The sequence below is a fragment of the Papaver somniferum genome, chromosome 6, assembly GCF_003573695.1.
Source record: "Papaver somniferum cultivar HN1 chromosome 6, ASM357369v1, whole genome shotgun sequence".
In the NCBI taxonomy this organism is placed as follows: domain Eukaryota; kingdom Viridiplantae; phylum Streptophyta; class Magnoliopsida; order Ranunculales; family Papaveraceae; genus Papaver; species Papaver somniferum.
Genome location: NC_039363.1, coordinates 179,389,948 through 179,462,036, shown reverse-complemented (window position 1 = coordinate 179,462,036; position 72,089 = coordinate 179,389,948). Strand labels below are relative to the sequence as shown.

Below are 72,089 nucleotides of genomic sequence, written 5' to 3'. Positions count from 1 at the left end.
TTGTATTCCATATGTATTAATAGTTTTGCCACTAAAATTGACAAAGGGGGAGATTTTTAGAGCATTGCTCGGTCGAACTCGCATGCGTTGCTATCTCAAGCATGTGTTGTCAATATTAGTGATCAAAACTATAAGTCTTGATTACTAGCCTATTAGAGCTAAGGTCTTGGATTAGGATAGAAAGTGTAGTTGAGCTCAAGACTCCATGGAAATCATCATACAAGGCGAAGGACTACTCAAGGAACTGGTGGATCTTCATCGACTAAAAGGTATGTGGAGACTTGAACTTATCTGTCACTCAAAAGTCTATTTACTCTATCTCCTACTATTGAGACAAAAGTCGTTTTGATATATAGACTTTCATTATATACATTTGCTATTTCGAGCCGAGTTTATCTCGCCTATCTATTTATCGAAATGTGTGTTGGCAATCTTTTGCTTTAGCCGAATTCATCTTTACCAAGTGACGAAAGTCATGTTATGTTTCACTCAATTTGAAAATTGCTCTGACGAAAAATGGTTTGTGAATAACGGCTATATAACGTTCTCTGAGAATGTTTCAATGATTGAAATGACAGTTTAGATTACATAACCATTGGTACGATATAAGCATTATTGTGGAAACACATATATGTATAAGTCCTTATTCCTTGAACCAAAGTTTTCGAACTTTGTTGTTCAAGAGAAATGGAAGTGGCGTGAGCCAAGTCCGCGAACTTGCGGAACTTCTCGGCCCGAGATTTTTTGCTGGAGTCTGTGTACTCCTTCCATGAGCTTAAGTATGCGAACTTGAGCAAGTTATATCTGAAGTCGGTTGTTCTTGAACTAATGTTTAAATAAACTAAGGAATGCTTTTGCAAACCGTGGCTATAAAGTTCATGAACCGAATCGAGTGAATCAAATCGATTTTGCTTCAATTGTGTCTTGTGTAGTTACATAAGATTTCCTTGCAATTGAACAACTCTCTAACTAGTTCATTTGAGTCATTTGAACTAGTTATGGTGAAGAAGAATAAGGTTGATATGAGAGTAATCATATGGATAACCATTTGGTTGACTTGTTGAACCAACAAATATTAATGTTTGGGTAAGGTTCATAAACCCAAAATTGGACATTTCATTTATGTGTTTCAAGCTAAGTTTTTGATCTAAAGGTTGAGAAATATTAGCTTGAATCTAATCAGGTTTTCATCTAACGTGAATATTGAATGCTTTGTTACTAAAATAACATTGATTGCAATTCCTGATTTGAAAGTGTATATAAGGGAGATCTCTAGCAACTGGAAAACCTAATCCCCACACATTATGTGTGATACTAGTTGTGCTAAGCTACAGTCGGTTCTCCTTTAACCTTTGGTTTCTTCTTCTAAACCAGGTTAACGACTTAAAGACTTCATTGGGATTGTGAAGCCAGACCGATACTACTTTTATCGTAGTTGTGTGATCTGATCTTGCTGTTTCTATCGCTACGAGTACAATTGAAATAATTGGCTCGATCTTTTATATCTCCGATAGGCAAGATAAAAAAGTAATCACAAACAAACTTCATCTCATCGTTTGTGATTCCGCAATATCTTTTTTCGCTGTGTCGATTAAGATTATTGTGAGGTGATTGATAATACTAAGTTGTTCTTTGGGAATATAAGTCTGGTATTATTGATTGGTTACTGTTCACCTTGATTTATCAAAAGACAGAACAAAATTCGTAGGTATATTTGTGGGAGACGGATTTATCTATTATCGTAGACTTTTTTGTGTGTGATACAGATTTGTTTATTAAAGTCTTCGACTTTGGTTTGTAGCAACTCTTAGTTGTGGGTGAGATCATCTAAGGGAATCAAGTGCGTAGTATCCTGCTGGGATCAGACGCGTAGGAGCATAACTGCACCTTGGATCAGTGTGAGATTGATTGGGGTTCAAATACAGTCCAAACCGAAGTTAATTTGGAGTAGGCTAGTGTCTGTAGCGGATTAATACAGTGTGTGTTCAATATGGACTAGGTCCCGGGGTTTTTCTGCATTTGCGGTTTCCTCGTTAACAAAATTCTGGTGTCTGTGTTATTTGTATTCCGCATTATATTTGTTTATATAATTGAAATAATACAGGTTGTGCATTGTTCAATCAATTAGAATATCCGACCTTTTGGTTGTTGATTTAAATTTATTGACACTTGGATATTGGTCTTTAGTACCATCCAAGTTATCTCTCTTTGATAAAGACTCGTAGATTTTTATTTGCTTGAGTATATATCAAATCGAGAGATTGAGATATAAACTCTTTGATATACTTTTATCTAAATTGAGTCTGACTGTCTAGTTGATTCTCTAGAAAGTATATTGGAGTTTGTCCATACAGATTTCTAAGCGAAATTTTGGGTGTGGTTGTTAGACCCCCGCTTTTTCAAACTCGCCTATCTATTTCTCGAAATATGTGTTGGTAATCTTTCGTTTTATCCAAATTCATCTTTACCTAATGACGAATGTCATGTTATGTTTCAATCACTATGAAAATTGCTCTGACGAAAAATGGTCTGTGAATAACGGCTACAAAACGTCATCTGAGAATGTTTCAATGACTGAAATGAGAGTTTAGATTACATAACCATTGGTAGTATATAAGCATTGTTGTGGAAAGACATATATGTATAAGTCCTTATTCCTTGAACCAAAGTTTGCGAACTTTGTTGATCAAGAGAAACGAAATGTGGCGTGAGCCAAGTCCGCGAACTGGCGGAAGTTCTCGGCCCGAGAATTTCTGCTGGAGTTTGTGAACTCTTTCCGTGAGCTTATGTCCGCGAACCTAGTCCGCGAACTTGAGCAGGTTATATCTAAAACCGGTTGTTCTTGAACTCATATTTCTTTAAACTAAGGAATGCTTTTGCGAACCGTGGCTATAAAGTTCATGAACCGATTCGAGTGAATCAAACCGTTTTGCTTCGATTGTGTCTTGTGTAGTTACATAATATCTAAGCAATTGAACAACTCTCTAACTAGTTCATTTGATTCATTTGAACTAGTTTTGGTGAAGAAGAATATGGTGGATATGAAAGTGATCATCTGGCTAACCATTTGGTTAACTATTGTTGAACCAACAAATGTTAATGTTTGGGAACGGTTCGTAAACCCAAAATTGGACATTTCATTTGTGTGTAACAAGCTAAGTTTTCGATCCAACGGTTGAGAAATATTAGCTTGAATCTAATCAGGTTTTCATCTAACAGTGAATATTGAATGCTTTGTTACCAAGCTAACATTAATTGCAAACCCTGATTTGAAAGACTATATAAAGGAGAACTCTAGCAACTGGGAAACCTAATCCCCACACCTTACGTGTGATACTAGTTGCATAGCTAGAGTCGATTCTCATTTAACCTTTGGTTTCTTCTTCTAAAACCAGGTTAACGACTTAAAGACTTCATTGGGATTGTGAAGCCAGACCGATACTACTTTTCTTGTAGTTGTGTGATCTGATATTACATCTTCTATCATTAAGAATACGATTGTAATAATTGGCGCGAGATTTAAATCTCCGATAGGCAAGATAGAAAAGTAATCACAAACACTTCGTCTCATCGTTTGTGATTCCACAATATTTTTTTCGCTGCGTCGATTAGCATTATTGTGAGGTGATTGATAATACTAGGTTGTTCTTTGGGAATATAAGTCTGGTTTATCAATTGGTTCCTGTTCACCTTGATTTATCAAAAGACGGAACAAAACTCATAGGTATATTCGTGGAGACGGATTTATCTATCACCGTAGACTTTTCTGTGTGATTGTTTATTAAAGTCTTCGACTTTGGGTCATAGCAACTCTTAGTTGTGGGTAAGATCAGCTAAGGGAATCAAGTACGTAGCATCCTGCTGGGATCAGAGACGTAGGAGCATAACCATACCTTGGATCAGTGTGAGATTGATTGGGGTTCAACTACAGTCCAGACCGAAGTTAGTTTGGAGTAGGCTAGTGTCTGTAGCGGCTTAATACAGTGTATGTTCAATATGGACTAGGTCCCGGGGTTTTTCTGCATTTGCGGCTTCCTCGTTAACAAAATTCTGATGTCTGTGTTATTTCTTTTCCGCATTATATTTTGTTATATAATTGAAATATCACAGGTTGTGCGTTGTTCAATCAATTAGAATATCCGACCTTTCGGTTGTTGATTTAAATTGATTGACACTTGGATATTGGTCTTTGGTACCATCCAAGTTATCTCTCTAGTATTTGATAAAGACTCGCAGATTTCTATTTGCTTGAGTATATATCAAATCGAGAGATTGAGATATAAAATCTTTGATATACTTGTTATCTAGATTGAGTCTGACTGTCTAGTTGATTCTCTAGAAAGTATATTGGAGTTTGTCCATACAGATTGCTAAGCGAAATATTGGGTGTGGTTGTTGTACGCCCACTTTTTCACCTGAGACTCGATTTAGAAGCCTGACAATGAATGGCAGATGCTGAGAAGAACAAGGCTACAGGTGTCGAGTTTGGGGCTTGTTTGGATTGTATTTTTGGTCGAGAATTCAGTAAAAGAAGATTATTTTGCAGACTGATTTGTTGTGAGCTTATGGGCTGTGTACAAGGGCTTTCTGGCAGCAGTTTGCACCTGATTTAGAATCCAACAGGGTAAGCTAACTTGGGTACCAATTTATCTCAATTTTGGAAGGAGTTTCCTGCCGAGAAGTCAGCTAAGAAAATGGTTTACAGCCGTGGATTAACTGTGAATGAATGGATGTTTGTGAATTTTCTGGTGTTTGTATTAAATATGGAAACTTGGGTACTTACCCAATACGTTTTTCCAGGAGAAGAAAGCTATAAGAGGAGGCGCATAATACAACATAAACCTACCTTTTTATCGCCAGTTTTGTGCATAGAAGCTGCTCGAGAAAATTCCTAAAAGACAAGAAGTTACACGGCAACAGTCCCTGAACCTGTTTTCTGCAGCTGCTTAGTATCTCACAGTGGTTTGCTTTCGCAATTGTTTAAGCTTTGAAACCTTATTTATTTTCAATATATTTTTGTTCTTAAATCGAAACAATGAGTAGCTAATAATCTTATTGATTTGGGAGGATTTCAAAACTCCTAGCATGTTTTATTAATCAATTCAAGCAAGTTATTCTTTCATAAATATTCTTTGGTTGATTATCTTTTACCGTTTATATGACCATGAGATGTATGCTTGCTATCTAAGTGCGCAATTAGGTATTTTGTATGGAACTCTAATGCTAGTATAGAGAACTTTAATCCGTAATTGTTAGAGTAACAACCACACCCAATATTTCTCTTAACAATATGTATGGACTAACTCCAATATACTTTCAAGAGAACCAACTAGACAGTCAGACTTAATCTTAAGAAAAGTATATCCAAGAGTTATATCTCATTTCTCAATTCAATCTGCAATCAAACAAATAGGACTTTGCGAGCCCGATTGAATATAAGAAATAACTTGGAAGGTATCAAAAACCAATATCCAAGTGTCAATCAATTTAATCAACAATCAAGGTTGGATTCACAATTGATTGAACTTATGTACAACCTGTGATATTTCAATTATACAGAAAATATAATGCGGAATAGAAATAACACAGACACCAGAAATTTTGTTAACGAGGAAACCGCAAATGCAGAAAAACTTCGGGACCTAGTCCAGATTTCAACACCACATTGTATTAAGCCGCTACAGACACTAGCCTACTTCAAGCCCTAACCAATCTCACACCGATCAAGGTACAATCGCGTTCCTTACGACTCAAGAACCATACCGTATTTTGCGCATTTGTTTACCTTAGCTGATCTCACCCACAACTAAGAGTTGCTACGACCCAAAGTCGAAGACTTGATAAACCAATCTGTCTCACACAGAAAAGTCTATTGAATAGATAAATCTTTCTCCCACAGAAATACCTATGAGTTTTGTTCCGCCTTTTGATAAATCAAGGTGAATAGGAAATAATTGATAAACCAAACTTATATTTCCGAAGAACATGATGAGTCCTAAAAAGTGCATATTTCTATATCTTTTTGTTGGCATTTAACTCATCTTTTGTGCATTAATTCTACATTTTATCCCATATTCTGTATTTTCTTTGTTTTCAAGAATAAATATTTTTATTAACTAATTTTGCATTTTTAGGTAATAAATAAAGTTTGGATGAATTGCGGAGCGAAAAGAGCAGAAAAGTAGTGAAAAGCCGGAAGAAATTACGCAAGGAAGCCGCAAAGAATGGAGCACAAGACCAAAAAGTTAGGAATGGGATCAAGAAGGAAGAATTGTTCTTAAAGAAGATATGGGCTTGGCATACCCAAGGCCCAAAACCCTTACCCAAACCCATTTTCTATATCCATACCCGCCTCCATTCTCAACCGTTAGATTGGATCCAACTCATCATCCTACGGTCGCTCATTCATAGAGCATCAAAATCTGAAGTCTCTGCCAAACACCACAGCGCTTAAATTCCAAGCCTTCAGATTAGATCACATTTAGATCCTACGGTCGCTCCTTTGCCTGCGCATCAAATCTCGATACTTTCGCTTAACACTACAGTACCTAACATCATCTAACACCGTTGACTTCGTTGTGTTTCAAAATCCAACGGTTGCATCGATTCATCTCTTATCTCACCGTTAGATCTACCAACCATCTTCGCATCCCGCAGCTCAGAGTCACAAAACATCAAAATTTGATGAAGCCGCCACACACTGGAGCACCAAACCCTATACCAGCTACCCAAACGCACCCTTCTCCCAAAACATCGATTTCACCTTCTCCTTCACAGACCATGTGCAGAGAGCTCTGCAACCACCATGTACGCCACCACCTTCTTCAACTCCACTGCCACCACCACACCTCCACCATCATCACCCCTATCTTTCTCCATCATTACCCCCTTGTTCTAGCCTTCTATTATATAGTTTTCTCCCCTAATTTCTCTCTAAAAACCTAGGGAAGAAATCAATAAAATAGGACGAGTTGGAAAGATGCAATTGAAGCATGGGATGGAGCAGGTGAACAAGGAAAATAATGGGTCGACGATTGAAGTGTCGAATCACATGTTTGGTGAGTGAAATTCGAAACCCTAATTTCAACTGTCCAAATTAGGTTTTTGGGGATTTTTATAGAAAACCCTAATTTCTGTTAGGGAAAGCCTGGAGACGAATAGAGAGAAACATGGGTTCAAATTGTACTATCAAATTAGGTAGAATCAAATACCTAATTTCTGTGTTGTTTGATTTTGGGATTTGGGTGAAGAACCCTAATTTTGTATTTTGGGGAAATGGGGTCTGTGGGTATAAATTGGGACTGTGGGTGTGATGTAAAGACTTATGCCTGGGCTAGCCAGAGCTTCACCCAAGGGGCCTGGAATAGCCAGTGCTTCCAAGTTGTTTTCAGTTCATGTTTTGAAGTCAATATTATTTCAATTTCAGCTATTAATCATTTCCAGCATGTTTTAAGTATCATGTGCTAGGGTTTATATGAAACTCTTGATTGTATGTTAAGATAGTTAGTAATCATGTCATTGTTCTTGTAGTGCTAAAAATGAGTTAGGACTGCTAGTAGCCATTTGAACAAGTAAGCCTGTGATCAGTTGTGCTGTAGAAAGACAGCTGATGCTAGGGGTAAGTGAGTGATAATGGTTAAAAATTCAGTACATTAGAAGGATTGAGACCAATTGCCTTAGAGTTGATAGATTAAGTGGTTGTGCAAGTAAACCTGTGATCAGCTGTGCTGTAGAAAGACAGCTGATGCTAGGGGTATGCTAGTAAAATTAGTTGATAAATCATCCATTACAATCTTCCCTGAGATGAAACAAGAACATGATTGATTAGGATCTGCCTTAGTTTAGGATCAAGAAGTAGATTCAAAGACCCTAGTACCTTCATTCTTTACTTCACTGCCCTTGGCTCAGTGCCATTGTAACTGTCACTGCCACTGTCACTTACTGTCACTGCTTAGCAAAAGAAACCTCAACTACGCACTCCAAGTCCCTGTGGACAAAACCCTTATTTACTTTTTCTTGCTTCAACTTCCCTGTGCACTTGCAGGCTAGTTTAGGTCTCATTCTTTGACACACCAAGTTTTTGGCGCCGCTGCCGGGGACTTGGCTGCCGTGTTTTTGAAGTTTTTCTTGCTGTTCTTTGCATACTCATGCCTGCTGTGTAGTTCTGATAAGCATCTTAGTGTACTCATCTTGCATATTGCATCTGTAGCTGTAACTTAGTACCACCTCTAGTGCATCTGCATCATTTGCATAATCTCTTCTCCTTTGCTTCAACTGCATCATTCTGGGAACTGAACCTCTTCTCTGAGTTGTCAGGTGCTTGTGGTGCTGCTGTTGCAGCCTGTTGCTGCTGAATTGCTCCTGTTGCTGAAGTTGTTGCCCCTGCTGTTGTTGCTGTGACCTTGCTGTGAGGCTGAGAACAAACCTCTGGTGCTGATGTGCTGCTGTGAAGCCCAAATAGAGCTGAGTTGTTTCTCCTGCTGCTGCTCCTGATCCTGCTGATGCTCCTGGTCCTGCTGCTGTGCCTCAGCTGTTGCTGCTGTGCAAAGGCAAGCTGCTGCTACCCCCTGCTGGTCCTGATCCAAAGCCCAACTGGGCTGATTCCAAGCAGCTGAAAAAGAACAAAGCCCAACTGGGCTTTGCAACTGAAATACCCAACTGGGCCACAGAAAGGCCAAAGCTTAGGATGATCCAAAGCCCAACTGGGCTTTTGCAACCTAACTGAGCAGCTGGGCTGTGCTTTATAGGTAAGCCTAAACCCATTAAGAGAACCCAACCTGTGGGCTTCCATTTTTAATTTGTGGGCTTGTAATAATTTTTGTTTTTCTTTATTTTTTATTTTGGGCTTGTAATAATTTTTCTTTTTCTTCTTTTTCTTTCTTTTATGGGTTTGTAATTATTATTGTTGTTTTTATTTTCTTTTATGGGTTGTGCTAATTTATGCTAGGCTAAGTGTAAAAAAAAAAAAAAAAAAAAAAAAAATTGCTCCTATTTCAAAACCAAAATTTTCCCAAAAATCCAAACCCATAAAACCAAATATTTTCCCAAAAATCCAAACCCATTAAAACCAAATAGTGGGCTTTGTGTCTTTTCAATATGGGCCAACCTAGTGCTCTCCATGAATACATGTATCCCACAATAAAAATTCCATTATCATGTATTGTCTTACCTCAAACCAATAACCCTTTTAAAATAAATGCAAGCATGATACAAATACTTCCTTTATTTCGAGGGTTCGATTCTGAGAACCCCTATACTCATGTAAGAGAGTTTGAACAAATTTGTCGGAATATGCAACCTGATCATATGTCCGAAGACTCTCTGAAATTGCGTTTGTTTACATTTTCTCTAAAGGAAAGGGCCAAAACATGGTTTTACGGTTTGAGACCACAATCAATCAACACTTGGGACCAACTCACAGATCTATTTTTTAAAAAATTCTTTCCACATCATAGGACCATCGCTATTCGTCAAAGTATCAATTGTTTTGTCCAATTGGATGAGGAAACTGTTTTTGACTATTTTGAACGTTTTAATGATTTGTTGAGCGAATGTCCACACCATGGATTTGAGAAGTGGAGACTTGTCGCTATCCTCTATGAGGGACTAGACTTTAAATCTCGAGCCATGGTTGAGTGTATGTGTAATGGTGAATTTCTTGATAAAACTGTGGATGATGCATGGAAATTTTTAGCTGAGATTGCAGAGAAAACCCGTCACTGGGAATCCATTAGGGAAACTGAGACACTGTCACATGATATAGGTGGTAATGAATTGAACTTTGGAAATAGCATGTCTAGTCCTTCTCATGTGTATGATATTGAATATGAACCTAATCTAGAGGAACATGAGTTGACTAATGACACCACAACTGCTAATAGGGACAAGTATGCATATTACTATGATGATGATGATGATGATGTTATGTTAGAAGAACATGTCTATGCTGAAAATGTTGTGGAACCTTTGGTTTCAAATACATTAGGCTTTTCTGCCCCGACCTTCATGAATGATATTTCTTCTAGTATTTCATATGCATGTGATGTTGATACTGATTTAGATATTGTGCAATTATCCTGTGAAGAGCATGACTTAGGTAAATCTTCTGTTGACACTAATGATCCTATGCATGAAAACATAGTTGATGTGTCTGATTCCATACTTAAGCCACAATATATTGCTTCTGTTGATGATAATTTGAATATATTGGATAACCATGATTCTGAATTAGGACTTGTGCAAATTTTTTGTGATGATGAGCATGCTACACATCTTGAGTGTGACTTAGATAATGCTGATGTGACTGATAATATTGATACTCTTGATCTCATGCATGTGAGACGCTTAGATGTCACTTCCTTGCCTAAGTCACAATCTGATAGCCTTGTATCCTACCTAGATTTAGTTTGTCACAATATTGTCAAACCAATTTTCATGAGAATACCTAATCTAGGCCTGGAACTGTGTGCTTCCCAAGTCCTCTTGGACTATTTTGCTTCTAAGTATAATACATTTGAGGAACCACAGTTGGAATTAGCATGTGTACCCGTCCCTAGCAAAGTTCATTTCGAGCTAGACCTTGTGCATGATGAACCCCCGAAACTGCGCGATTTTGTTTTCAAAATTTTATCTTTGAAAAATCCAGGTTTGGGGGTAGCTCATTTTGTTTCACAGCTTCACATGCTTTTCTTTATGTGTGAAGCTGTTGAAACCTCTACACTTTGTCTTTTGGGTTGATCCTCAACTCTTTAGATTGTTAGTGTATGGTGAATTTTTGTATATAATCCAGTAGATAAAATTTCTTAAAAACCCTTTTGTTCCTTTTGTATATATTTTGCTAATCCAATATGATCTCGGCTGAATATGTTGGATTTTGCCTTGAATAACGGAGTTTAATTTGCTTTCGCCGAAATCGGGTATTCTCTTCCTTTTTTCTACTCAACATGTCCTCTTCATATGTTGTTTTAATTTTTCATATTTTGAAACATTGAGGACAATGTTTAGTTTAGGTTTGGGGGTAAGAGTAGATACATATATGCCATAATTGAAAACACTCTTCTTTTTGAAAAAATTGAAAATTCCAAAAAAATTAAAAAAAATAAAAAAAAAAAAAAAAAAACATAAAAATGGAGCTCATTTACCTTGAAATGTTGACTCTTGTGCAAATATGTATTTTTATTAGGAGTCTTAGTCTAGATATTTAGGCACCCTGATTCTAGCACAATTCACATAGTGATAAGAAATTGCACGCGCACGATCTACCAATACATGTATGCCTCGATCTTCAAGGTGTTTGATAGGAAGTTACGATTGCCAATCACTTTAGAATACTGAACGAAACTTGACTAGCTTGTTCTTTGGTTGGTTGGGATAGAAGGTGGAGGTTACATTAAGAAAGACAACCATCGAATTTAACTGGGTGCATCAAAAAGGGCTACCTCTTGCAAAGTGTCATGTAATTTTTGTTTTGTATTTGTATCAAAAGTGTTCCATTCTAAAAAAAAAAAAAAAAAGAGAGAGAAAAAAATATCAGAAAAATACAAAAAAATCAAGTATTTATCAATTCCATCATCTCTTGTTCCAAAAATAAAAAGAGAATAGTCAATGTAAATAAGAGTCATGTAAATTGTCATTTTGTTGTTTCATTGTAATAAGCAAGGAGGGTGTATGCCATTGATGTACAACGCGAGTAATTGTGGAATACCTCCAACTCATTCACAATTCTCGTAAAGTCCGGACAGCTAGCTAGATTTCGACCTTGGTTCTTAGCCTGAGAAACTATCTCTTGGTGATTAGTAGTCATAACTTCAGATCTTTCTTTACACATGTGTAGATACACTTTACACTCTTATCACATGTCTTTTTTTTTTTGTTATCAGTGCTAGGATTGTGCCTTGATAGCTAGATTGACATCTCCATTTTGCTGTGAGCTTAAATGACTTGCACATGTCACATTTGATGGAATCTGAGCTTATATTTTGACCTAGAACTTTGTAGGTACGTTCTAAGCAAACCTTCACGAGACTTCAACTCGTCCACTAGGGACACTTAGTGGTTTAAAAGGCTTAGTGCATACGCTAAATGCATTCGAGAGACCAGCGACAGTGGTATAGGTAGGATTTCCTTAGTTTTGTTTTACTTGAGGACAAGTAAAATTCAGGTTTGGGGGTATTTGATGAGTCCTAAAAAGTGCATATTTCTATATCTTTTTGTTGGCATTTAACTCATCTTTTGTGCATTAATTCTACATTTTATCCCATATTCTGTATTTTCTTTGTTTTCAAGAATAAATATTTTTATTAACTAATTTTGCATTTTTAGGTAATAAATAAAGTTTGGATGAATTGCGGAGCGAAAAGAGCAGAAAAGTAGTGAAAAGCCGGAAGAAATTACGCAAGGAAGCCGCAAAGAATGGAGCACAAGACCAAAAAGTTAGGAATGGGATCAAGAAGGAAGAATTGTTCTTAAAGAAGATATGGGCTTGGCATACCCAAGGCCCAAAACCCTTACCCAAACCCATTTTCTATATCCATACCCGCCTCCATTCTCAACCGTTAGATTGGATCCAACTCATCATCCTACGGTCGCTCATTCATAGAGCATCAAAATCTGAAGTCTCTGCCAAACACCACAGCGCTTAAATTCCAAGCCTTCAGATTAGATCACATTTAGATCCTACGGTCGCTCCTTTGCCTGCGCATCAAATCTCGATACTTCCGCTTAACACTACAGTACCTAACATCATCTAACACCGTTGACTTCGTTGTGTTTCAAAATCCAACGGTTGCATCGATTCATCTCTTATCTCACCGTTAGATCTACCAACCATCTTCGCATCCCGCAGCTCAGAGTCACAAAACATCAAAATTTGATGAAGCCGCCACACACTGGAGCACCAAACCCTATACCAGCTACCCAAACGCACCCTTCTCCCAAAACATCGATTTCACCTTCTCCTTCACAGACCATGTGCAGAGAGCTCTGCAACCACCATGTACGCCACCACCTTCTTCAACTCCACTGCCACCACCACACCTCCACCATCATCACCCCTATCTTTCTCCATCATTACCCCCTTGTTCTAGCCTTCTATTATATAGTTTTCTCCCCTAATTTCTCTCTAAAAACCTAGGGAAGAAATCAATAAAATAGGACGAGTTGGAAAGATGCAATTGAAGCATGGGATGGAGCAGGTGAACAAGGAAAATAATGGGTCGACGATTGAAGTGTCAAATCACATGTTTGGTGAGTGAAATTCGAAACCCTAATTTCAACTGTCCAAATTAGGTTTTTGGGGATTTTTATAGAAAACCCTAATTTCTGTTAGGGAAAGCCTGGAGACGAATAGAGAGAAACATGGGTTCAAATTGTACTATCAAATTAGGTAGAATCAAATACCTAATTTCTGTGTTGTTTGATTTTGGGATTTGGGTGAAGAACCCTAATTTTGTATTTTGGGGAAATGGGGTCTGTGGGTATAAATTGGGACTGTGGGTGTGATGTAAAGACTTATGCCTGGGCTAGCCAGAGCTTCACCCAAGGGGCCTGGAATAGCCAGTGCTTCCAAGTTGTTTTCAGTTCATGTTTTGAAGTCAATATTATTTCAATTTCAGCTATTAATCATTTCCAGCATGTTTTAAGTATCATGTGCTAGGGTTTAGATGAAACTCTTGATTGTATGTTAAGATAGTTAGTAATCATGTCATTGTTCTTGTAGTGCTAAAAATGAGTTAGGACTGCTAGTAGCCATTTGAACAAGTAAGCCTGTGATCAGTTGTGCTGTAGAAAGACAGCTGATGCTAGGGGTAAGTGATTGATAATGGTTAAAAATTCAGTACATTAGAAGGATTGAGACCAATTGCCTTAGAGTTGATAGATTAAGTGGTTGTGCAAGTAAACCTGTGATCAGCTGTGCTGTAGAAAGACAGCTGATGCTAGGGGTATGCTAGTAAAATTAGTTGATAAATCATCCATTACAATCTTCCCTGAGATGAAACAAGAACATGATTGATTAGGATCTGCCTTAGTTTAGGATCAAGAAGTAGATTCAAAGACCCTAGTACCTTCATTCTTTACGTCACTGCCCTTGGCTCAGTGCCATTGTAACTGTCACTGCCACTGTCACTTACTGTCACTGCTTAGCAAAAGAAACCTCAACTACGCACTCCAAGTCCCTGTGGACAAAACCCTTATTTACTTTTTCTTGCTTCAACTTCCCTGTGCACTTGCAGGCTAGTTTAGGTCTCATTCTTTGACACACCAGAACATCCTAGTAATATCAATAACCTCACAATAATCGTAATCGTATGGTAGCAAAACAAGATATTGTGGAATCACAAACGATGAGACGAAGATGTTTCTGACTACTTTTTATCTTGCATATCGGAGATTAAATCTCGAGCAAATATTAGAGAAGATAGTAATCAATCACGATAGAAAACAGCAAGATCAACACAGACAACTATAGAGAAAATAGTTGGGTCTGGCTTCACAATCCTAATGAAGTATTGAAGTCGTTAACCTACTGGGTTTTGGAAAAACCTAAGGTTAAAGGAGAATCGACTCTAGTTGCAACTAGTATCGCACATGAGGTGTGGGGATTAGGTTTCCCAATTGCTAGAGTTTTCCCTTATATATACTTCAAATCAGGGATTGTAATCAATGTTACCTTGGTAACAAAGCATTCAATATTCACCGTTAGATGAAAACCTGATTAGAAAGATAATATCTTTCAACCGTTAGATTGAACTTATCTTGTTACACACAAATAAAAAGTGACATCATTTAGATATGAGTAACCGTACCTAAACGTGTACACCTTTGTTGGCTCAACAATAGTTAACCAAAGTTAGCCATATGAACACTTTCATATCAACCTCATTCATCTTAACCATAACTAGTTCAAATGAATGAAATGAAACTAGTTCTAGAGTTGTTTAATAGTTTATATTCTCATAGAAGTATACAAGACACAATTGAAGCAAAATCGATTTTGATTCGCTCGAATCAAGTCATGAACATTATAGCCGTGGTTTGCAAAAGATTGTATTCCTTTTATATAAATGTATTAGTTCATGAACAAACCCATTTTAGAACATTATCCACTCAAGTATGCAAACGGGTGTGCATACCTTAATGGTCGGACTAAGTTTGGGTTCGCATGTATGCGAACGGATACGCATACCACCAAGCTCAGTAAAGTCCCGGAACTTGAAACTCACGCCAGTATGCGTACCGGTATTCGTGCTTTGTTCCCATACCTCTACTAAACCAATCAGTACGCATACGGATATGCATACGTGTCATGGTTCCCGGACTTGGATCACACATATGCAAGTACGCATACTATGCTTATATCCAATTGTTCTAAATTCTCATTTCAACCATTGAAACATTCTCGGAAGACGACAATAACTATCTCACACAAACTATTAGCTTCAAATAAATTTTCAAGTGATCGAATGATCAATACGAGACATTTTGAGTCTACATCAAATGATTGTCTCACACAAATCATGTAACATGTTACCAGGATATTTTCACATGATCATCTTTTGACTTTCGTCAAGAACATAATATGAACTTGGTTAAAGAGAAAGCTTATCAACACATATTTCGAGAAATATATAAGCGAGTTAAACTCAGCTCGAAATATCAAATGTGCATAATTGAAGACTATATAGTTATACGACTTTTGTCTCAAATAGGAGATATAGTAGATAGACTTTTGAGTGATAGATGAGTTCAAGTCTCCACATACCTTTTTCTGATGAAGTTTCAGAAGCTCCCCTTAGTAGTTCTTCGTCTTCAATCGATGAACACCGTGAAGTCTAATGCTCAACTACACTTTCTATTCTAATCCGAGACTTAGCTATAAGTAGACTAGAAATCAAGACTTATAGTTTTGGCAACTAAACTTGACAAACAAGCTTGAGATAGCAACGCTTGCGAGTTCGACCGAGCAGTGCTCTAACACAAAAGAAACCCAAAGAAGTATAGTTGCTGCTAAAATATGGAGGAGGTTCAAATGGGTTTCGAACTGGAAGACTATGGCCTGGATTGAGCTGGAGAAAGAGGAGATAATAGAGCTTGATTGGTTGATATGATGATGTTTTCCCAGTTGCTAGAGTTCTCCCCTATATAGTCTTCAAATCAGGGTTTGTAATCAATCCTACCGTGGTAACGAAGTATTCAATATTCACCGTTAGATGAAAACCTGATTAGACTCAAGCTAATATCTTTCAACAGTTAGATTGAATTTATCTTGTTACACACAAATGAAAAGTGACTTCATTTAGATATGAGTAACCGTACCTAAACGTGTACACCTAGTTAGCTCAACAATAGTTAACCGAAGTTATCCATATGAAAAATTTCATATCAACCATATTCATCTTAACCATAACTAGTTCAAATGACTCAAATGGAACTAGTTCTAGAGTAGTTCAATTGTTTATATTCTCATAAGTACACAAGACACAATTGAAGCAAAATCGATTTGATTCTCTCGAATCAATTCATGAACATTATAGCCACAGTTTGCAAAAGATTGCATTCCTTATTATATAAATTTATTAGTTCATAAACAAACCAATTTTAGAACATAACCTACTCAAGTATGCAAACGGGTACGCATACCTAAGTGGCCGGACTAAGTTTGGGTTTGCCAGTATGCCAACAGGTACGCATACCTTCCAAACTCAAATGAATTTCCGGAACTTGAAACTCATGCCAGTACGCATACCGGTATGCATACTAAGTTCCCGGACTTTCATTAACCAGCCAGTACGCATACGGGTATGCATACTATGGTTCCCGGACTTGGAATAACTTGCAACAGTTAGCATACAAGTACCCATACTGTGTTATATCCAATCATGGTTGTATGTTCTAAACTCCTTTTTCAATCATTGAAAAATTCTTAGAAGAAGACAATAGTTGTCTCACACAAACTATTAGCTTCAAAGCAATTTTCAAGTGATCGAATGATCAATACAAAATATTTTGAGTCTACATCAAATGACTATCTCACACAAATCATGTAAGATGTTACAAGGCGATTTTCACATGATCATCTTTTGACTTTCGTCAAGAATATAAGATGAACTTGGTTAAAGCGAAAGCTTACCAACACATATTTCGAGAAATATGTAAGCGAGTTAAACTCAGCTCAAAATATCAAATGTGTATAATCGAAGTCTATATAGCTATACGACTTTTGTCTCAAATAGTAGATAGAGTAGATATACTTTTGAGTGATAGATGAGTTCAATTCTCCACATACTTTTTGTTGATGCAGTTCCACAAGCTCCCCTTAGTAGTTCTTCGTCTTCAATCGATGAACGCCGTGAAGTCTAATGCTCAACTACACTTACTATCTTAATCCGAGACTTAGCTATAAGTAGACTAGAAATAAATACTTACAGTATTGGAAACTAAACTTGACAAACAAGCTTGAGATAGCAACGCTTGCGAGTTCGACCTAGCAGTTCTCTAACACTATTTGTCGCAAAGGGATTTTGTATGCAATAGTGTGTAAAAGATAACCTTAAGTTAACGTGTCGAACTTACGAGCATGTGGCTAGGAGCAAATTGATTCACAAATATTAATGAAATTGATTGAATTACACCTAGAGAGCGTATTTTAGGTGGTTCACTTGATTAGAAACCACTACAGAACTTATTCTATGTGGTGATTTTTGGTGTCTAAAAGATTAGTTGAACTTATAACTTGTCTAAAGTTGTTAACAATCGAAATTTATTGAAAGTAAGACTTGTATGATTAATAATATCTTGTTTGGTAGTGGAAAATGAATCTCTAGTCAATTCCATCTCATAATTCGAAGTATAATCTTATAATTTTCAGAATTTGTGTTTTTCAACAACAACAATTTGCTACATATAATAACTTAAAACTCACACCTCCCTGTGGACTTGAACTCGACTTGCCTCAATACTTCTTTATAGATTTGTTTAGCATAAGAGAATTATTATTGATAGGTTGATACCCTCATCATGTAACAGTGATTTTATTGTGTAAATACCTTTTTCTGCCTTGTTATTACAGTTCTATAAACTGTTAACTGAACCTGTTTGTTAGCAACTACTTTGTTTTTGCTTTACTCTCTGTAGCCCATGTTAGGCTTTTTTTCTCTCTGTAATTCCTTTATCAAAATATTAATAAAGATTATCATTATCTCTCAACATTTCTAGCAAATAATCTTGATATCCCCGTCATTTTGTAAGTTGTAACCCTGTCAATGATGAAACTCATAACGTAATCGTAGTTTTGCTAGATATTTTAAAATGAGTGATAAAATGAGTTCCATTTGTTTTTCGGGAAATTTTGACTTCGAGTCCCATTAAATGTTATATATCAACGTGTGGGTCCTAACATTTTCCACTTGCGATTTTAGGTCATGATGGATCCCGGTCAAATGGTATTCCTAAAGGTGGACTCATTGGCCGTTTATAATTATTCTTTTACTTTAATTAATTATTGTATAATTAACATTGTTAACGGCCGTTTAATGCATAACGGAAGCGTGAATAAATAATTTGATAGTAAAAGTAGAAGAGTTCTAGAGAAATCTCCGTTTTTAATTGATAATTAATAAATGATAATAAACTACATTAGACGGGTATCCTATTTTTAGAGAATACTTGAACTCTAGTTTTAGGAATCCTAACTTGCAATTTAAGTGTAATAGGGTAAAAGATGATTTTAGAGAAAAGAGTAAAAGCGGGTAGGTTGATGAGAAATGAGTCTAGACCCTAAAAAATGTACTGCACAAGAGTACTTTAAATTCAAAAGATCAATCTATACAATTCTGGCCTAAACCAATAAATGACCGCTCCAGTCTTGCTTCAGTCATAAAATAAAGGAGAAGGGTTGATCTTAAGGAGAGAAGCAGAGAAGGCGTTAAGTTCAGAGATAGACTATGTAAGGTGTGGTTGTTTTATGACTATGTATCAGAGGATGGAACTTGCTTGTAAAGTGTAAGTTGTAAGTTCTCTCAGTTTTTTGGATACTTGTGTAGACTGTTGATTGAATAGATTAAAAATCTCTTTATATCAAGCCATAGTCGAACACCCTGATCTCATAGGAAGTGGGAGTTGTGGAGTAGTGAAGTAGTGGAGGTCATGTGAAGGTGGTATAAACCGTGTCCCTATTTCTAGGGAGGACTGGACGGTTTGTTCACCCACTACTCCTATATTCATCAACTATCTGCTTTTCGCGTCACTTTCTCATAATTGATGTGTTGCACATCGCACGTTGTAGGCCGCCAAACCAATACTCTGATGAGCATCTTCCATTTGTGACATGTTTGATATCTCGAGCGAAAAGTTGTAGGATAAGTCGACTTGTTTGATTAGACTGACCTCTATGACTAGGTTAAAAAATTATTGTGTGGAACTTGATTATTCTAACACCTCTCCTTGACTGAAAAAGTGACGGAGAGGTGGTGATGCACAAGTGACGTGATTGTTTAATCACAAAATATGTGGTGATGAACGTGCATGTAAGACATGTCTAATCAAATGTGAATTATGTTACATGCAGATAGTAGAAGAGTCTCTCATGGATTTCCAGGAGAAGCACAAACTCTTTGATTGGTTGTTATTAGGTTTTCGAATAAAACCGATACATGTAATTAATCTTCTACAGTTCATATTGGGTTCAAAATCTTTCCAAACAACTTGGAATTCGATTCATCTGCCATCAGTTGGTCCCACGACCACCAAGGGCTGGTTTCATACCCCTTGGTCGGTCCCTCCTCAATCCATAATTAGGTTTTACCACCTAATGCTCAGACGAGCACTATTTTAATAATGATTAAACGAACATTTAATCATCCTTTCACCAACTGGTCTACAAATGACTTTGGTACATGCTCATTCGAGCATCTGGGCACTACATGGTCATCCCACCATCTCATGTAGACGGTCCCTATCTCACTCATGGTTGATTTTCACCAAATCATCCATTGATCAACAATCAATCAAATTAGGGTTTCAAACCAAATTCTCTGCAAATCATAATTCTGAACAGGTTCAAATACTAATAATTTTATGTTGATCCAACAATCAACATTCTAATTAATTATGTAATATTCGATCCAGTTACCAGTATTTTTAAATTAATATTTTATTTGGTCCCACTACCAATAATTCATTAATCGAGTAACATTAAACTATCAATATTTGTTTCACTCGTCTATCAACACTAAATTGCTGAAGTTAAAAAATTACGATCAACTGGGTTCAAAACTTACTTCTAGCAATATTGATTCAACTATCAATATTTAATTGCTCGACCGAGCAATATTCCTTATGTTGATTCAACTATCAACATTCGAGAATTCCACTGATCAAGCTATTAATATTTCATTGGTTCATCAATCAATATCGGGTTCGTCAGTCGACCAGTATTATTACCTCAACTGGTAAAATGATGTATCAGAATCCATCAAGACTCAACGTCTGTGCATTATTCTACTTCAACTGGTAAAATAATATGTCACAATTCATCAAGACTCAACGTATTTCCATTATTATGTCTCAGCGAACACCTTATGCTCAATCTATGAGTCTCAGAGCATACCGCATTCATTCATTATGCTTGACTCATAAAGGATAAGACTCATATCTAGTCGAGTCAACAATTGACCAATTAAATAGACGCATGCCTCGCAGACTTCACATTTATGAGACATCAATCATGTCACATGGAGGGATATTCACTAGGGTTTTGGTCTGGCGGCCTATGACACGTGTGTACACCCACGACTAAGAAATGTGAGTAAGTCGTGCAAGCAGTTGAAGGAGTTAGCAAAGTAGTGGATGGATAATCAAGCAATTCTCCACGCACGTGGAACTGGTTTGACCATGATTTCCCACTTTCGCACTCTCTCACTCCAGCAACCGTCACACTTACTAGGGATCAATGTGTCTACTATTCTTGTAATATAAAAAAGTTTCTGGATCCATGATTGAGGGACAAAACAATTTCGACCAACAAGAAATTATCATTCAACCGATCAGAACTTATCTCATCGAACTCAACAGTTCACAAACTTGCAGAAATCTTCAACACATCCACAATCCTCGATCATCATTGATCTCACACACTTCTCATCTTCCCTCCTGCAGATCGACCCACATCCCTCTTTGTGACTGAATCGACTTTAGAATCGCTATTTTCTTGGTTTAGGCCGGAGTTCTACAAATTGATCTCTCGACCTCGAAGCACTCCCGTGCAGTGCATCTGTTTGAAAAAGGTTTAACCAATTTGCTCGTTCGAGGGACCGACTGCTCGTCTCTCTACTTTTCCTTAAAAACCAGCAAATCGTTTTCACCCATCAATAGTAGCGGTAGCTAATAGTAATATATCTATCTTATTTCAAAAAAAAAAAAAAAACACAGCCAAAGAGTACTAGTATCATATTTTCATCCGGGAAAAAAATAATAAAAATCATCAAAAGTTCTAAACTGACCGCGTTTTGGGACTACATAAAAGTTGTCCCCTCACACGGGTGGGACCCAGTGTATCCATAAAGGAACCTTGCTAATTCCAAGAAGCGCAGGTCTCACTCTTTGTGCGAGGGACGCATTTGGTGTGGTTCCAAACCACAGTCCATATAAACATTTTTTTTGTTGATAATCAAACCATAAGTATTTCATTCCATATAAGAAACGTTTACACGATGGTTTCCAAGAAAAACAAGTACATCAAAAACATGAAACAAATACAAATAAGATGCGACACACAAATAAATCCCAAAAAGAAAGTGCGATCTACAACGACAACACACAATTCTTGTACACAGAGACAGGAAATTATAATTCGACCATTTAGATTTTTTTTCTTCTTTAAAAAGAGGTGCTCCTATTAGAGAGGTGTAATTTTCACAAAAATTCTTCTTGTGTAGCGAGTAACCCGAAAACCCCAAATCTATATTTTTGATGGAGAACTTGATCTTAGCCGCATTGAATCGCTGATGTACTTCTATCCAATATAACGAATCATGAAAAAATATAAAAAGATAAGAGATATTTTGTAAAAGTTTTGGATTTTTTTGGTCATATTAGGGTCTGGGTCATAGGACATGCCTTTTATGCGTTTGGGTCGTAGACTGACAGAGGATCGTTATCTTACTATTAGTTGACTTTTATATTTCGCCAAAAACCTTTACCATCAGATGACTAACGTTGACAGTTATAATATTGTCAAAATGTGTAACCCTCTAGCCCTTTTCCATCTACCCTTAGTGGTGGAAAACTTTTTCATTTTTTTTTTGCGGTTCAAACATTTTACAAAACGCTTGATGAGCACAACCTGGTGTTGTTGTTGTGCAATAAGAAGTCCTCTTCTCTAGCTGTCCATTTCTTGCAAATTCAATTCGTTGATAACTCATCTGCCATAATCAATCGGGGACTCAGAAACATTCATACTTTCCTCAATTTAACCCCATTATCCCTGGCAGTAACAACATGAGAGTCAATCTATTCCTTGTATCTATTGGGTTCAGAAACCCCTCTAATCGAAACATGCGGAGGTTTAGCAAGCATTTCAAGTCACTAGTAATCCTCAACTTCAACCTTGGTCGAAGTCAAAGTACCGATAGTTTGAAATTGTGCACATGTGATCTAGTATCTTCGATTGGATTTGGTACATTCATTGCCACTGAATCAAGAAACGTTTGAATCGGGATGATAATGATGGATATATTCTTCTGTGGTAATTGAGACTTGAATCCATAGTACTGATTCAAAGAAATTTATTTCCTCCTCTTCTTTGAGACCTTTTATTGTGCCTTCATTAGTTAATTCCTCTCATTAATGATTGCAGTTTTCTTCTCGCATGTAGCATCATTTGTTTCAGACACCATTAGAAGCTATACTCATCTTCACGCAACTCTGAAATCCATGTCTTATCTCAATCCCTATCTTCTTGAATTGCCCCCTCCAATTTCTTGTCGTTGCTTAGTTTAGATAAGTATTTAACTAGTTTAGGATAATAGGTATTCAACTATTTTATAAGGGTATTAGTAAACATATCAAACAGTCAAAGTCAGTCTACAACCCTATCGCATCAACGACATCTTCTACGACCCATATCCTAGTAGTACGACCGAAACATACGTCCCTTTTACAAAATATCTCAAAAAAATAAACATTATGACAGTGCAGATAGAATCACGCTAATAACGAAAACATAATCGCTCTAATAACGAAGAGAAAATCGTTTTAATAGCATAATCAACGAAATAACTTCTAAATCACGATTAACTATGTAAATTTTTGCTCAGATCATGTCTTAAAAAGATGGAAGGTCTTTTTTTTTTAAGGTTTTGGCTTGTAAGAATAAGAAGAGAGAAGAAAGAGAGAAAATTTATGGTTTTTTGATACAGTCCCGTATAGGACTGTTGTAAAACGAAAGTGATTTGTTGACCTGAAAAAATCCCATAAATTTTCTCGGAGATATAATAGGGGTAGGTCCTGCTAATTCTTTGGGATGGGGTGGAGTCCAGGCTCTATTACAGCCGTTCCCGATCAACCCAAAACTACCGAGTAAAAACAATAAGTATAAATTCACAGGGATCGACACCAACTGAGACAGTTGTTGTGGGTCCTACAGGGGTAAAACACACCCTCTCATTTTTCTCCTGGGGGGGCAGGGGCTCTCTCTCTATAGGTGGATTTTTGGTGGAAAAACCCCGGTGTATCTAGCATTTCTGGGTTGAAAAATCAATTTTACTGTCCCCTCTTTTCTCCTGTACCAGTTCGAAGTCATAAACACCGTAGATGCTACTTCATTTTTTTCTTGTTTCTCGTGCTAGCAATGGCGGAAGAACCAGCAGCGAACCCTTGTTGTTCTGTGGTATGGTTTCTCAACTCTGTGATTTTCCCGTGTATCTATAATTTTGATGGAATCTCAAACTTTTTTTTTTTGTGTGTGTGAATCAGTGGAAATTTCAATACACGGAGGTGGTAGCGAAAAGGAATGCTCTTCGAGAAGCCGTGAATCTTCTGAGTGCGCATATCAATAAGATTGAGGCTGAGAATCTTACCATCTCTAAAGGTTAGATTTCAATTTTTAGGTTTAGGGTTCAAAATTTGTGCATTCGGTTACAGTAAAAGAGTGATTTCCCCCAATTCTTAGTTGTTACAGATTTGAATAGCTCTATGAATCACCCATGGTAAATGTTTTAGCTTTTGAAATTTTTTAAAATAACCTAATTATTTGGGAATAGTTTCAACTTTTTTTTTTGTTTTTGTTTTTGAATAGTGGAAATGTGTTTGATGTGGTAGTTTTCGTTGACAGCCTTAGAGGAGGAGCGAGCACGAGTAGAGGCGGAGAAAGATGCAAAAGCGAAAGAATCTGTTGTTAAAGTAGAGTTAGAGAATGAGGTCCTGCAGTTGAAATTAGAGATTACCTCCCTACAGGAAACTGCTTATTCGAGAGAGGAGTTGCTTCAGAGCCAAATTTCACAAGGAGAAGCAGAAAACAAACGTCTCAAGGACCTTCTTGAGAAAGAAATGAAGAGGGGAGATGCTGAAAACAAAAAGGATGAAGCGGAGAAGAGTAAATTGGATGGAGGAACACACATGATTGATAAAGATTTGATTCAAAAGCAGGTCTCAGCTGAAGTAAATCGTTTCAAGGAGCTACTGGCGAAAGAAATGAAGAGAGAAGACTCCGATAAAAAGAAAGCTCTAGAATCATTCGGATTACCGGAAGCTGAAAAGAGTAAAACTGATGGAGAGGAAATGATGGTTGATATAGAAAGAAATCAAGTTGAGGAACTTAAGGCTACTTTGGAAGCCTTGAAATCCGAGGCGTGTGAAGCCAGAATAAAACTTCGTACAGAGAGGTCAAAGTATGAAGAAGCAAAGAAAAAGCTAACAGCTGAGAAATTCAAGGCAAATAGGGAGAAGAAAAGAGCGGATTCCGAGAAGGCAAAAGCAGAGCTACAGAAGAGGTGTGCTGAAGAGGAGAGGAAAAAGCTATTGAATGAAGAATATAGGTCAGATGAATTGGCTAAGAGGTTGGAAGAGGAGAAAAAGAGGAGAGAAGAATTGGAAAGGAAGGTTCAGGATATCATGTCTGAGAAGGTGGAGAAGGTCTGTCCTGAAGAGTCAGAAAGACAGAATGAAAATGTAAACACAAATGCTGCAAATGCAAATATGGTGCTCTTAGAGAAACAGCTGCAGCTTGAAAAAAAACATGTAAAGCATGCTAAAAAGGTGGCTAAGTTTGAAAAAAGACGCAATGATTTGCTGCAGCAAGAAATCTGTCGCTTAAAACAGGATCTTCAGCAATTCTGTCATCGACTAAATTTACTGGGTGGTTCTTTCTTTCATGGTGTCGAAGGGATAGATGCTTCAGCAAAGGTTGGTATCTTCAGATCTTTAAAGCACTTATATACTTGCCTGATAAAAAGAATTATTTTAAATCTGATTTTAGAAAATAGTTATTATTTTTGAGAGGCATGAAACATCATGCAGGTTTCTGATGAATCTTTAAAGTTTGTTAAGTGTAAACTTTGTTGCAGGGCACCTATCTTTGAAAACGTAATTATCCGTGCATGCTTATTATCAGCTGGTTGTTTTTTCCAGTCTAACTGCATAATACCTAGTTGCATAATAACTCTGCCTGAGCTGTCCTCTCTCTATGGGCATATGAAATTCCTGCTCTACAACAAATACTTTACCAAACTTTTACTTGCTAACAGATATACGTACCTCAACTCTTTATGTCCTTTACATGGGATGTTGTGTTCGCCATTGATTCCAGTTTTAATAGCATGCTCCCCAACCAGCAGGATATAATATGTTTATGTAAAAACTGCATTTCCAAGAAGTCAAAGATAAATCTACGACTGAAATTTTTTGTTCCTCAGTAGTTGCTAGGTGGCACATTTTAGAATCTAGGTGCAAGCTAGTATTTGAAACACAAATCTTCGCGGAAACCTGTGAGAAATGCTTCCTTTATGATTCAGAATGATATAAGCTTGCTGCAAAGAAGCACAATACTGGACAAATGTGAACAGTGTTTTTCTCTAAGCTGTATTTACAATGGTTCTGTGTCCCAGTCTGCATTTACAATTTACTTTGACGCCTCTTACTTATCAGAAGACCAGAGTTTATATATTGGACTTTTTATTTGTGTCTCAGCAGGGAATTTCAGAGTCGCCAAAACTTCCTTAGGTGCAGCTGTAATGCAGAACAAGGGGAAGCAAAAGCTCTACTTGCAGCTATAGAGCTTCTCCAAGAACTGAAGATGCATAAGGTCTGTTTTTTGGAGATTGTCAGGCATTCATCAAGGCTCTATCTTATAATATGTTAGGTGTTAGACGGTACACAGCTCCTATTTTGTTGGATTGTAAGTATGCTCTTAGCAAATCTTGTACCTCTGTATATAAGTATGTTAACAGAACAAAGAACATGGTGGCTGACACTTTAGATAAATCCATTAGACAATCTTGTTTATGCATGTCTTGGTTAGTCTCTCCTCATTGTATTATTTATGGGTATGTTAAAAGGTTGTGACGTTGCCAAACAATATAATGACTGGGTTTTCTTAATGAATCTATCTTTATTATCAAAAAGAACATGAATGCCTTGTCATTTACTTTGCATATCAGCAACCCATTTGTGTGCGCTAGATACAAACTTTTGAAGGAAAGCTTTCAGGTAAGGAACCATTTGCAAAGTATTGTGAAGGCAAAAATGTGTTGCTAAAGCACATCACACAACCAAGGTTGGCTGTGAGTCCTGTTACCATTCTGGTGCAACACTAGAATCATATGGTGGCAGATGTATCAAGCTCCCTTGCACATCTTGGAGCACATTGTCGAAGGATGAAAGCAATTGCTCGTGCTACACCTGGAACTGATCACAGTGAACTTGATGCTATTATCGTTGACCTGCGACTCTGCGAGCCAACTTGCAGACATCAGGTGATGAATGGACTCCTGTCACTTTTTCATTTGATCTGTGAGAATGAGAATTTTTGACATTTTAGTCTTTAAATCAACTGCTGCTTATCTTGAACATCTGTTTAACTAGAAGCTATCCGATTTTCCTGTGGAAGAGGTTAGGCCACAAACAGTATATTAGTTATATGGTCTTTCGAACAATTTCTATATTTTGAGTTGCCTGACCTGACTACCGATGTATAACATGACGAGCTGCAGTTCATTTTTTTGTGCTCACGTTACATACGATGAAACCTGACTGCAGTGCAGACTCTTCTTCTCATTTGAGATTGTGATTTGTTGAAGTCTTTTTCAGGGAGTAGTACTGACTGCTTTTCATTCTCTTTTTTAGCACTTGGATATTGCTTGTCTTTTTATGTTTTTCAATCAGGATCCTAGTTAGCAATTCGGCGAACTATTTTTTTTTTATTTTTTATTTTTTATGTTTTCCAATCAGGAATCATGGAGCAAAGAAATGGTTGGGATTGAAAGGGAGGGTGTAAGACTCCTCATTTCAACCGTCTCCCCTGAATGTCCTGAATTTAACCCACCAGTGAAACACCTGAGATAAATATATTTCTCATTTGTGTTCATGTTCGTGAACTACTGATGATAAAATGTGTCGAGTTTCGTACATACACATGTCACTTTGAGAATGATGCAGATATCATACAGTAAACACAAGTGTTATGAGCGTTACCTACAATTCCAAACAGAATGCAGTAGGTTGGAGCAAAAATTTGGATAGGTACTCCAAATTTCCAGTAGAAAGGAGGAGTTGAATGAATGAATGAATCTGACTGATTACTAAATTAAGTGATGCAAATGGAGTTTTGACTGACCTAGAGGAAAATACTCCCTCTCTTTCTTGAAAAGAGTTAGAATCAATAGTCTAGAGAAAATATTCTCTTTTTTTCTTGAAAAGAGTTACTATCACTGTTTCTATGAGTTGACTTTATTTTTCCGAAATATTATCAGCCTGAGTCGAACCCATAATAATGACTACGAATTGAACTCTCTAAACACAAGACTGCTCAACACCAGGGCATATGCGGCAATACTTGGCTTCAGTTAAAATCTCGAGTTCCAAATTACAATGCACTGCAGAGTCGCAGACTATAAAAGCAGTCAATTATCTCTAGACTTCGGTTCTTAAAGTTGACCGTTAATAGGATCGAATAACATGCGTAGTTTTGTTCACCCATAACCGAAGGTGCAGCGACCTCCAGATCGAATAATATGCGTAGTGTTGTTCACCCATTTCACATTCTTATCCCCCTGACCCTAGTTAGCAATTCGGGATTCGGCAAACGTACGGAACGGCAAACGTACGAGTATTATACGGTTTTGTAAAATCCAGATTCGGTCCAAAATTCGGTCAACGGGACGTGATTCGTCAGTAATTCGGAACGGCATACGTACGTGTATAATTCGATTTATAAATGTGAGTTCGACTCTGAAAATTCGGTATCTATATATAACAAATAATTTGTATTTATAAGGTCATAGACCAATTTTTATGCATATGTGTGAGTTATTTAAAGAAAAAATAAACTTAATATGATGATATTAATAATATATACAACATTAGTTATCCAAGAGGACGTCGTATGGTGGTTTAGATGCTTGGTTAGTGAGTTTGAGATCTCTCTCACCTTCACCTTCAAATCTCGTCAGTCGTTTTTGTTTCATAAAAATTACAACACGTCTAATATTTGGTCGTGTATGCTCGGAAGGCAGTAAAGCCCAAAAATTGGAGTCTTTGAAAAGTAAAAGCTAAAGAATTTATGGCGAATTAAGCGGACGTATCATTCAGGATACGTAAAATTCGTGAACGATTCGCGAATAATCCGGGAATGCTACATAATACGCGACTTGGGTTCGGAGTTGCAAACGTACGCGAATAAGACGGAAAAATTCGCGAATGATTCGCGAACTTACTAACTAGGCCCAGACTGCCTCATAGAAATTATAAACACTATTCTCCGGCATTTCTTTCTTGTTTCTCGTGCTAATAACAATGGCGGAAGAACCAGTAGTGAATTCTTGTTGTGCTAAGGTACGGTTTCTCAACTAAGCTCTTCCATTTCAGGGTTTCTTCTTAATGGAATCTCAGCTCTTTTGTTGTTCTTGTTTTCGTACTGTGCGTGTGTGAATCAGTGGATAGCGAAAAGGAATGCTCTACGAGAAGCCGTGAAGCTTCTTAATCAGTGGAAGGATCAGATTGAGGATGAGAAACTTAGTCTCTCAAAAGGTTAGTGGAATTTAATCTTTATTTGTAGGTTATAGGGCTTTTGTCCAAGAAAACCCTGATTTTAGTCATTTTGTTGGAGATACCTAGAAAAGAACGACTTCCCCCAATTCTTTGTTGTTGCAGAGTTGTGAATGTGGATGTTTTAGCTTTTCAAAATTTCTTTGAATAACCTAATTGTTAGCCAATGGAAATGGAAATGGGTGCTTGGGCAAAATTATTGTCCTCTTGGTATAAATGCATTCTTAATTTAGGTTCAAAACGCCAAAGTCTTGAAAATCCAATCACTACTGTATTTTAAAAGAGGCGTATTTGATCATAACCTTAAAAATCTTTTAAGGTTAATCGGTCAGACTTACCTTAGGTAGAGCCTAATTGGTCATATGATCATAGGCATAGAAGGAATGGGATTGCTATGTAAAAGCATTGGTGATTCAATTTAGTAAGCAACGGTGTTGTGTAAGACGAGTGTTAAGAAAACACTTTCTACAACAGTTTTGAAACACACTTGTCAAGTTTTTCAAAGGTGCAAACCCATCATTCAATGGTCAATGATGAAAAGAGCGAAATCCATCGAGCTCCAAAGCGAAGTGTTTAATGTTGTATGCAATCCTATTTTTAGTGGAAATGTGTTTAATGTGGTAGTTTTCATGGACAGAGTTAGAGGAGGAGCGAGCACGAGTAGAGGTGGAGAAAGAGGAAAAAGTTAAAGAATGTGGTGTTAGAGTAGAATTAGAGAATGAGATCCTGCAGTTGAAATCAGAGATTACCTCCTTACAGGAAACTGCTTATTCAAGAGAGGATGCAGAAACGAAGCATCTCATGGTGCTTCTTGAGAAAACAAAGAAGAGGGGAGATGCTGAAAAAAGAGGGCTGAAACGGAGAAGAAGAAATCTGCAGACACATTGAAGCTACTGAAAGCTGAAAGAAAGAAGGCTGAAGCGGAGAAGAAGAAAGCTACAGAAGCATTAAAGCTATTGAAAGAAATCAGTAAGTAACAAACCTCTCAATTTTTTAACTTGTTCAACTTTTTTCGCCATGATTTCAAAATTAAAAAGAACGAAAGAAGAAGAAGATCTCGGCAAAATTAAATCAAGGAATGACAAAATTAAATTAAATAATTGCTATAATTCCTTAAAAACAATGAAATAATTACGAAACCGTAATGGATTAATAAAACAATTTTAGTCAGTTTGTTGGAAATACCCCAATTCTTAGTTGTTGAAGAGTTGTATCTGCAAATAATTCTATGAATCATGCATGGTGAATGTTTTAGCTTTTGAAATGTCTTCAAACAACCAAATTGTTTGGGAAAAAGTTTATGCAACTTTTTTTTAACCGTAATGTGTTTAATGTGGTAGTTTTCATTCACAGCATTAGAGGAGGAGCGAGCACGAGTCGAGGCGGATAAACAGGCAAAAGTTAAAGAATCTGCTGTTAGAGTAGAGTTCGATAATGGGATCCTGCAGTTGAGATCAGATTTAACCTCCGTACAGGAAACTGCTTATTCAAGAGAGGAGTTGCTTCAGACCCAAATTTCACAAGGAGATGCAGAAAACAAACGTCTCAAGGAGCTTATTGAAAAAGAAAAGAAGAAGGGAGATGCTGAGAAAAATAAGGTTGAAGCGGAGAAGAAGAAAGCTGCAGAAGCATTGGAGCTATTGAAAGCTGAAAACAGTAACTTAGAGGATCTGATTCAAAAGCAGGTCTCAGTCGGGGAAGCAGAAACCAAACGTCTCAAGGAACTTCTGGAGAAAGAAAAGAAGAGGGGAGACGCCGAAAAAAAGAAGGTCGAAGTGGAGAAGAAGAAAGCTGCAGAAGCATTGAAGCTATTGAAAGCTGAAAAGAGTAACTTGGAGGATCTGATTCAAAATCAGGTTTCAGTTGGGGAAGCAGAAACCAAACGTCTCAAGGAGCTTCTGGAGAAAGAAAAGAAGAGGGGAGACGCCTAAAAGAAGAAGGTTGAAGTGGAGAAGAAGAAAGCTGTTGAGGAATTGAAGCTATTGAAAGCTGCAAAAAAGAAGGTTGAAGCGAACAAGAAGAAAGCTCTGGAAGCACTCAAGTTACTAGAAGCTGAAAAGAGCAAACTGGATGGAGAAAAACAGCAAATTGATAAAGATATGATTCAAAAACAGGTCTCAGACGGGGCAGCGGAAATTAATCGTCTCAGGGAATTACTAGCGAGAGAAAAGGGTAGAGTAGACTCTGAAAAAGTGAAAGCTAAGGTGGAAAAGAAAAAAGCTTTAGAAGCACTAAAGTTATTGTAAGCTGAAAAGAGTGCAACTGATGGAGAAAAAAAGAAGTTTGATATGGAAAGAAATCGAGCTGAGGAACTTTAGACCACTTTGGAAGCCTTGACATCTGAGGCTAATGAAACCAGAATAAAACTTGGTACAGAGAGATCAAAAGCACAGAAAAATCTAGAAGCTGTGAATAATAAGGCAGATAGGTTGAAGAAAAGAGCAGATTCCGAAAAGGCAAAAGCAGAGCTACAGAAGAGGTGTGCTGAAGAAGAGAGAAAAAAGCTATTCGATGTAAATAATAGGTCGGATGAATTGTCTAGGAGGTTGGAAGAGGAGAAAAAGAGGAGTGAAGAATTGGAAAGGAAGGTTCAGGATATCATGTCCACCGAGAATGTGGAGAAGGTCTGCCCTGAAGAGTCAGATAGACATCATGAAAATGTAAACACAATCGCTGCAAATGCAAATGTGGCGTTCTTAGAGAATAAGCTGGAGCTTGAATATAAGCATGTAAAGCTTGCTAAAAAGGTGGCTAAGTTTGAGAAAAGACGCAATGATTTGTTACAGCAAGAAATCTGCCGCTTAAAACAGGATCTTCTCCAATTCTGTCATCGACTTAATTCAGTAGATGGCTGTTTCTCTCATTGAGTCGAAGGGATAGATGCTTCAGCAAAGGTTAGTATATTCAGACCTTGTGTGTACTTGTAGCATAGACTGATAAAAAGTAATTCTTTCTTTAGTTTCATGTTAAATATGATTCCAGAAAGTGTTTCTTGTTTTTATGTGGGAGTAATAGTATTTATGATTGGAAAACATCATGCATGTTTTTGACAAATCTTTAGAGTTTTATCAAGTGTAAACTTCAGTGTAGGCGCTTATTTTTGGAATTTACTTGCCTGTGCATGCTTATTTTTAGCTGGTTGTTTTTTCCAATCCAACTGCATAGTACCTACTTGCATAATGTTCTGCCTGAGTTGCTGTTTTTCTCGCTATCTCTTCTCTACGGGCATATGAAATTCCTGGTCTACTATAGATACTTCACCAAAGGTTTAGTTGCTAACAGTTATACCTACCCCAATTCTGTGCCCTCTATGTCGGAATGTTGAAGAATCAACCTCTTAGCTTGTCTATTCTTACATCATGCTTTCTCTAGGGCAGTTGTATTTGCCATTGATTCCAGTTTTAGTAGCATGCTCTTTGACCAACAGAATTTAATAACTGTTATGTAAAAACTGGATATGTTAGCTTGCTGTAAAGAAGGGCAATACCAGACAAAACTGAACAACATTGTAAGATGTGTTAACATCTTTGTTGTCCAGTCTGCATATACAGTTAACTTTGATGCCTCTTACTCATCAGAAAGAATACAGTTTATATATTTGACTTGTTATTTCGTGACTCAGCAGGGAACTTCAGAGGCGCCAAAACTACCGCAGGTACATACCTCTAGATGCAGAACAAGCAGAAGCGAAAGCTCTACTCGCAGCTACAGTGCTCGCCCAATAAATGGAGCTGCATGAGGTCTGTTTTGTTGGAGATTGCAAGGCAGTTATCAAAGCTATATCTAGTACTACGTCATGTGTTAAATGGTAAACTGCTCCTGTTTTGTTGGATTGTAAATATGCTCGTAAGATCTCCTTCACATGTATATATGTAAATAGAACAAAGATCATGGTGAACTGATACCTTAGCTAAATCCATTTTGACAATTGGTTCATGTATATCTTGGTTAATTAGTGTCTCCTCCTTGTTTTTGAATTGTCCATTTTCTGCTGCTATTTGGTCTCGCATGTTACCTCATTGTTCTGCCATCATTACCTCTCAGTCGTCTATTACCAGTTGGTTACAAGGATGGACAGATTCAGCAAACAGCTTCACCTTCAAAGATCATCACACAGTTAATCTAGTAGTGGTCATCCTTTGGCATATATGGAAGGCTCGCTGTACTCTTGTCTTTGATCAGATTCATCAGTCTCCACAGATTATTATTAATGATATCAAAGACTTTTGTGGGTTACATAAAATTGGTTATGTATCTTCTTCTACTTCTCAGCATGTTGCCTCATTAAGGAGTCAGAATTCAGACCATTGTCAGATGTCGGATTCTTCAGCTAATGATGCTAACTGTTTCCAATTGAATGTGGATGCTTCAGTTTTACCTAATACTCATGTTGCAGGTACTGCTTTTATCCTTGCTGATTCAACTGGTTCTTTTGTAACAGCTACAACATCACCCATCTGGGCAAGGAATGTAATACATGCAGAAATGTTGGCCTTATACAAAGCTCTTTGCTGGTTATGTTCACATCAACATTCTAATGTAGTTATCTACTCCGACTGTAAAAAGTTAGTCGATGGTTTGGGTGGGTCTGTAAATAATGTGTCTTGGATTGATCGGTCGTTGTTGTTTGAGTGTGTTAGTCTGTTATATAGTTTGTCGAATGTGACTGTACGTTACATTCGTAGAATGAATAATAAAGCAGCTGACCAGCTTGCTAAGTTTGCGAGGTGTCAAGTTTGTAATATACAATGGTGGTATACTCTATCAGCTGTGCTCCAGTCTACTGTTACTGGATCTATGTAAATCGGTTTGCTGAATGTAAGTTTCTATTTCAAAAAAAAAGAAAAAATTAGTGTCTCCTCCTTGAATTTTGGGTGGGTATGTCAATCCATCGGATGATGCTGGATATTATCGTTGACCTGCGAGCCAACCTGGGGACATCAGATGATGAATGAACTCCTGTGTCACTTTTTCATTTGGTCTGTGATGGTGAGAGTTCTTGACATGTTAATCTATATATTAACTGCAGCTTTATCTTGAACATATGTTTAACTAGTGAGCTAGAAGCTATCCCATTTTCCTGCAGTAGAGGTTAGGCCCATGTACAGTGTATTAGCTTTATGGTCTTTCGATCATTTTCTTGAGTTGCATAGAGAAGAATATCATAAAACCAGCCGAGATTTGAATGACCGGAGTTCAAGGAAAATGGTACCGGACGGAGAGTCTTTTAAACGAGAACGTGCAGACTTTAAAAAGCAGTCAATGATCCCTAGACCTCGGTTCTTAACGTCGACCGTCCAGAGGATCAAATAAGATGTCGAGTGTTGTTCACCCATGACCGATGGTTTGGAGATGTCCCGTTCACCTCCTTTTCTCCCAAACCGCCTTATAGAAATTATTAAAAAAAATCGTAGATTCTAGTATTCCTCTCCTTCGTAATTTGATTTCTTTCTTGTTTCTGGTGCTAGCAACAGCGGAAGAACCAGTAGTGAACCCTTGTTTCTCGTTACGATCCATGGCGGAGCTTAAAGAAGCTACACCACTGCAGCTGAAAGCTTTGAAGGAGGAAGGTAAAACAAGAGCATATTATGAGAATTTTCGTTATTTATATCAGTTTCATTGGAAAAAGAATCGTTCTCCAACTCGAGAGTACTATCTTCAGAAGTTCTCAAAGCTAATGGATGAAGCAATGATGGAGTTGAGAGTGATCCTTTTAACTAAGAGTACTACATCAATTCCTGCTATCGATGAAGAGAAAGATGAATATCCCTTGTTAGTTCCTTCATATTTCTTTCAAGAAGAAGATGAATCTCTGGATTTCAGATTGATTCCTACATTTTTCTTTGAAGAAAAGGATGATTCAGCAGTGGTACACTCGCATGAAGAAGAAGATGAATCTGTGGACTGCAGATTGATTCCTCCATTTTTCTCTGAAGAAGAAGATGCATGCAGATTGATTCCTCAATTTTTCTTCGAAGAAAAGGATGATTCAACAGTAGTAGACTCACGTGAACCACATCTCTTCCCTAATTGGAGTGTTTTCATGAATTTTTACAAAACACCAATTGGTAAAGAGATCCTGAATTCTTACAAACCACTAATTGGTGAGTGTTCATCCATTACTATAAATTCTTCTCGTAGCATATTTGATAGCGGAAAAGCATTTAAACACGTCAAGAGTTTTTCTGAATTTGTTGGTGAATTCTGTTTTGATACTTATTGTGTGATTGTTCTTCGTGGGTTTGATTTTACTTGATATCGCAATTGGAATTTGGTTTGTGAGCTAATTTCAAGGCTTGGGTATCAGTCTGATTTTCCATTTATGGATTCATTTGTTCTTATTTGTGTAAGTGAGGCTGATATTAGTGGTGATAGGAAGTTGTTTGTTAAAATGTCTGATGGAAATAGAGTTTTGATACTTTTGTTGACATTGGTGTTTGAAATTGAGAAGGCACTGATGAAAAGCCTGATAGTGTTATGAGGAATTTGAATGGAGGTGTTTGTTTTTCTATTTATGTTTGTTATACTTGTTTCGTATTTGACTGTGGAAAGAGGTCTGATGGGCCAATTTTAATGGACGATAAGAACGGGAATTTTGTTTATGAGCTGGATTTTAGACTGGGGTACCTGTCAGAATTTCAGTTTATGTATATGATTGTGTTTGTGATGGCTCACAACGGTTACGGTGGTGTTGGCGGTAAGTCATTTTGAAAATGTCACATAGTTATTTCTATGAATCATGCATGGTGAATGTTTTCACGTTTGAAATGTCATTTCAAACAACCAAATTGTTTAGGAACAAGTTTATGCAGCTTTCTTTTTTTCTTTTTTTTTGTAGTGGAAATCTGTTTAATGTGCAGTTTTTTCAATGACATCATTAGAGGAGCGACCACGAGTAGAGACGGGGAAAGAGGCAAGAGTTGAAGAATCTGCTGTTAGAGTAGAGTTAGAGAATGAGATCATGCAGTTGAAATCAGAGATAACCTCCTTACAGGAAACTGCTTATTCGAGAGAGGAGTTGCTTCAGACCCAGATTTCACAAGGCGAAGCAGAAAACAAACGTCTCAAGGAGCTTCTTGAGAAAGAAAAGAAGAGGGGAGACGCTGAAAATAAGAAGGCTGAAGCGGAGAAGAGGAAAGCTGCAGAAGCATTGAAGCTATTGATAGCTGAACAAAACAAGGCTGAAGCGGAGGAAAAGAAAGCTGCAAAAGCGTTAAAGCAGAGTAAATTGGATGGAGAAAAACAGCTGGTTGATAAAGATCTTATTCAAAAGAAGGTCTCCGACAAGGTAGCTGAAATTAATCGTCTGAAGGAGTTATTGGCAAAAGAAAAGAAGAGAGGAGACTCCGAAAAAAAGAAAGCTGAGGCAGAAAAGAAAAAAGCTCTGGACTCACTCAAATTACTGGAAGCTGAGAAGAGTAAATTGGATGGAGAAAAAAAGATGGTTGATATAGAAAGAAATCGAGCTGAGGAACTTAAGACCAGTCTGGAAGCCTTGAAGTCAGAGGCTAATGAAGCAAGGATAAAACTTGGTATAGAGAGATCAATGTATGAAGAAGCACAGAAAAAGCTAGAAGCTGAGAAAAACAAGGCAAATAGGGAGAAGAAAAGAGCAGATTCTGAAAAGGCAAAAGCAGAGCTACAGAAGAGGTGTGCTGAAGAAGAGAGGAAGAAGCTATTGAATGAAGAATATAGGTCAGATGAATTGTCTAGGAGGCTGGAAGAGGAGAAAAAGAGGAGTGAAGAATTGGAAAGGAAGGTTCAGGATATCATGTACACTGAGAAGGTGGAGAAGGTCTTCCCTGAAGAGTCAGATAGACGGCATGAAAATTTAAACACAAATGCTGCAAATGCAAATGTGGTGTTCTTGGAGAAACACTTGGAGCTTGAAAAGAAGCATGTAAAGCATGCTAAAAAGGTGGCTAAGTTTGAAAAAAGACGCAATGATTTGCTACAGCAAGAGATCTGTCGCTTAAAACAGGATCTTCACCAGTTCTGTGATCGACTTAGTTTACTGTATGGTTGTTTCTGTTGTGGAGTCGAAGGGATAGATGCTTCAGCAAAGGTTGGTATCTTCAGATCTTTTGGTCACTTGTGGACTTGCCTGATAAAAAGTAATTCTTTTATATTTTCATGTTAAATCTGATTTTAGAAAGTCTTACTTGTTTTTAGGTTACAGTGATAGCATTTATAATTGGAGAACATTATGCAGAATTTTGATGAATCTTTAGAGTTTTATCAAGTCATTGTAGGCACTTATTTTTGAAAACTTGTATGCCTGTGCATGCTTCTGTTTAGCTGGTTGTTTTTCCAATCTAACTGCTTAACACCTACTTGCATAATGATTCTTCCCTAGGTTCTCTGTCTCTCTCGCTCTCTCTCCTTTATGGGCATATGAACCTGTTCTACTTGCTATAGATACTTTACCGAACTTTTATTTGCTAACTGATATACTTACCTCAATTTTTTGTATCCTCTATGTGAGAATGTTGACGAGTCCATTTCTCATATCCTCTTACATTGTGATTCTCTATGGCTGCTGTGTTCTCCATTGGTTCCACTTTTGATAGCATGCTCTCTTACCAACAGGATGCAATACCTCTATGCAAAAACAGAATTCTTCAAGCTGTCAAAGATAAATCTATGGCTGAAAGCCTGAAAGATTTTCTTCCATAGGAATTGCTTGGTAGCACATATGGAAACCTAGGTGCAAGCTAGAATTTGAGATTGAGAACACACATCTTAACCCATGCTATAAGAAACACTTCCTTTATGATTCAGAATGATGTAAGTTTGCCGTAAAGAAGGACAACACCACGCAAAAACTGAACGTTTTTCTGTAAGCTGTGTTAACAATTGTGCTGTCCAGTTTAACTTTGATGCCTCTTTACTTATCAGAAGACTACAGTTTATATATTGGTCTTTTTATTTTGTGATTCAGGTACACCTCTAGGTGCGCAGAGCAAGCGGAAGCAAAGCTTGCCCAAGAACTGAAGCTGCATAAGGTCTGTTTTTTTGGAAATTGTCAGGCATTTATCAAAGCTATATGTAGTACCATGTCATGTGTGAAACGGTGCACTGCTCTTATTTTGTTGGAGTGTAAATTTGCTCTTAGCAAATCTCCTACCTATGTATATAATATAAATATGTTAATAGAACAAAGAACCTGGTGGCTGACACCTTAAATAAATCCAGTAGACAATCTGGTTTATTATGTCTTGCATAGTCTCTCCTTGTATTTTGTGTATGTTAGAAGGATGAGACTTCGCCAAACAGTATAATGACTTAATTTTCTTAATGAATCTTATCTTTATTATCAAAAAAAGAGAAAATGCCTTGTCATATTACTCTGTACATCAGCAACCGATTGTGTGCGCTAGATACAAACTTGGAGGCAAGCTTTCAGGTAAGCAACCATTCGAAAAGTATTGTGAAGGCGAAAATGAGGTTGCTAAAGCGCATCACACAACCAAGGTTGGCAGTGAGTCCTGGTGGTGCATCACTAGCATTGTCTGGTGGCAGCTGTAACAAACCTTTATCAGGTATTAGTCTGAACTACATTGAAACTATAGATTAGCAAACTCCCATACATATTTTGGAGTACGGTGTAACAGGATGAAAGCAGTAGCTCATGCTACACCTGGAATTGTATATGGTGAACTTGGGGATATTATCAATATCATTGACCTGTGAGCCAAGCTGCAGACGTCAGGTGATGAATGAACTCCTGTGTCACTTTTTCCTTTGGTCTGTGAGGATGAGAGTTCTTGTCACTTTAATCTTGATCATCTGCTTAAATATTTTAGTTTTGCATATAGATTTAAAATAGTGACCTAGAAGTTATCCCATTTTCCTGCAGTAGAGGTTAGGCCCATGTATATTAGCTTTATGGTTCTTCATTATAAGTTGCCTGATCCAAAACAGATGTATAATTTGACAAGCTGCGCTTCATTTCTTTTGTGCTCAAGTTGCCTTCAGACTTGAACCGCCATATCATGTGTGCTCCACAATTAGGTATAGCATTTTTAGAGAACAGCATTTTACTCTAGTTGAAAAGCCTGGCTACTATATACACAAGATAGTCCAATACCTACAGAACATAATACAACAACCTACACAAAATTCTCAATGGAGATGACATTTAAGTTTTTATTGCATATACATACTACTATTATAGTGCAAAACCAAGATATGCGATGAAACCTGACTGCAGACTCTTCTTCTCCTTTGAGATTGTGATTTGTTGTGGTCTTCCTCAGAAAGTAGTACCTGAAATGCCTTCTGTTCTCTTATTTAGCACTTGGATCGTACTTGTCTTTATGTGTTAGCACTTGGATCGTACTTGTCTTTATGTGTTTTAATCACGATGGAGGAAAGAAACGGTTGAGATTGAAAGGGAGGGTGTAAAACTCCTCATTCCGACCGTCTCCCCTGAATGTCCTGAATTTAACCCACCAATGCATTCCTCTGTCTCTGGCGCTATCCTTGTAGTCCAGGGTGTTGTCCAGGAAAATGGAAACAATTAGAGCAACTGTTGGTGAGGATGAGAAGACTGTGTTGATCAGATCGTTGAACTGCAGCCAAATGAAAAAGATAGAATGCACAAGTAAAATTTTGTTAATGCAAGAAGATGAGAAAGAAGACGATTTCTTATCCGAGCTGATGAAATTTTGTGTCAGAAAGTCTATAAGAGAGGGATGTGAAAAACGCACCCATCCAGCATTTGTGTGGGCAGGACCATGATGAGCAAGGGCGGTGTATTCACGAAAGTACTCAGGAATAGATAACCCAAGAAACAATGAAACACCTGTGATAAACATATTTCTCATTGAGTTCATGTTTGTGAACTGCAGAAGCGACAGACCTACCGATGCTGTGCCCAAAAAATAAAAAGAGTCGTTAACAAGATGATAAAATGTATCGAGTTTCCTACATTGCATGTCACTTCGAAAATGATACGAATATCACAAAGGTGTTATGAGCATTACCCACAATTCCAAACAGAACACAGTATATTGCAGCAAAAATTGGGATAGGTATTGATGCAAAAAGCGCTCCAAATTTTCCTGCAGAGAGTAGGAGTTGAATGAAGCTGACTGATTATTTGAATGATTGGCAAATAGATCAAATTGTAATGATGCTTTCCACTCACCTAATATAGAGAAGAATATCATGAAACCAGCTGAGATTTGAATAACTCTCCGGCTGCCAACTCGTGTAGATCCAAGAAGTCCAATGTTCTCTCTGTATCATGTTATTCTAACTGAGTGAGAACCAGTGAAACCAGTTACTGAAAGAATGAAAGACATGACAAATACTACTAAAACTTACACTGACACAGTTGAACCAGTTCCTGTTCCAAAAAGGCCATCTAATAAAATCCCAAATCCCTGCACCAGAAGTAAACCTTTATTATGACTTTCTGAATTGAACTCTCTAATTTTTGAAATGATCGAGTAAAAGTTCCGTTATAATTTGTGTACCTGCCATCCAATACCACGGCTAAGAACATGAGCTGGAGGGGGTGTTGCACTAGCTAACCGCGATGCAGCTATATATGCTCCGGTCGACTGCCAAAAGTACCCATCACAATTTTGTCTCAGAAAAACTATTGTAACCATTAACAAAATGTAATTTTTCTCTACTTATTCTTATGCTGTATTATAGTACCTCAAACAAGGAGACTAGAGCGCCAGCCATCATTCCGAATGAATGACCAGCATCAAAAGTAGGTGCGCCCCACTGAAGTGGGTACGGGATTTTTATCCTGTATCAATTCGTGAAAATGCAGACAATGTTAATCTTACAAGGAGTCGCTAGAAACTGCAAAATGCAATTGTTTAAAGAGACAACTGATTCTAAAGCCAACTGACTGCATGCAAACTTGAATGCGATGATAAAACTGACCAAGGTGCAGAAGAGATGAGGTTAGCTCTATCGGTTCTGCAATGGATTTGTGTAAGGTCGGGGCGATGCTTATAAGCACCACCAGCAGTAATCATATGTGCATAAGCCCAAATCACCATGACTGATAACAGGAGTGCAAACCGCTCCAGTATAGGCAGATCCTTTGTTCGAAAGTTTTTCAAGTACTGTACGCAAACCATATCAATAAAGGAGAATGTTATTGCCGTTTCTCTCTTATAAACAGCATGTTTCCGAAACCGAAAAACGTTGACAAGAAACCCATGGTATTTAACATTTGCACATTAATATAATGGTTTACCTGAGAGAAGACTACAAATAGAATGAACATGGGAATTCCAATTTCTACACACCTTCCAGCCTGGTTACAAAAGCAATATAATCCAATTTAAACAGAATATTCGCAGTGTTTGTTTATACTGTTGTGCATGAGCAAAAGGTGATTAACCGAAGTAGCTAGTGTAGGTGCGATGACATACCAGTGGGAATCCTCTATCAAACAGTCCAAAACCAACCAAAGATATGACTGGAACCATTCCTAGAGGGCTAAAAAACCTGAAATCACAAACATTGGCCAAGTAAGACAGCTTTGTTAAACTGGTTACGAGTGCTTCGTAGGCTAGGCATATCCAGGACGCTTTCGAGCCGAGCTATGCGACCTATCAAGATAGAGTTCAGTGACCTAACTTGGTGGTCATAATTCTATACAAAATGAGATGTCAAAACTTGAAATGTAGAATATATATACCTGGATACAATTCCCCACAACTGACTGAAGCCAAGAATGATCTGAACACTGGATGACACTATCACAGCTCCTTGGATCGCCCTCATTGTTGCCAGAAATCTCTGTTAAGGAAACATTATATCAACACGTAATACACGAGTCGCACTGTTCAGTATCATGATACGAACTATGAAATATGGACATCACACTCCAGAAATTTATAGCCGGTGAAATACGTGTTGTATACCCAAGGCAAAGGTAAATACCCCTCGACTCCGTGGATCAGAAAAACAAAACTATCGAGGGCCAAAAATGTCCGATATTACTGTGACACAGTGATAAAATCATTGGGTGGTATACAATACCAATGACAGAGTGAAAAACGAATAATTAAACTCTAAATTTAAGAGCTAAACCACTCTGTCGCAAAGAATGATGCATCTCATAAAAAAAATCATGCAGCGCCAACCTGCACAGTTGAACTAGACCGCATGTTGACTCGAACTTGCTCAACTTCCGTCTACAGCGAGTGTTTTTGTTATAATGCAGGCAACATATGGCCCACAGGATTTCATTTTCTAGCCGTATTATTCAAAAATTTGTAGGGCCAAATAAAAGAAAACAAATATAGGCCACACGTAATAAAAGCACTGCCAGTGCGTAACCCCATAGAGAGAGAGACAAGTCTACCAAAACTGCTTGGTGTGTCTAGTCCACTGTTTCGTTTTGTTTGTTTTTCTTTTCTTTAGAGAAGCGTTTTGGCATTTACCAAATCAAAATGAGTAAAATGAAATATTAAAGGGATAATTACCAAATGTTGATCAGGTATTTGCATTAATGAAGAATCATGAATGATGGAGATGATAGGCACAATGAAGGCATGAGATCCACCAATCACTGTTGGTAATCTAGTCCCAAACAATGTCTGTAACAGTGTATTAATCCCTCCAACAAACAGCAGAGTTTGTATCACCCTCACTTTATCATCCTGAATCAATAAGTAAAACATATTAGCAATTAATTAATACTTAATCAAGTTGGGTTTAAGGTAAGATTGAACAGAATTGCTTACAGAAGATCCTCCCATCAAAGAAACAAGAAAGGTTGGAATTATGACTGCGGTTCCTAAGGACAATATGTAGTGCTGAAACCCCAGAGCTATTGCTTCTCCTGTATATATATATATATATATATATATCCGTACACCAAAACAGAGTTATTAGTCAGAAATGATTGATCAGCTGCACTGTTTTCGTTAAAACTGTTGTTTAATGATATAAAATGAAGAGTAGTACTTACCCCAAGAAGGGTTGGAGTCAATACAGTACTCAAAACCTTGGAGTTGGTCCATTGGTGGATGACTTATCTCTTCTGGTTTTGGATCTTCCATGGCTAGCTATACACAAGGATTACTTATCTCTTCTGGTTTTGGATCGACTCTCTGGAGACGAGGAATGACCTTTTTCCTTCTTCTCTTCTCTCTTTCAAATGAGAGAGAGAAGCAGGGTTATCTGAATTCAAATGAATCAATCACAGATGGAGTATTAGAGAAGGAGATAAATGGGAAAGTAGAGAGAAGTATAGAAAAATGAAAAGAAACAAAAAGGAGAGGGAAAGTAAACAAACAGGAGAAATCAAAGGAAAGCAATAGGAGATGAGAGGAAATTTATGAACCGAAAGAGAGGTGTCAATGCAGAACTGACTCATGGACTGCGCACTCCAGTAACAAAGTTACAAATGTTTTCCCGTTGATTTTTCTGTAATTCCGAAATTACCCCACCTCAGGTGAATTTTTACAGACTTTTCCCTTTTGGTTAAAAGGTTAAAAAGCAGTAAGAAACAACTTCTTACTTCCTTCTAACTGCATTATATTTTAGTGTTCAGTGGTCACGGTCTCGGAGAACCTTTGTTCTGAAAGACTGAGCTTCCCGAGTTATGTTTTCATAGTCAGCTCAAAGCCACGTTCCAAACAGGTTCATGAACGTCCACAAATGTTTAATATATTTTAAGAGAGATAAATTTAAAATATGAGGTCCAAATTTAATATGCACGGACCATGTGTTTGATAAGTCCAACAATTCACACCGATGAGAATGATTAAAGCTTGTCGCTATTTCTTTTTCGATCTCAACTGTGAGACTATCCGAAAATGTTTATTGCCAAATCCATAGCCTGATGAGGATGTCTGCCAATAGTAAATCAAAAAGTTCATTTTATTCAAAAGGTGAACCGAGATGCATGTTTGGAAACTCATAGGCCACATGATAATCTAAGTCGGGATCCGACTCTAGCTTTTCATGCCAATTTCTTGTATTTGGGCTGAAAATAGAGTTAATTTTTGATTAACACGGCCCCAAAACTTGCCGGTTTAGTTTACCATTCGCCAACTGATTTTGAGTTAGATGTGCACAAATTAGCATCTCTTGTAACTTCCTCCCAAGGGCACACGAGATTATGATTTAGCGCAGCCTTAAGAATCATTCCATGCTTAATGGAAGAAAAGAGAAAGAAGAGATCACATTTTCTATTTCGGCAAGTCCAATATTAATAACTAATTAATAATTTGTAATACATACTCAGTAAAGCTTAATTAAAGAATCATTATGAAAGCATACTTGATTATAGGTTATAGCTTTGGCCCAATCTACACCTGACCCATTAGTTGTGGTTGGCAAAAGGAGTGCAAACTGTGAACACAGCCATAATGTAGACAAAGTGGCCGCAAATATCGATGAGTATATTGACCATTACGAGGGATCCAATGGAGAAAAATAAACAAGCCTTGGACCGAAAAATATTGAATAATCAGGAGATGTACATTAAAGAAAGAAAACGATATGATGGGTGTTTTATTATTATTATATATATATATGCTAATTTCAAACAAAAGGATACACTAATGAATAAAACGGACTCATGGGAGACAAGGTAGGAGGGGTCTTAGCTAGGGATTAATTTACTATTGAGCGATTCCTTTTGCGGCTAGCTAGAGTTTAGGATATGTTCAAATGGAAAAATATTGACAACAACACTCTTTTTCCTAGCTATAGTTCCTCAATTATATGAGTCCATTTGCACCATGGCTTGTTGCATGATTGCGTCACAAGATTCTCAGAGGTCAGTATCACATTGGATTAGTGTTGCACAATTTGTTTATGTGAAAAATACTAGAACTCTAATATATATGGGTTCAATATATACAAGCCCCACTAAATGGATTCTCCACTATTAACTCCACACTTTCAATTTTTAATATTTTAAGGTCCGGAATTTAAATTTTTGGGGCCAGGTTGTGAATTCTCCCGGATTGCTGACGTCAGCACCTTTTTAAATAAATCTGAAGATACCATAATTAACTTCCAGTATTTATAATTGTTTTATACGGTAACAGAAACAGAAAATCAAATCAATTAGTTTTTCAGCTTTCTATGCTCTCTGCTCTCGTTGATTTTTTTCTTCAGAAACAGAATTAGGTTTTTTCTTCACACGAAATCGTTGCATTGAAGAACAAGAATTCGTTAGTTTGTTGTTGTGTTGAAGACGAGAGGAAGAACAAGGATTCGTTATTTTTTTCTCAATTTGTTGATGTTATTCACTGAATTTTAGATCCGACGAGATTGAGACAATGCATTGAAGAACAACAAATAGGTTTGATTCATCTTTTCTCTTTGTATCAAATAGGTTTGATTAATTAGTTTTTCTGATCGATTTGCTTGATTTCTATCTTCTACTGATTTTGGATTTTTGTTCTGTTTCGATTTTGTTTAGTCTGAGAAGAGGAAGAAGACAGTCGGGAATAGAGAAATCAACATAGGTACAAATTGTATTTTGGATCTGGTTTTCAATTCAATTGATTTTTGATTGTTACGATTTGGATCTAGTTTTTTAATTTCTCTTATTTGGTTTTGATACTGAGTATGTTTTTGTTGATGCTTACACAGGTTTGTTTGATACTGAGAAGAGGAATAGAAGAAACATTGTTTCAGAAGAAAGAAAACAACAAATCTAGGTAAGAATTTTGTTTTGATTTGATTTCAGATCTGTTTTCAAGAAAAAATTTTGAATTATTTGTTGTTCTTGCATGTCTGATCTGTTAATTTGTTGTTTACTTTTTGTTGATACTGAGAGGAGTATGAAGAAACAATTTTGTTTCAAAATAACAAGTTCAAATTGATTTTAGACATGCTTTTTTTTTTTTGTTACAGTATGTATAACTTGAGGTTACACATACATATCATGTTGTATTTTAAGCATGTGTAAGAAGATGCAGATGCTTTTTAGTTACAACATGTGTAATTTTAGTTTACACATATATATCCTGTTGTATTTTTAAGCATGTGTAAGTTGAAGTTACATATATATGTCATGTAACATGTTTATTTGTAAACATTTGTATCTTTTACTCATATTTAGCTTGCCGCATAAAATATACTTCTCACTGAATTGCGTTCGTTTTAAAATTTTGATATTTTTATTGTATGTTTGATATTTTTCAGGTTGTCATGGATGTTGTTAGTTGCACTGTTGTTAGTTGCATTGTTGTTGTTTGCTACTTTTCAGATTTCATTACCATGCGTGTTAATACTGATATCAAACAAAAGACCATTGTTGATATTTTCTTGCAAAATGTTACTCATGTAGCCTCCTCTAGCTCTAGGGAAGATTCTCATATTTCTAATGGTTCTAGTACGTCTTCATCGACAAACAATCTTATTGTTGCAATGTATTTGGAAGATAAAAGCAAGCCTGCGAAACCTTTGTTACCGGATGGTTGTCCCAAGGTTCTTGGTGATATTGGCATGTGTTTGTTGAAGGATTTAAGCAAGTCAAGATTGCTTACACCAAGTATCGTCTTCGCACTGGTTACAACATGATTGTAACTCACAATGAGCATTCTAGGTTCACGGCTAAGTGTGCAGATGAAAAATGCGGCTGGAAATTTCATGCAACTTCTATTAATGAAAGGAACGAAATGTTTCAGGTAGCTTTTCCGTGTTCTGTCGTCTTATGCGTAGCATATGTTATGTTTTGTTACAGTATGTGTAACTTTGGGTTACACAAGATTTTTTTTGCACCATATTGTTTTTTGTTGATTTATTTATATTTTGTATGAACCTCTTCAGGTCAGATCTTATAACCCTGAGCACATTTGTGGTGCTGGTGGGCGCAACTTGAATCAAAAATACTCCACCAGCTTCACGTCTAGTTTGATTGAGGAAGAAGTTCGGAAAAATCCTCACAAGAAGCCTAAGCAGATTGCAGCTGATTTCCATAACAACTATGAGATTACCATGGAGTACTATCAGGCTTATAATGGTAGGGAAAAGGTTTATAATAAGATTTATGGTGATGATGTGAAGTCCTACTCGTACTTGGTATGGTATATTGATGCTATAAGGGACACCAACCCTGGTAGTGTGATAAAGTTTGAATTTGATCATGACCAGAAACAGTTCCAACGGATTTTCATCGCATTTGATGCATGCATCAAAGGGTACCGGTTTTGTCGTCCAATGGTATACTTGGATGCTACTTTCCTTACTGGTAGATTCAGAGGTTGCTTGATGGAATCTACTGGGATCAATGGTGGTAAAGGTACGTTTTTTTATGTGTTTTTTTAGAACAACTTCAGTTGACAAATAACCGAGCTCTCGGTTACACATTACTTTACTCAGTGTAAAACTAAGAAAATAGCATCTGTAACCTTAAGTTACAAATTTGTTTTAGCATGTGTAGCTTGTATTTACACATTGTTTTCTGTTTTTGTGAAACTTATTATTTTTTCAATTCTGCACAATTTTTTTTTGTAGGATTTTTCCCGCTTGTTGTGGCACTAGTTGATTCTGAGACTATCATCAACTGGGAGTGGTTTTTAAGGAATTTGACTGAAGTTGTTGGTGATGGGAGGCCAATCACCTTCCTTTCAGATCTCCATGAAGGACTCTTGCAAGGTGTTCCACTTGTCTATCCAGATTCCTTCCACAACTTATGCTACTATCATTTGACGCAGAATCTTCCCATCATTGGATCAGATCCTAGGTACTCGCTTGTGATGGACCTTTTCCAAGAGGCGACATACGCACTCTCACCTGAAAACCATACGAAGGCCATACAGAAGATTAGAGACTTGAACTGCGATTGGGTGGTTGATTACATCGTGACCATACCACCTAAAGCGTATGCGAATGCCTATTTCAAAGGTTGTCGGTATGGACGAACATCTAGTACTCTAGAAGAATCACTCAATAGTTGGGTTCTAGTTCACAAGAAGATGTCTGCATCTGCTCTTCTTGATCAGGTTAATAGAGTGTGTGTGTTTTTTTTTGTTGGTGTTGTCTTTTATTTATTATTTTGTCACTTTATGTATTCATAAGTTTTTCTTCCTTTTCAGATTAGGAGGAAAATAATGTGCTTCATGGCAGAGCGTCGTGAAATTGGCGCTAATATGATGACTCCATTAACCCCTGAGTATGAGGAAAAGCTTGCGGCTCTTCAAGATGAAGGTTTGGCTTGGGAAGTATTGGTTGCTAGTCCTACTTTGTTTGAAGTTTTTAGCAAAAGGTCTCACATGGTGGACCTCGAACACCAGATTGCACCTGTCAAAGGTTTGGTTTCTTATGTTTTTTCTTCTCTCTGTATGTTCATTTTTTTTAGAATGTGTATCTTACAGTTACATTAGATATATGCATGTATAAATAGTAGTTACACATCTATTTTGCAAGTGTAACTTAAAGATACACATCCTGTATATGCACCTGTAACTAACTAATTTTGAGTGTTTTATGATTTGTATGTGCAACTAACCGATTTTTTGATTGTTTTTGTTTTTTCGAGGTGGCGCGTATATGGTTTCCCTTGTGCTCATGCTCTTGCATCCATACGGAAGATTAAACGTGAGGCTATGATTCCATTTCACCGTATTTTACAAGCGACTATTTTAGGAAGACTTATATGCATGCCATCCATCCGATTCCCAACTACAATAGGTCTGTTGAAATTCATCCAGACGACACCATCAACCCTCCTATCGTAAAGAAGCAACCAGGAAGACCCCCAGGAAAAATGATTCTAAGTAAAGGTGAGAAGAAAGTAAAGAGGAAAGTTCATTGCAGCAATTGCAAGGAAGCAGGTCACAACAGGGCAAGTTGCAAGAATCCTCCGAAGTACACACCCCCCTAGCGTGAGTCTACCAAAGTTCATTTCTGCAAGTAATGATTTTATGTGTGGATTCTTATTTGTTTTGGATTCTTTGTTTTTTAGTTTTCTTCATTTCGGTTCGCATGGACCAAACGTTTTTTTTTATTTTTCTGCAACGTTGATTACGTGCAAGGATCATTCATTCCGATTTTATATTTTGTGAGTTCACAGTTGAAATGCATTTTATTTTATTTTTGATTTATTGTGTACGTTTGATCAGTGGTCAAATGCTTTTGTAACTTCAGTTTACACTCTAAAATATGGATGTGTAACCAGAAATTACACTGTTGTGAACGCATGTGTAACATTAGTTTACACATTATAAATGCATGTGTAAACTCAGGTTACACCTTAAGTAACTTTCCCTTTCCTTAACTTCTGAGCAATGGTCAAATGTTTGTGTAACTTCAGTTTACACTCAAAAATATGCATGTGTAACTTCAATTTACATTCAAAAATATGTGTGTGTAACATTAGTTTACACATTATAAATGCATGTGTAAACTCGGGTTACACCTTAAGTAACTTTTCCTTTTGCAATCATGTAACTTTAGTTTTAAGAATACATTATAACAACTATTATTAAAATTTTCCAACAGCAAAAGATAGATAACTTTCTATTTAATTAAAGAACTACTATCTGTCAAAGTATAGAAGTTTTAACTTGTTTTGAGAAAATAATAGTATCAAAGTTTTTCAATCCAACAAACTGTTTTTACAATAATGTTTAATCAGCTCCAATGTCTTCATCTGAAATAATCTTGAAAAGCATGCTTGCTCTCATGCGACCCACCTTTCGAACCGTTTCCTTATGCAGGTGTGTGCCTACGCGAGATGATTGTTGTTAAAATGTTGTATTCTTCATTCCACACTTCATGTAATAGCATACAAATAACAGACAATTAGGATATGAACCTTGTTTAGGCGAGTGGGCAGTTTTGGCCTTCAGACTCAAATCAAGAAGAATCTGATAGTTCAATGCTTGACTTATTTCAGCTGCATAAATCTTAGCTTGATCAAAGTGAAGTTTCCTGACATGCACATCGCTTAACGAGTTCTTGTGGGACCAACCTGCACCGCTAGTAAGGTCATACTCCAGTAGTGAAAGAAAAAGAATCATTCCTATCACTCAGTAAAGATTCCTGCATAAACAGAAAGAAAAAGAATGAACGTTATAAATGCATATTGTATAAGCATGTGTAACTCTTAGTTACTTAAAACTTTTTTGAATCTACATACAAGAAGATTTTAAATTTAACCTTTTTTGAATCCACACACAAGAAGATTTAAATTTTCCGAAGTACTTACATATGCTTTTGTGGAGAAGAATATCGCTTTTTGATACTTTGGCTTTGAGTTCATCTTTTTCCTCAACCTGCTAGTATAAAAATCAATGAATTCTGATTCCAAGTAGGCCTCTTTGTTGGTTAGTTGAAGCATAAGTTCTCCACTTATACCGAACATCGGGGTACCATCATCTTTCAATTCCATCCAAGCAATGTCTCTGCATTAAAAATAAGAAACATTTAAACCACATAACAGAATCCAAGTAGTAAGAAACAACGTTTAACATAACAATCTTAACTTAAAAACCATAACAAAATCAATAAGTTACATCTACTTACGCTTTGCGATGTGTACTGAAATATTCAAGCACTCTCTTCTTTTGATCTCCTTTCAGGGTTTCAATAATCTGAGAACCTTTTACATCCTTGCGCATTGTCCCATCATCCTCTTCAGCATCTGCGACTACAGTTTCTTCTACCTCTGGGACTGCAGCCATTGTTTCTTCAATAACAACACCTTTACTCTTCTTTGGCTGTCTTTCATACTTTTGGAGATCTTGTTTCTCATATTTTTTGCTCCTCAGCCAGCATTGTTGTATGATTAGAGGTTGGATATGTTCACTCACAACTCCCTTGACTAGTTCTCCGACAGGTAATGGAGTATTGTCTAGGCCAAGTCTAAAAGTAGTTGAATTACTACTCAGTTGAGTTGTGCAACAACAAAAATAGGGATAATCATTAAAAACCTGTCGTGATTGTGTAAACTAAAGTTACACTTGCATGGGTGTTACTAAGATACTAAAAGTGCATTAAATAGTCTAATATCAAAGTTTGTAATGTGTATAACCTTAAGTTACACATGCATATACAATGTGTATATTGAAGCTACACATGCTTTTTATAATGTGTAACTAGAAGTTACACATTCATTATAAACAACAACGGAAAAAAAATTATAAGAAGTTTCAAAAGGAAGATGGTTTACCACTGGATGTAGGTTCTCCATTCTCCATCTCTGCAGGTCCATGTTCATAAATTCCTTCAGCTAGATTAATGTTGCTGACAACTGCATCTATCATTTCAGTTACATCGATCGTATCACCTTGGTCAGGCTGTGTTTGCTGAGTTGTAGCAGTTATCACCAAGGAATCATCAAACTGTGTTGAAGCAAATCTGTCATCAAAAGTTGAAGGTGTTTCCAGAGTTGGAGCAGTCATAACCAAACTGTCATCAACAGTTGCAGGTGTCTCTTCAATGACATTTGCATCATCACCTGTGGATTTTCCTGCGGCTCAACCACTACACTTCCTTCTGCATCTTACTTTTGCGCCTCATCAGGAATATGTGTCTCTTCATCAGCTTTCTTCTGCGCCTCATCAGCAGCATGTATCTCTTCATCAGCTTTCTTCTGCACCACATCGACAACATCTGCAGGATTGGGATTTTTCTTACCAGTGGGCTTCTTCTTTGGAGGAGCCTTGCATGTTGTCACACTTTTCATACTCGAACTGTATGTCATGAGTGTTGTTTGCGCCCCTCTGCATCAGTTTGAGCTTGCAGAATTTTTGGCGTATTTCCAGCTGCTAGATTGATACATGGAACTGCACAAGTATTGAAATGAGAAACTTTATTTATTTAGGAAACTGATAATTATGTTAAATTTTTTAAAAAAAACTTCAAGATGAATATATCATGTGTAATCGACAGCTACACATGCATATGACTTGGATACCTAGCATGTGTAATATATGACTTGGATACCTAGCATGTGTAACTAGGGATTACACATCCATATGATCTGTGTACTCAACAATTACTAAGTCTAATTTTGTACCTTAGTGTCAACTAATTTTGTACCTCTACACATGTCAACTAATATATCATTATCACTATCAAGTTAAAGAAGCATATTAAAAATGAACAACTACTTACATTCTTCATGGAAGGAAGTTTCCCTGTCATCTTTCTCTTTCTCTTGCCCAGTCTCTTTTTCTTGCTCAGTCTCTTCAAGCTCAGTACCTCCATGTCCTTGATGCATAAGCTCTTCCTGATTCTCAGTACCTCCATGTCCTTGTCCACCATCTCCTCTTTGCATATACTCTTCCTGGGTCACATCGTAAGGTTGAATTCCCATTGCTAGCATAATTTCGCAAGCTAAAATGTGCTTGTCGGTGACGTTCTCATCTTTTATCCCTGCTCTGGCAAGTTTATGCACTGCATCGAACACTTTTTGCTTTTCTTGCAGTTGCTCTTTTAGTTGTTGATGAGTGCCAAATATTTTATATATTTGCACCTTTTTATTGGCATTTAACTCATCATTTGTGCACTAACGCTCAATTTATTCCATATTCTGTGTTTTCGTTGTTTTCAAGAATAAATACTTTTCTCAATTAATTTTGCATTTTTAGGTACTAAATAAAGCCTGGTTGACTCACGGAGCGAAAAGAGAAAAGAAACGGCAAAGACTCCCGCAGAAAGGCAGCGAAGATTGATGTTTGCAAGAGCCGGATCAATTAAAAGTGGGCTTGAAGAGGAAGAATTGTTCTTAAAGAAGATATGGGCTTGCATACCCAAGGCCCAAAACCCTTACCCAAATCCATTTCCATTATCCATACCCATTTCCATGAGAGTCGTCAGATTGGATCCATCTCATCATCCAACGGCCACCTCATCATTGTGCATCAAAATCCGAAGCTCCTGTCAAACACCATAGTACCTAACTCCATCTGAAGCCGTCAGTTTTTTTGTATCTCATAATCCAACGGTCGCTACATACCTCTCCATCATAGCCGTTCGATTCAATCTATATGGATCATCTAACGCTCTTTACTCGCTGTGCATCAAAGTTCGCTACTCCCGCTCAACACCCAAACTCCAAACACCTACATCACAAACCAAACACTCCCTAACCCATTCTCCATCGGGTTCTTCTCCTCTTCTCCCCAAATTCCTCTCTTCCATCACCTGCAACTTCCTCCACCACCATCTCCTGCCATCACTGCCACCACCAGACCTCGAACCACACCACCACCACAACCACCCGACAACTCCACCATCTCTCTACCTAGCCTAGGTGTTTCATCAAATTCACATCCCACTGACCTAGGGTGTGGAGTTGATGAGACGACTCGAGCTAGGGTTCACAGTTCACAAAGAACAGCAACAAAAGCAGCAGAACAAGTGGGAAGAACATAAGAAGGTATGGGTCGAGGTGAAATCGCAAGTGGGTACGTCAAATTGAAAATCCCCAAATCAAATTTTAGGTTTTCAAAAATTAGGGTTTAGAAATTTGGGGATTCTGCACTATAAATAGAACATGGTGTGTGTAATGTTGGGGGGATGTCTGGGCTAGTCAGAGCAAGCCAATAGAGGCCTGGACTAGCCAGTGCCCTCAAGTGTTTATGTCAGTTGAATTTCAGTTAGTGTAAAATGTTGTTAATGGGTAACATTTCAAGTTCAGTTATCTGTATGTGTGTTATCTTCATGTTCTAAGTCAGTTGCTAGGGTTTAGATGAAGCCCTGATCTGCTTCTGTGCATTGCATTCTGCTTATGTTACTCTTGAATGTTTAAATTGTTCTAGAATAAATTCAATCTTAGTGCTTCAATATTTTACTTTCACAATGTATGTCAGGCATCCATTGTAGTCAGGATAACACTGTGTTGATTGTGCTTCAACTCATGCCTTAGAGACTGTTGTTAGTCCCTTGACTAGTTGTGCTTAATTAGACAGTTAGTGCTTCAGATTGATACTTTAGTTGCGATTGAATTTTCTATCGGCGAAACACCTTAGATATAGGGCAGACTTGAATCTTCACCCTTATCTGTTACAAGGACAAGATTTATATGATCAGTTGAATACATAGTGCAGGTTAGTGGTGGATTCGACAATCCGAGTGCCTTCACTCTCAGTGTTAACATCTTTACCTTTTACATCTTTGCTTTAATAGTCAGTCACTACAAATTCTGTTCTCTTGTTTACTTCATCTGTTCTCTGTTCTCCTGTGCATCTTAGTTTGTGTTATGTTCTCTAGCATTGCATTTTAGTTCAGCTTCACTGCACTAGCATTCCCTGTCTTCTTCACAGCCTAGGGACAGTTCAGCTTAAGCCTCAGAAACTTCAACTTTTACACACCCAAGTCCCTGTGGTTCGACCCGTTCTTGCACTGTTCTACACCTCAACACCGTGCACTTGCGGTTAACTATAGGCTTCTCATCTTTATTCTCATATTTTCTTGCACAATCCCAGCCTACCAGTTGTCCATTCTCAATGGTTTGCTCTTTCAGCTACCTTTGCAGGTCGTCCTTACTTGGTACCACGGTTGATATACCAAACTGCTTTTCAATCTGTGAAAACTCGGCCACAAAGCTAGCAGTTGGCTGCAATTAACAGATGGAGATGTTAACTTAAGAGATAGCAAAAACAGTTGAACATTCTAAATGTACAAATTTTCTGTTGTATGTGTAACTTAAAGTTAAATAAGCACATTTTATATGTGTAAGCTATAGTTACACATATAAATTGAATTCAATGGTGTTATCTTTGCATATGTAACTATATTAAAATGTGTAACTTATAGCTACACATCACAATTTTGATTACATCCAACTTATATCTAAATTATATTGCCATAAATTTACAAAACATAAATCAACTAATATATAACACTTACCGAAAACTTTTCATGTCTGTTCTAGAAATGTAATCAGAAATCTGGTATAGATCCCACCTCCCAACCCTTGGGATATCTTCTTCGTGGTTTGTAACTTTCGGGATTGAGTCTTCTGGTGCGTGCTCATCAAACAATAACTGCAACATATAAATTTTAATTAGTCGATTGAACCAAAATATCCTGAATGTAACACTAAAACTGCTGGAATAGAAATTACACACAAGCTTTACCAGTAGGTAGTGCACACAAGCCTTCACATTTTCCAAGCAATTAATATTATCATGAATCTCTTCAAACAAGTGCTCGTGTATTAAATCAGGCCACGACACCTTGAGCACAGTCTCATATGTTTCAACGTTACTAAGATATTTCACGTTCACTCCATTAGCATTTACGTCACCAAAAAATAATACACAACAAAGATAAAAACCTATCAAACAAATTAGATCCTTCTCATCAACTTTCTTTCTTTTCCCAAGTTTGGTCATAAGTTGTGTTATCTTCTCTAAAATGTTCTTCTTAGTCACTGTCGTCTGATGTTTTGTAGCCTTGATATCAGTGAAGAACTTGTTGTACAAAACATTGTCAATCAAATCACGATGAGAAAATAACTTTAACAGCTTTTGACCCTTTCTACTTCCAATCCTTTGCATGCAAAATATACCAGCCAACTTTACCGGTGTAGACTCTATGAACTTATCATCACCAAACTTGAACGAACACAGTATCTCACAATCCAAATCAAAGCAGTTCAAAAGCTTCAAGACGTCGTGTTTGTTGGTAGTGATTTGTCTTGTTGTACTTGGTTGGGCTTCATTTTAGTCATCGTAATACATCATTACGAGTTCATCGTAAGCAGCTCTCCTAAGATATCTTTGAGCCCTATCAATCAGTCCTATAGGTTTTATCACCTTTACCAAATCCTTAACGGAATTCAATGATTGCCTTAATTTTCCTGTACACATCACACACATAAATAGTATGAGTCAGTATGTTGTGTACTTATCAAATACACTCCTTTTTAACTGCAAAATCAAAATCATGTTACAAATTATGTGTATTTGCCAAGTACACAAACTGAATCATTCTATTATGTGTTGTGTAACCTTAAACTTACACATGCAGATGAAGGTTTACAGACGTCATTTTTTGATGTGTAACTATTATTTAAACACAATACAATCATAGGTGATATTTTGCATGTGTAACTTTTAGTAACATAGGCAATTGGCAAATCAGTGGTGAGATTTTGCATGTGTAACTTCTAGTTACACAATCAATTGGCAAGTTAGTGGTGAGATTTTCAATGTGCAACTTATAGTTACACATGCACATTTTTGTGAAGTTACACATTCACAGGCATTACATATGATCAAAACATGAAATTCTAAATGTGTAAATTATAGTTACACGGCTCCTTGGCAAGTCAGTGGTGACATCTTGAATGTGTAACTTACAGTTATATAGGGTCATTTGTATGTGTAAATACAAGTTACACACTCAATAAACAAACCACAATACAGTCTGTGGTTATATTTTGAATGTGTAACTTTAAGTTACACATGCCCTTGTTTGTATAGTTAAACATTCAAAAGCATTTACACTAGATCATCACAACCAAATCACATCTACTAGCATGATATCATACCAACACATATTCAAATAATTTCACATATTAATACCTGTTATTGCAGGATCTTCTTCAGGTGGATTCCTTTTTCCTTGCGCCATTTTAGTTCACAAAATGTAAATTGAATCTGAATCTGCAGTTTAAACAGTAAGAAAACATCATTTTGCAGTAGTCCTAAACTCCTAAACATGAGATTGATCTGATACATCAACAGAAAACATCAAGTAAACATAACCCTAAAACCAAAGAGGAAAAGGAGAAGATCGAAAACAGATGCAAACCTCTGTTCGTCTTCTTCTTCTTTCTTCGTCTTCTTCTTTGATCAAAAAACTACTGAATCAAGCAACGAATGAATCAAAAAACAGATCGAAAACAGTTCAAATATATTGAGATTAACCAATATATATTTTTACTTAGTATAAAATAAAAGATCTGTAAAATTTTAAGGCATAACCTTAATACCGGAAAACTTTGCATCCCTTTTTATCCAGAATTACTTGACTAAGATGGTTGGTACAAGTATTAGTTGTTCCTCTTAGATTCAAGGCCTTCGTATTCGTCGTCTGGTACCTCATTCTGATGTTGGTTCTAGGGTAACCAGTTATATAGAGGGTGAACTCTTGATTTCAGAGTCTCATCTTGCAGTAATTACACTTTCTCTACATGGACTTATTCATGAGTACCTGATGTTGGTCGATTGCGCTCCTGAAAAAGTAGGAATTAGAGTACTAAATATTGAAAAATCGATGGTTGTCCAATCAAATCTTGGATGACCGGTCGAGTGGATGGCCATCTGAATCATGTTTCTCTCGGACAGTCGAGCAACTAAAATGTTGGTAGCACGACCGAACATTAAAATTAATTAAATATATTGATTGCTGGATCAATATAAAGTTTATCGATGTTTATCAGAATTATCATAAATCTGAAACAACCCAAATTTTAGAGAACTCTGGATCCTGAAGATGGAGAGTTGTTCAATTTAGATCAAGGAATATCGACCAACCAATGGACATGAGAGCCGGCCATTGGTGATGGATGGACGTCCGAGTGTGCGGAAGAGTGTCCATGAAAAAGGATTTACTAAAATATGTAGAATTATTAGAGAATTATGAAAAATATGGATAATTATTTAAAATAATAATGAAGAGACGTGGGACTGGCCGACCATGATGGCCAAGGGACCGACCAAGTCCGGTCATGGTGGTGCACTGGCCACCATGTCCCTTGTGTGTCCATTCCTGAAAATCCTAGGTATTTTATTGGACACTTGTGCAATATTTTGTATTTTCAGAAGAGTTTGCAATTAGGGTTTTTTGCTCGCAGGTCCAAAGAATATTAAAATAATGTTATTGTTAAAAAAAAACTAATAATCGTGGGATTATGCTTTTTGGAGAGTTGAGCAATATTTGGAGAAAGATGGAAAACCAAGAGTTTGCATGAATATGGGAATTCAATATGTGTGAGAAAATAATAAAAATTAGGGAATGGAGAGGCGTGGGACCGGCCACGCCTGTGGCATTACCGGCAGGCAGACCCCATCGAATGTGTGCCTCTCCATTTTATAATTATTTTATTTTCTCTTTTTGCATAAATATCCATATTTCCTCGTTCATCCATATTTTTGGATGCTCGCTTGCTCGTGCATTATTGCTAAGTACACTCACACTATTTTCTCGGGGCTTACTCGGTGGTGGCCCGTATGTCCGAAAGTTGAATATTTATTACTAATCCATGGAATTCTGCTGGGAAAAGTCGTGAATTGCAGTAATAAAATATTATAGTAAAAATAATTATTTCTTTTAGAAATTCAATTGATAAATACTGCACTAGAATTAATTAGTTTGCGGCTCTATACTAGTAGGCAATCTGTCTAGGAGCATTATATTTATTCGAGAATCGAGGTATGAGGTGGTAGAAGCATCATACTCGTCCTGAAACATTAAGTGGTCCCTTAATGGTGTTTTGTATTGGATTGAAGGGGTGGTAGAATGTTAGTTTACAAATTTAATCATAAAAATAAAAGTGATGGACACCGATGTAGCTTGATTATTTTGCCAGATGAGGAGTTCCCTAAATTCAATGGTCGTATAGGGGATTCATAAGGCTGGGTCTGTTATGCCAAAATTAGAAGAGGGAAAAATAAGGTTTAGCCCAAAAACCAGTTCAAAAATACTGTTTCGTCCAACCCGAGTCAACTAGGTACAGATTAGTCCAAAAAAGATGCAAAAATATTAATATCCTTCGCACGTTTTTCGTAATCCACACGGGCTGCGAATTAAAACCGTTTTCTCGTAATCCACACGTGCTGCGAATTAAAACCGTTATTCTTGTCAATACTTGAATAAAAACTGGAAAAATAAAAAAATAAAAAAAATCATTTAACCAAGAGAAAAAGAAACCGAAATTAGTGAAAATTCAAATCAAAACCCTAGCTATGGATAAACATCGCAGCAGCAGTAACATCATGGTGAAGAAGATGTAACAACAAAATAGTCGAGAATCATCATCTAAATCGAAATCAATGAATTAAAACAAATCAAGATCTTCAAAGAGAAAAATACGACGACAAGCATTAAATTCACCATCTAATCAAGTAGTAAAAGATCCAAAACCATCATTATCTAAAAGGAAATCTGCGGTTGAAGAAAAATCAAGATCTTCAAAGAAGAAAAAACAACAATAAAAGAAGATTCAACATCTATTCAAGTAAAAAAAGGTAAGTTCATCTGCTACTTTCATATATTGGATTGTTATGTGTATGTGATTAGACTTGTTGTGATAGTATACAGATTTGTACACGGACATGCTATTTCAGGGATGTATAACCTATTATGTGTGTATGATTTGTACACCGGCATGCTGTTTCAGGGATGTATGGCTTGTTATGTGTGTGTGAATGTTGTTTTTGTTTGATTTTTTGTGATAGTGCACAAATATGTACACCACAGTGTTGTTTCAGGGATGTATGGACTGTTTTGTGTGTATGAATGTCGTTTTTGCTAGATTTTTTGTGATAGTGTAAAGTTCTGTACACTGCAGTGTTGTTTCAGGGATGTATGGATTGCTCTATGGGCATGAATGTTGGTAGTGTAAAAATTTGTTGTGGCAGTGTACAGATTTATACACCGTTATGCTATTTCAGAGGTCTATGGACTGTTATATAGGTATAATGTTGTTTTTGTTATATTTTTGTACATATCTGTACACCATAATGTTATTTCAGGGGTTCACGGAATGATATATGGCATGAATGTTGTCGTTGCTAAGTTTTTTTAATTGTGACAAATTTGTACAACAACGCATGCTATTTCAGGGGTGTGTGGACTGTTATGTGAGTATGAATTTTATTTTACTTAGATAGTTATGGTTTTGTACATATTTTTACACATGTATGATATCTCATGGATGTATGACTTGTTCAGTAAGCATGGATGTTGGATTTTTTAAATTTATGAAGGTGTGTACACATTGGTACACCGTTTATCATGTCATGGGAAAATGACCTATTCTGCATGTACATACTTGTACATTACTTTACCATGTCATGGACATATCACATGTCTTGAGTGATGATATAGGATTCGTTAGATTTATGTAGGTGTGTAAATACTTGTACAACGATGTATCTTGTTATGGGAATATAACGTTTTCCGTGGTTTTGAATGTTTGGTTGATTCATTTGTATAGGTAGGTACATACTTGTACATTGGTGTATCATGTCATAGACATATGACCTTTCTTGTGTGAGCATGTATATTAAATTTGTTAGATTTTGTAGGTGTGTACATACTTGTACACTAGTATGTTACGTCATGGATATATGGTATGTTTATGGGTATGGATGTTGCATGTTCTGTAGTTTTCAGAGTTGGATTTGTCGGGTATACATACTACTATACTAGTATGCTATATCATGGATACATGGCATGTTTCATGGTTTTTAAAGTTGGACTTGTTTGATTTTTACAGATGTGTACATACTTGTTGGAGATGGTAGCATCACAACCAGCAGAAACCTACCGATGGTCCTGTCAAAATGTAGGATATCGCAGAAGATAAAGAATACCAAGATTAACAACGCCTCAAGAAGAAAATGACTTTTTGAAATTTCTCTTCAATACTTGCTTAAATTGTTTGTAACTTTGTTAAATTTTTGACAACTATGTTTCTTAACTTTCTTAAACAAGTATTATTACTGGTAAACCCCGAATTAATCATATTATTAGTGTGAATACTGATGTTTTGAGTATAGACTTGTGTCAGACTACATGGTATATTAGAGGTAAAAAAATTCATGTATACATACTGGTGTACATCTACTGACAGGTTAGAAAATTAAAATGTACATGATGGTGAACATGTACTGTCATTCAAACTAGATTCTTATAATTAGTAAGATAGTATCATCCGTTTTAACAAGCTACATGAATAAAAAGGAAAAGAACATAGTTCATAAAAAACAACAACTAAAAGGTCGTAAGAAAAAAGGGTAGTAAATTATCGATGGATGGCCAAGTAAAGTACTCAATGCACATTACAGGTCTTCTATACTTAAAGTACTTAATGTACATCATAGGTCTTCGATACTTATCCCTAGGAATCTTAATGTGATGAGTTCTTCGTCTTCCAGACAGAGTCCTAGATATGGGACTAATGATCCCATCAATAAGAGTTTTTTACTAGTTTCTTAGACATCAACTTGATAATATTTAACCTGGAAAATAAAATATAAAACCCCGATCAAATGATCTGGAAAAAACAAAACAACATAAAATTGCGAAACTACGTGCAGATTCAAAAACAAAAAAAATGTGGATAAATATGTACACATTAAGAAGAAGAATGTGTACAACTATGTACACTTAGTTGCAAAACTATGTACATCTTCAAAACAACCAAATTGTGCATATCCATACCCGTAAAAATGCCATATATAAATGAGAGAGGACAAGGTGCACCATTTTATATCCACATACAACTTGAATCTTGTACCTAAGCACCAATAACGCTACCCATATCGAATAAATATAACATGGAAACTCAGATGGATTTGAACCATCAACCTCCACAAACCTTGTGATAGGCTAGGGCCCTCTGCCAATTTGAGCTTATAAGTCCCTTAATTTATAGTACATATATATATATAACCAAACAATACCTAATGACTCTGAAGTGTGACATATCATCAACTCGATTATCATTTACGTCATTTTTAGGGTCAACCATACTCAAAATAAGGTTTTGAGTTCAATTATAAAGGTTTTTTTTTTTTGGCGAAATCCACTTGAACACCAAATAAATTTGTCTTAACTTAATTCTCTAATATAAACCAGACGATAAGGATATAAAACTTAAAGATAAAGAAACTTACCCTAGTGATATTCATCATTTATAAATAAAATAATCAAGAGGTAATCATTTATGAGTCTTATCAATGTTCAACAATCTTCCTTAACTGCGAAAAAATGATTCATGCATCTGTTACCAAAAAAAAATTGATGTTGAAGGTGGATAAGGGTATACAGTTCTAAACCATTAATAATCAACATGTGTACAACTATGTGCACATTAATATTAACATGTGTACAACTATGTACATGCAAAATATGATCCCGACAATCTTAGAATCAAAAATAAACTTCAAAGTAAGCATTACAGAAACGAAATCCATTCATTACAGAGCACACTAGTGTACAAACATGTACAACTCTACAAAAATCTAACTAATCAAATATCTATACCCACAAAATAGACCATATAATTATGAGAAAGCACAATGATGTACAACTATGTACACAAATACAAAAATCCAACATCCATATCCCTAAAGCATGCCATATAATATTAACACAACACAAATGGCTTAAAACTATGTACATACCTTCAAAATCCAACTAATCCAACGCCCATACCCACAAAACAGAACATAAGATCATGAAAGAGCATACTAGTGTATAAGTATGTACACATCTACAGAAAAACAACAAAAATAGAGCATTAATTCAAATAAAACGACCCATGCATTCATCACACGGAAAGTTTTAGTGTACAAATGTGTACGCATCTACTAAAATATGACAGAATGCTCACCATGATTCAAAAATAGCATATACAACCTTCTCAGACATGGTTGATACCCAATATATTACAAAAATCATATATCAAAAACATATACGATGTACATTAAAGTGCATGCACATGCTATACAAACTGAAACATATATTAGTGTACAAACATTTACATCTCTACAAAAAACTAACAAATGCTAGCATCATACCGACTAGACATGCCATGCATTTATCAACGAGCATTTCAGTGTACAAACATGTACACATCTAAAGAAAAATACCAATATCTAGAGTACATACCAACAAAACAGGTCATGCATCCACCACAAAGCATACTAGTGTACAAGTATGTAAATATTTACATGAAAATAACAAAATGGTTCAAATAAAACAACCCATGCATTCATCATAGAGAATTTTTACTGTACACTTATCTACCAAATATGGTCGTATTCTCATCATGATTCAAGATATCATATACAATCTTCCCAGACATAGTTGATACACTGCATATTAGAAAAAACATATATCAACAAAACATAAATAAAGACAACGAAGATCTAAGCCACATGCAAAAGATCTCAAAAAGTAGTATTCTTAGGTTTAATCAACACATAAATGATAAATCCAATAACTAATAAAAAAGATCCGAGTCACATCTAAAAGATCTCAAAATCGAATCCACTAACACAGAGATTTAACATTAAAAGATCTGAATCATATTTAAATGTATATGAGAATCAACCTTAAAATCATAATAAATCGAAACATATACAATGTACAAGAAAGTACACATTCTGTATAGTCAAAAAATAAAAGATATCAATTACTCTATCAACTTAAACCATGAAAAATTTTCAGCTTGTTAATAAAACACACAGAAGAAATGGAAAATCAAAAAAACAAAGACCAAAAATCGAATCGATTTCATATCATACATCCAAAAACAAATCAGATTCAAAAAGTTAAATCAAAAGAGAAAATCAAAACCTAACAAATAACAAAATCAAAATCAAAAGATCGAAAGAAAGATGAAAAACAAAATTGATTTAATCTCATGTGAAAAAGAGGGGGTATAACAACCACACCCAATAATTCGTTCGGAAATCTGTATGGACTAAAACTCCAATATAATTCCGAGAGCGCCAACTTATAAAGCGAACAGATAGAAATCCACGAGTTTGATTGATATGAAAAATAACTTGGATGGTACCAAAGACCAATATCCAAGTTTCAATCATATTATATCCAACAAGCAAAGGTCGTATTAACCAACAATGATTGATCAATGCACAACCTGTGATATTTCAATTATATAAAAAAATATAATACGGAAAAGAAATAACACAGACACCAGAAAGTTTGTTAATAAGGAAAACCACAAATGCAGAAAAACCCATTGACCTAGTCCAGCTTTGAACACCACACTGTATTAAGCTGCTGCAGACACTAGCCTACTACAAGTTAACTTCGGAATGGAATGTCGTTGAGCGCTAACCAAGTCTCACACCGATTAAGGTACAGTCGTGTTCCTTACGCCTCTAGAACCACGACGGATTATGCGCACTTGATTCACTTAGCTGATCTCATTCTCACCCACAACTAAGAGTTGCTACAACCCAAAGTCGAAGACTTATAAACAAATTTGTCTCCCATAGATAAGTATATTCTGATAGATAAATCTGTCTTCCAAATAAGAACTATGAAGTTTTACCCATATTATACCCATATTTATATTAGTTAGGACTCGATATTTTGGATAATAACACTATTTTAGTGCTTTTGCAGAAAGTACAAGTAAATCGGATCATCTGAGAATAAATAGCCAAAATAGGAGCTAAATAGATTTTGCGGCAAAAATTACCAAAGTGCCATCATAATCAGAGAGAAAGAGCCAACTAGTCTGCTTACTAATTCACGGCCGGAAACATGAAGGCACTGGTGGGATTATATGCATTACTGGGCTAAAGATTGCCTATGTTTGGCAAGCACCTGACGTGTACTACAAATTGAGAGACAGTAGTGGGTGACGTGCCAATCTCTCAATTACATTCTGCTTGTGGTATTTATTCCTAGCACTGAACAAACATTTCTTGTTTGTGTCAAAAGTCTCGAGCAGCAGTCGTCGTCGGTCTTAGCAAAAGAAATGATTTTGAGCAGCAAGATGGAGATTTCCATTGCTGCAACAACAGGAAATCGGGGTTTTAGCTTGGCAGCGACAAACAATGATTTCGAATGGTTCGTACTGTGAATGGAACGAGGAAGTACTGGTGATTGTGTATGCTGATTTGGGTTCAGTTTTGGTTCACTTTGTAAGCCGGAAAAACACTGTTGAGGGGCTGCCTTTGGCGATGGTTTTAGGGCGATATAAGGTCGAGATTAAGGTGTTGCTAGAGTTCACAAATGATTATGAATGTGTAGTGTGAATGAATCTCGCAATTGTAGGTCAAATGAGCTATAGGAGGAACCTCATACAACCAGCTGAAATACACCGGAGGACACACTGAAACTGCACTTCAAATATTCGTGAAAAGGCCTGAAAGAAGATCAGATTTGGTTCGTGTGTTTCTTAGTTGTGTATGGGGCATATTTGGCAGTTAGGAGCTTGGTTGAGGAGTTGTGACGAAGAAGAAATAATGCAGAGTGATTATGTGCATACGTTGGCCGAATTTATGGAGTTAGCTGAATCATTGTGGTTCAATGGGAATTGATTCTTGTAGATGAAAAATGACTGCCATGGTGTTCAGATGATCCTGTTGAGATCAGTGGGTGCCGATTTGGAATAGACAGAGAATGGGAAATTGTTATGTGCTTGGAAGTTCAGGGAAATTGGGAGCTGGCGATGCGAATTTGATGGGGTCGTGGTTAATGGAAATGTTGATCATTGCAGCATAAGTTCATATAGATGGAGATGGAGTCTTGGCTTTTGGTTTTGGGGGTTTACCATTGAATGAACTTGAGTGGTACTGTAGTTCTTACTGTCAAGAGGTTGGAGGTGATGCTGGAAATGACGGCAGGGAATGAGGTGATGGAGAATTCTTGCCACACTCAAGATTATGTATTTGGAAGGAAATTATTTAGTGGTATCGTGCTACCTATACTCTTTAGGAAGAATTCACGTGGTGGCAGAATGCACTAAGGGAAGCGTGTGGGAAACATTGGTGGCACAATAAATTCTTCTTTTGCTTGAAAGTTACTGCGGCCATGGAGATTCAATGGATTGATGCCGAGGAGTTAGGCGGTGGTGCTTGGTACGTTGGTGCTGTTTGTAGTTGGGAAGAGCTCGGGTTTGGAATAGGAAGGAGTTGGATTTGGTAATGGGTGCTGGTTATGGACTGGGCTCTGGCGAATGTTTGCAGGGTCCTCATTGCAATCTCGACAGCACCCACCTATATACTTCTGGAGAGAACAGGAAAAAAAAAAAAAAAAAGGGAGGCTGGCGCGGCACAAAGCCATGAACAGGAAACTAGGGTTCAAAGTTTTGTTCGAGTTTTCCATTTTGATTATTATGGCTTTTGAAAAAGCCATGGCTAGTTAACTCCATGTTAGGGTGAAAGGATGAGTTTGTAGAATAATTTCTTTGTGTTCACAAATAAGGGTTTCTACCGATTGAACTTAATATCAATATTGACTTTCTATCAATGTTTTGCTTTCTAGCTAGATTTTTCATGTGCTATGCCATGTATAGTTCATTGTTGGATTAGTAGAAAAATTCATTGAACCTAAGCGATAATTGAATTATGAATATTCGTTGACTCTTCATGCCATGTATGATTAGTGCTTAGAAATTCTACTTTTAGGTGCTTATCAATGGTTCGTAAATGCAATATCTTCCATGTATGAGTAGTTAGGTTTGCCGCTCTACATGAGTATATTTGAGACCATTTGTGTTTGAATACGAGTAATTTGCCTACAACGGATTCCTGAAACCTTAACATTTCACATCCTTGTTTACGTTTTTATTATTTTGTTTTCATTGTTCCACAAATTTCTAAAAATATTGAATTGATTAATTAGTTTTTGGTATTAGTTAGTAGTAGTATTTCACACTCCTCGTGGGAACGACCTGTACTTGCCATTTTTCTACTAGTTAGACATTGTGCACTTGCAGTATTATTATTGTAGGTTTTCGAGCCTGTCACCCACAGCTAAGAGTTGCTACAACCCAAAGTCGAAGACTTATAAACAAATTTGTCTCCCATAGATAAGTATATTTTGATAGATAAACCTGTCTTCCAAATAAGTACCTATGAAGTTTTGTTCCAAGGTGAATGGGAACCAATTGATAATATGGTCTTCCAAGGTGAACAGGAACCAATTCATAATATGGTCTTATACTCCCGAAGAACAACCTAGAAATATCAATCACCTCACAATAACTTAAATATATAGTTGTAGAAGAAGTTGTTGCGGAATCACAAAGTCTGAGACGAAGAACTTTTCGATAACTTTTTATATCTTACATATCGGAGATAAATCTGAAGCAAATCTTATAGAAGATAGTACCCAATATGATAGAACAAGTAAGATCAGAATACACAACTACAGAGGAAACAGTTGGATCTAGCTTCACGAATCCCCAATGAAGTCTTCAAGTCGTTAACCTAATAGGGTTTTGGAAAAACCTAGGTTAATGGAGAATCGACTCTATTTTGCAACTAGGACACAGGAAAGTGCCGGGATTAGTTTTTCCAGTTGCTAGAGTTCTCCCTTATATAGTCTTTAAAATCAAGGTTTGCTCATGGTCAAAGTTAACATAGCTTAGTAACAAAGCATTCAATATTCACCGTTAGATGAAATCCTGATTTAAGATTCAAGCTAAGTCTACTTAGAAATGCATTCATTCTCCACCGTTAGATGGTCTTAGCTTGTTACACACAAATGAAATATACCTTCATTTAGATATGGGTAATCGTACCTAAACATGTATATTGAGTTGGCTCAATAACAGTTAACCGAAGTTAGCCATATGGAAACACTTTTATCTTAGCCTCATTCATCTAACACTTCTAGATCAAATATGATGATCAATCAATCATGATAGATAATCAAATGAATTTAATTGTGTTTCAAATAGAGTTGTTCAATTGTTCACTATCTCGTAGAAATATCCATGAAAAAATTGAAACAAAATCGGATTGATTCGTAATCGTATAAAGTACTTATACAAGAATCAATTCATGAACATTAAGCCACGGTTTCCAAAGTTAATTTGCATTCCTTAAATCATAAATATTTTAGTTCATGAGTATGAGAATCATACTTAACCGATTTTAGAACTTAACCACTATGTTCGCAAACTTGGTACGCGAACAACAGCTCCAGACCTTGGTAAAAAAAATTGTTCGCAAACTAGGTACGGAAACAGTTGTTCCGGACCCAACTCAGGTAAAACCGTTCGCATATTAGGTACGCAAACAAAGTTCCCGGACCTGAATTACCACAATACAATTCTGTAGATGGTAAAATTTGGATAAGGGGAAAAAATATCGTTTCAAGACCATAGAAAAAATTCAACTCTCATTGGAGAGATTAGCCACGATTTCTTGTATACGTCCCCGCGAGACAGTCGTGATGCTGTGACTCCTAGCGCACATCCCCGCGAGATACTGCTGGTCACGTAGGTTCTGTAGAGCATAAAGACGTCTCCGGCAGACCTATGAACCAGAACATCCACAATTCTAACATGTCTTCACGAGATGTAGCTGATTGTGATGCCATGATTCCTAGTATACATCCTCGACGAGATACTGCTGGTCATGTAGGCTCTGTAGATGCGTAAAGACGTCCCCGAGGAACTTATGACCCAGAGCAGAGATATGCATGTCTCCTGTAAGCACGAATCACCCTATTGAGATCAAGGATTGATTCCTAGTACATCATCGCGAGATACACTGGTCATGTATTCTCTAGGCTCTGACTCGACTTACTGAGGTTTCCGAATAATTCCTAGGAAATCCCTGCGAGATACGCTGGTTATTTTTCCTCCGGGCCCTTTTGACAGACTCCTAGAACATTCTTTCGAGATATACTGGTCTTGTTGGCCCCATCATATGAACACACAGTTAATTCCTAGTACATATTTGCAAGATACTCTGGTCAAATACAAGTGAGCCAAAGTATCGTAGAGGCATTAATCAGACGTACAAAGCCTTTTCTCTCTCTAGGACGAGTCCCAGCTGACCACAGAGAGATTCAGATCCGTTAAGCAAATCTTCGTAGAGATTTTGATACGTCTACAAAATCTCGGAGATATTCAAATCTCTCTTCAAAATCTTGGAGAGATTCAAATCTCTCGGGAAAATCTTAGGCAAGGTTGAATATTCCCCATAGTAGGCACGAGCCTCATGTAGGAATCCAGTCTCCTTTTCAGACTCTCCACACGAATTCTGAGGCATCCCATGCCTTTTCATGTGACTCATCCTAGTCATTCTTACAAATTGGAGAATATTTCTATATCTTGTCCAACTCGGCTAAGAGAATATTTCTCTCTCTCAACACATCATCACAAAGGATGACTCAGCTTCACACAAATGGGGGGATAACAATTAGGGTTTTGGTCTGGCGGTCTACGTCACTGGTGAGAAATACCCAGCTTATTTCTCACCGCAGAAGATAGTAAAGGCTGTGGAATAATGAGATGAACTCAACCTAGTTTATCTGTATCTGTTCCTGAAGAGACGGGAGAATCGCTCCGCACGGCGCGGAAAGCAATCCTTATCTTCACCGACCTGAGATTAGAGATTTCAGCTATAAATAGGTCATCTATTTCTCCAAGCTATGATCATCTTTCTTATAACCTCTCAGATAAATTCTTCCTCAAACCCTAAAATTCTCTTATCTCTCTCTTCATGTGCTTCCCTCCCTAAGAACAACCCTAAATCTCTTCCATATGACTGAAGCAGCCTTTGAACGGCCACTGTGCGTGGTTTAGGCAGAGACTGTTCGTTTTTAACCTCCCGTAACTCACTTTCAGAAACCCTAGAATACCACTTCTAGCCTCTCTCAGTTACAGATCTCAATCATGGTCACTGTTATGAAAGAAGCCAATTCCACCAATCCAAACACAAAAACGTTTCATTTATTTAGTCCATGTAAATAAATTACAGACTTCGTCGAGAGAGTTATCCCTACCAGCACTTTCTCTCTCTTTTGAGTTTGACCTTAGTGAATAAGTTAGTGCCTCCCAGATTACCTGGATCTCTTCTTGCATAATGAAACGTCCCATTAACCTACTTCCACAAAAACCTACGACCAACCCTAAAAACGTTGGATAAATACCTGAGAACTACTGGAGACCCAACAAAAAATCTTGATAAATCTTTGATAGCACGGAAAGGATCCAGTTTGTCCGAAATGAATCTACATTGAGTAAATGTTCCCTATAGAAGGAATACTAAAACTATTGGGAGTAGCACGGAAGGGATCCAGTTTGTCCGCAATCGGCCTCACCGGAGAAGATGTAGCCCATTAAGAACGCGACAGAGTAAACGAGCAACCATCCAGCTGACCCCATCTCTCTCCAAGACCATATGATGGTGTAAACTTGGAGATTATGACGAATATTTTCTCCAAAATTCGTTTAGGTCAAGGGCCCTTAACCGGTTCACAAGGGATTCAGGAAGTTTACTTCACTTTAATATTTTACTTATAAATCTTTCATTCTGTATCAGATTGGACTAATTCTTTTTCTGTCGGATTTGTCTTTTCGTTATTTACAGGATAAGCTTAGCAAAAACTTGGAAAGGTTCCAAAAAATTTGGGACCTAGACAAAAGCGTTGCATAGACACATAAGGTCATAAATCGCCAGCCGAGATGCATCATGTCGTTTTCCTATTTCATAGGATCATGACCAGAACGCGAAAAAGTATAATATGAGACTAGCTTCCAGGACATTGCTCGGCCAAAGCTCATACTTATCTGAAGATTCAAAGCTGCCAGTCGATATGTTATCTCAACACCGTCCCGTCAGAAAGAAGAGGAGTCCTAACCATTGTACGACTAAGTCTCGATGAGCCTCCATCTCGGCTACACCAACGATTATCCAGTATCATTTTCTGATGGGACCTCAGTTCACCTAAGAAGGAGAAGAAGAATATCTTCGCACCTGAACCTACCAAGAGAAAAGAAATCTGAAATGAGACCAACAATTCAGATAAAACTCTGTTACTCGACATACAGCTACAACCAGCTATTGTCACTGAAGTACATCAAGAGAAGGATCCGATACCATAGCTTCAGGATACACGTTACTCATTCAGACGCATACTAGCAGTTCTCTCGGTCAAAGTCTCTTCTATCGAGAAAATCCACATGACAAGTTATTTCACGAGTCGGGCTAAGACGCGATGAGCGAAGGACAAGATATGACGATCACATACGATTTCCTCATGTCAAAATACGACTCCTCCACGTGAATAATACCTAGCAAATTCCCAGAGAACTCTTCCATCAATAAAACAAAAATCGACTGCGCAGTTGAACCTGAATGTATTTATTACCCTACTGGTACCAGAAGGCATATACTACTCTCAAGTTCGGTTGAGCATCCTTCCAAAAGAAGAATAAATCTCAACAGATAATTTTGCTACAGAAGTTCACATGAATCCCTGCCAAGACACCTTGTAGAGGCGGAACAACAACTTAATCTTGTCCACAAGACACATGCGGCATTGTCTCGACATGGCTCTCCACAGACATATCCAACCCACATATTATTTCTTGCACGCCTTTAAGACTCAATCTTATGCGCTACAATGGTCTTACTTCATTTTCCAAGCGTCCCGAGTCAAGAGGAATCCCTAGTCTTATATCAAACTGGGGACTAACGAAGAATCGTGCGTCACACACCTGCATGGCCAACAGGAGGTTGCCCAGACATCCAGTTTTCATATAAAAGATTTAGAAATAATCAGTGCAACAGTCTCAAAAGATCGGGACACATCAAGACCATTCAACTCCCCAAACCCATAACACAACATGTTATTACTTGCAAGTGACTAGAGATCGGCCTTCAAAATCGTGAAGGGGACTTATCTGTGACTTGAGAAATATCGTATCTCTCTCCGGTCTCGTCGAATTCTCCTCCATTAGCATCTTCTCTGCACTCAGCAATTGCAACTATGTCCCGGATCCTGACTGAAAACAAGATATTTTAGGATTTTATACGCGTGTAACATGACTATATCAAGTAAAAGAAGCATTCAAATTATCCCTCAACAATAAACGCATGCAGGAGACAAACTAGGGTTCACAATCATTTTGAGGAGGAGTCTATAGTTTCCACTCTACTCAGATGTGACTCGTACTTTAGTCACATAAATCG

The 72,089-nt window shown here is 37.0% G+C and overlaps 4 protein-coding genes across 5 annotated transcripts; 3 read left to right on the top strand and 1 right to left on the bottom strand.

Moving 5' to 3' along the window:
- The first annotated feature begins 23,735 nt into the window (after positions 1 to 23,735).
- Positions 23,736 to 26,618, top strand: LOC113290283 (caldesmon-like). 2 transcript variants are annotated; one of them, XM_026539893.1, is made up of 4 exons: positions 23,736 to 23,884; positions 23,971 to 24,085; positions 24,329 to 25,398; positions 26,185 to 26,618. In XM_026539893.1, the coding sequence occupies exons 1-4, from the start codon at positions 23,846 to 23,848 to the stop codon at positions 26,212 to 26,214; spliced, it is 1,254 nt and encodes a 417-aa protein (XP_026395678.1). In that variant the 5' UTR covers positions 23,736 to 23,845; the 3' UTR covers positions 26,215 to 26,618. The 2 variants fall into 2 exon arrangements, with proteins under 2 accessions (XP_026395678.1, XP_026395677.1); XM_026539892.1 differs by having other exon boundaries at positions 26,182 to 26,618.
- A 2,386-nt stretch (positions 26,619 to 29,004) lies between these two features.
- Positions 29,005 to 32,123, top strand: LOC113291920 (caldesmon-like). Its single transcript, XM_026541401.1, has 6 exons — positions 29,005 to 29,043; positions 29,145 to 29,238; positions 29,894 to 30,060; positions 30,597 to 31,112; positions 31,260 to 31,498; positions 31,616 to 32,123. Exons 1-6 carry the CDS (start codon positions 29,005 to 29,007, stop codon positions 32,121 to 32,123), a joined length of 1,563 nt encoding a protein of 520 aa, XP_026397186.1.
- A 2,572-nt stretch (positions 32,124 to 34,695) lies between these two features.
- On the top strand, positions 34,696 to 38,437 carry LOC113290282 (uncharacterized protein PFB0765w-like). Its single transcript, XM_026539890.1, has 3 exons — positions 34,696 to 35,360; positions 36,138 to 37,321; positions 38,198 to 38,437. The coding sequence occupies exons 1-3, from the start codon at positions 34,772 to 34,774 to the stop codon at positions 38,207 to 38,209; spliced, it is 1,785 nt and encodes a 594-aa protein (XP_026395675.1). The 5' UTR covers positions 34,696 to 34,771; the 3' UTR covers positions 38,210 to 38,437.
- Positions 38,438 to 39,294: 857 nt separating this feature from the next.
- On the bottom strand, positions 39,295 to 43,298 carry LOC113290281 (nucleobase-ascorbate transporter 2-like). The gene is made up of 14 exons (XM_026539889.1): positions 43,208 to 43,298; positions 42,981 to 43,078; positions 42,720 to 42,896; positions 41,930 to 42,030; positions 41,661 to 41,736; positions 41,483 to 41,542; positions 41,164 to 41,348; positions 40,927 to 41,023; positions 40,740 to 40,826; positions 40,588 to 40,646; positions 40,409 to 40,500; positions 40,245 to 40,322; positions 39,969 to 40,129; positions 39,295 to 39,830 (listed from the first exon to the last, which is right to left on the bottom strand). Exons 1-14 carry the CDS (start codon positions 43,296 to 43,298, stop codon positions 39,618 to 39,620), a joined length of 1,575 nt encoding a protein of 524 aa, XP_026395674.1. The 3' UTR covers positions 39,295 to 39,617.
- Positions 43,299 to 72,089: the final 28,791 nt, after the last annotated feature.

Coding starts and splice junctions, on each gene's coding strand:
- LOC113290283 (XM_026539892.1), top strand. CDS start 23,846: ATGGCGGAAGAACCAGCAGCGAACCCTTGTTGTTCTGTG. Junction 24,086..24,328: donor GAATCTTACCATCTCTAAAG/GTTAGATTTCAA, acceptor TTTCGTTGACAG/CCTTAGAGGAGGAGCGAGCA. Junction 25,399..26,181: donor GGATAGATGCTTCAGCAAAG/GTTGGTATCTTC, acceptor TTTGTGTCTCAG/CAGGGAATTTCAGAGTCGCC.
- LOC113291920 (XM_026541401.1), top strand. CDS start 29,005: ATGGCGGAAGAACCAGTAGTGAATTCTTGTTGTGCTAAG. Junction 29,044..29,144: donor TGAATTCTTGTTGTGCTAAG/GTACGGTTTCTC, acceptor TGTGTGAATCAG/TGGATAGCGAAAAGGAATGC. Junction 29,239..29,893: donor GAAACTTAGTCTCTCAAAAG/GTTAGTGGAATT, acceptor TTTCATGGACAG/AGTTAGAGGAGGAGCGAGCA.
- LOC113290282 (XM_026539890.1), top strand. CDS start 34,772: ATGGCGGAGCTTAAAGAAGCTACACCACTGCAGCTGAAAGCTTTGAAG. Junction 35,361..36,137: donor TTCTTACAAACCACTAATTG/GTGAGTGTTCAT, acceptor TGACATCATTAG/AGGAGCGACCACGAGTAGAG.
- LOC113290281 (XM_026539889.1), bottom strand. CDS start 43,298: ATGGAAGATCCAAAACCAGAAGAGATAAGTCATCCACCAATGGACCAA. Junction 43,079..43,207: donor TGACTCCAACCCTTCTTGGG/GTAAGTACTACT, acceptor ATATATATACAG/GAGAAGCAATAGCTCTGGGG. Junction 40,323..40,408: donor GATATTCTTCTCTATATTAG/GTGAGTGGAAAG, acceptor TACTCTCTGCAG/GAAAATTTGGAGCGCTTTTT.